General features: G+C 39.3%; 2 protein-coding genes across 2 annotated transcripts; both read left to right on the forward strand.

The window, feature by feature from the left end:
• Positions 1-12,295: 12,295 nt before the first annotated feature.
• LOC143294261 (endoplasmic reticulum-Golgi intermediate compartment protein 1-like) lies at positions 12,296-24,315 on the forward strand. Its single transcript, XM_076605697.1, has 9 exons — positions 12,296-12,427; positions 13,821-13,955; positions 16,540-16,631; positions 17,087-17,208; positions 18,121-18,234; positions 18,577-18,631; positions 19,075-19,175; positions 20,003-20,125; positions 22,690-24,315. Exons 1-9 carry the CDS (start codon positions 12,408-12,410, stop codon positions 22,795-22,797), a joined length of 870 nt encoding a protein of 289 aa, XP_076461812.1. The 5' UTR covers positions 12,296-12,407; the 3' UTR covers positions 22,798-24,315.
• A 12,381-nt stretch (positions 24,316-36,696) lies between these two features.
• Positions 36,697-50,305, forward strand: LOC143294262 (uncharacterized). The gene is made up of 13 exons (XM_076605698.1): positions 36,697-36,730; positions 37,787-38,061; positions 40,468-40,570; positions 41,247-42,350; positions 42,779-42,900; positions 43,534-43,621; positions 45,997-46,082; positions 46,899-46,961; positions 47,098-47,189; positions 47,770-47,843; positions 48,576-48,807; positions 49,245-49,347; positions 50,035-50,305. Exons 2-13 carry the CDS (start codon positions 37,856-37,858, stop codon positions 50,237-50,239), a joined length of 2,478 nt encoding a protein of 825 aa, XP_076461813.1. The 5' UTR covers positions 36,697-36,730; positions 37,787-37,855; the 3' UTR covers positions 50,240-50,305.
• The last annotated feature ends 21,784 nt before the right edge of the window (positions 50,306-72,089 follow it).

Consider the following 72,089-nt stretch of genomic DNA (forward strand, 5'->3'; position numbering starts at 1 on the left):
ACACACCTGAGTATGCACAGATCAATTCACCAATCAATCAAAGTGGGTTTTTGTTCAGAAGTACGCCAAGGACAAGGTCTCATCGCCTTCCTGTTGTAGTGAGTTATTTTAAGTACACAATATGCTATGCTGCACACGAAACCTACATTTATCGTGTCATCCGGGAGACCTGCACTGAGGGCCTGGTGAAGACGAGAATAGTAGTCCGCAAGGCCAAGGGACCACCCACGAACCTATAACTAGGTCCGTAGGGCCTACCGTGCACCCCCTACCCCTCCCCTCCAGGAATGATGTAGACTTGGCTTAAAATGTTTATTGGTGTCTGCTGAACTCATGTTGACATGTTCCCAAGAAAAAAACAACAACAAAAGCAAACAAACAAAACAACAACAACAAACAAACAAACGAACCCGGAGCGCACTCTGAGTTACTGCCCTTGTGCACAAGGGTACTCTCTCTCTCTCTCTCTCAAGACAAGCTGAACTTCAAACCGTCATAAATCATAATGATATAAAAGGAAACCACCACATATTTATGTTTTCTTTTTCAATAGGGTCTTTTCGTTTCGAATAAAATTAATAAAAATAATCCCAAAGTGGAATATCTTCATTCATTCTTTCACACTTGAGGCATGTATATCGATCTACTATTAAATCATCGACGAAATAACAACAGCAAATTGTCTGGTTGTTTATTTTATCACTTCAATATCACTTCTTTTTTTTAAAAATAATCTTATATGGAGACCTGCGGGAGTCTTTTAGGAATTATTTCAGTACGTTTGAATGAACGTTTGACCCTCTGGGGAGATTGCTATGGTTGAGATACTTCCCCTTCCCCAAAATGCTGTTTTGCCAGAAGTCGCCTTTGAGTCGCAAAGGCGCATGGTTTTTGCGGCTGACATTTACATGTGTCATGTTTTCCCGCTTCAAAATACCAGAATTACTGGTCTGAAGTATTCTTTGTTCGAAATACATTGTGCATGTCGTGCAGATAAGTGATACTATTCGGTGATACTAGTCATTCGGTCCCGTGTGCAACATGCACTTAGCGCACGTAAAAGAACCCACGGAAACAAAAGGGTCTGGTAATTGTGAGCCTATCGAGAGGCCAACTTGATGTCATTAAATGTAACGAGATCTTGTCTAACTCACCTATCATCAAGCTGCAAAGATTTGAAGAATGTGATTTGATTGGGGTCAATAATTTTATAGCGTACCCTTGTTTGCAGTTGATGATTAACTAGTGGGCAGTTTGGCGTGTCATGATTTCACATTTGCATTTGTTTTGTGTATCTGCTGAAGTGAACTTGGTGATGCAAAAAGAAGATGAAAGAAATGGAAAAGCATAACATTTTCTCTTATGCTGCCACCCGGACATAAATAATTGACATGGAGATCAAAGATCAAACACCACTCCCATTTGTTCATCAATGCGAATGCTTTGTTGTCAGTTTTGACTTTGTTTTGTGACTACTGGCTGTGTACATGTACAATGACAGTAGGCTGCCTCATCAGTTTAAAAGTTCTAAATTTGAAATTTGAAAGCGCTAAAGACATGCTTTTGAGTGCGTTCTTGCATGCGTTTGCATTACTGATGAATCAGCATGTGTGACTGTGTGTATACCTATTTCTATGTGAAAGGAGGTGAAGAGGACGGCATAAATTAGACTTGATTATGATATGTAGATACGCATCTCTGTGTGTGTGTGTGTGTGTGTGTGTGTCTGTCTGACTCTCCACCTCTCTCTCTCTCTGAACACCACGCGGATTCACTGTACTCAGATTTTCTGGAATAATAGCAAAACCATACTATGGCCAATGATAAACAGATAAAGCAAACTAAATAAATAAACACATGTCTTAAACATAATATCTGGAACATAGATATACATCTCTGACTGCACAAACGTTCTCGATCAGAACGTCCTACAACAAGCTACAGTGGCCTCGTAACCTAAGTATGTCTCCAAGTTAGGCATAAGTAAGCCACCCACGCACCAAGATAAGACACGACTGACTGGACAAAAGATTAACCTCGGCCAAAACAAGACACGGTCAGGTCAGGCAAGAACTGATAAAACATGATCGACTAGATTCGTTCGGATCAGATAAAGTAACACCTACTTTTTGTCTTTTCAAACAAGGTCTATAATATAATTTATGGTCAAACAGAGAAATTCTGTACCTTCGTATAGACATTTATACCAGTCTTGAGAACCGAGTCCATTTCAGTCTATTCATGATTTGCAGAACATTTCCACAGCATGTTCTTTTTTTTTTCTTTTCGTTTTTCTTTTCTTTTCTTCTTCTAATAATCTAAGACGCTGAGAAAACCTTGATGCTTGGCCGAACAAGCCACTAAAGTGCTGATCAATCACGAAGCCTTTCCAGTCTATCGATTGGATTTGCGGAATGTCATTATTCAGCTGAGTCTCCAATTTGAGTGGTGCTAATTAGGTTGGGGATCTTTATTTATTCATTAATTTATTTACTTATTTATCTATCTATTCATTTATTTGTTTGTTTATTCATTTATTCTTCTATTTATGTATTTGTTTCTTTGTTTATTTATTCACTTGTTTGTTTGTTTATCTGCTTACTTATTCATTTTTACATCAGAAAACATCAGTAAACAAAATTTCCCATCTTTTCACGAAAGCGGTGTACTGTAGAAATGAAGTAAGCGGAAGAACCCATTGAAGGACGTGGATGTTAAGGTGGGCGGTCGGAACACGGTCATCAGCGTGGGAGACGAGGGATTAGGAGGAAGGACGCGGTGTGAGATGTGAGAGATGGAGTAAAAACGAAGAGAGGAAGGGAGGGAGAGAGAGAGAGAGCGGGGTTTGAAAGTGTGGAAGAGAGAGAGAGGGGGGGTGGGTGGGGGAGAGAGAAACAGACAGACAGACAGAAATATAGATGGAGAGTGAAACTGAGAAAGAGAGAGACAGAAAGCGGCAAAAACGTCGACACAGACACAGAAAGAACCAGACAGAGATTGAGATATACTAAGAGGAAGAAACAGAGAGCGGCAAAGACAAGAAACAGATCAATACGCACGACAGACAGAGACAGACAGACAGAGACAGACAGACAAGTAGATACGGAGACTGATGCCCTTGCAAGAGAGAGAGAGAGAGAGAGACAGACAGACAGACAGACAGACAGACACACACACACACACACACACACACACACACACAGAGAGAGAGAGAGAGAGAGAGAGAGAGAGACAGAGACAGAGACAGAGACAGAGACAGAGACAGAGAAACAGATAGACAGACAGACAGGCGGAGACAGAGAAATAATCATTATAAAAAAAAAAATTAAAAAAAAACAAGACAAGAACACACAGAAACCAGAATTTTGAATTAAAACAAAAAACACTAATAAACAGAACAAAATAAAATAAGCAGAGATATAAAGAAGAAACAAAATTAATGCACACTGAGAAACAAATCAAAACAGAACGATAAACTGAAACAATAATAAAACAAAAAAAGAACAGAATAGAATAGAATAGAACAGAACATATTAGAATATAATAATAATAATAATAATGGATACTTATATAGCACACTATCCAGAAATCTGCTCTAGGTGCTTTACAAAAACGCTTTTGATAACATAAAACATTATATCTATGTTACACACACACACACACACACACACACACACACACACACACATACACACACACACGCACGCACGCACGCACACACGCACGCACACACACACACACACTGCATACATACATTTTAACATACATGTGTATCTAACAGCTACCCTAACACATACGCACACATAGGCAGGCACAAACGTACATAAACACACGCACACACAATACACATTCATATACATGCATGTAGTTGTGGACCTGCCACAATTGAACTTATTGCTGAGGGAAAAGGTGAGTTTTGAGACGAGATTTAAAAGATGCGAGGGAATCAGAATGACGGATACAATAAAACAACTAGTGAAAGATAAAGAATTAACAGGATTAATATATAGACAAGACATACAGGAAAAAAAAAGAACGCTGAACTGAAACTACAGTGAATTAAAAATTGAAGTAAAATAAAATAAAATGAAATAAACAAATTGAAACAAAACGAAATGAAATAAGAGAACATATCATAAAAACAAAACAAAATAGGATAAGATAAGATAAAGGAAAATGAAATAAAATATGGAGACAGAGAGAGAGAGGGGCAAACACCACAAAACGAGAACCAAACTGAAGAAGACAGTCAAGCCATGCCGGCTGCAGGGCTCTCAGTGCACATAGCCAGGCCCGAGCAGAGTGATGGAGAAACCACGTACCCATGCTGACTGAGCGGGTCTGATTCGCTTCGTTTATTTTTTTTTTATAGTCTTCATCTAAGATGATGATATTAAACTGAAAATAAATGATATTATTATTATTTGGATTATTATCATTTCTGTCATAATGATGATTGTTATTATCAATTAGAAATCGACATTTCTGTATATTCGAATGAAAAGGGGGGCGGTTGAGGTGTAGGGGAGGGGGGGGGGGGAGCAAGGGGGAGGGGACTAAGAAAGAGAGAGAGAGAGAGAGAAGAAGAAGAATGTGGAAAAGATAGAGTACAAAATGTAAACTGGAGAGGGTGGGTGTCAGTGATTGGAGAAAGAAAAAAACCCCACATAATATATAGACTAAAATTAAGTCCGATTCGCCTACTCCCGATTATTCGCCTACTGTTTTATCGTGCCACCACACTGGATGGCACTTTAAGTGTTTGATTCTTTGTCCTGTTTCGCCCTCCCGCCATTCAAATTTCGCCTATTCGGCCTCTCTCTTTCTCTCTCTTAAACACACACACACACACACACACACACACACACGCAAACACACACACACACACACACACACACACACACACACACACAAATGATTTAATTGTAAAGGCCTTCGTCACACACACACACACACACACACACACACACACACACACACACACACACACAAGCGCGCGGATGAGTGTTAACATAATTATGTTTGTGGACAGATACCGGTGTATGATAGTCAGTCGTGTTCGACTATGGCCATCAGAACAGCAGAGGAAGCAACGTAACTGCTGTCCCAAATATCTGGGCTAGAATTTGATTATAGAGGAGAATGTCTTGCCCATGTTACACCCCCACTCTCTCGGCCAAGAAGGTTGCAGGACAGCCAGCGTTGGGATGGTTCCCAAAGATGATGTCCAATGCTCATATTTTTGCCAACACTGAGAATAAACAGGCCGTCTATACACAGACACAAAAAGAAAAGAACTTTGGAGAAGCTGAAAACGGTATGAATTTGTGAAGTTTCTCTCACAGCCAGTATACAGACGAATTGAAAATAGGTGAATAAGGATACAATAATTATTTTGTGATATGCGAATCGGGAATAGACGAACTAGGGATAGGCGAACCAGGTATAGGCCAATCAGGAACAGACAAATCGGGAATAGGCGAATAGAAAATAGGCGAATCGGGAATGGGCGAATCAGGAATGGGCGAAACGGGAATGGGCGTATTGGGAATGGGCGAATCGGGAATGGGCGTATTGGGAATGGGCGAATCGGGAATGGGCGAATCGGGAATGGGCGAATCGGGAATGGGCGTATTGGGAATGGGCGAATCAGGAATGGGCGAATCAGGAATGGGCGAATCAGGATGACACCGCTGATTATTTACGAAGTCACAAGACTGGTCAAGGGAACCAGAGGACGGCACGGCCTCCACGGACAAGACAGGAGAATGTCTGGTCCTCTCGATTGTGGGAATGTGCGGTTTGAAAAAAAAAAAAAAAAAAAAAAAAAAGGAACGAAATGAAACGAAACAACATTTATCGAATAGATAAGAAATAAACATAGACAACGCGGCACGGACAAGGAAATCGTCTGAACGACAATCCCAAGTTTTACCACTACTGCTTCTACAAATTTGGAAATAAGTAATTTTTGGATTTTCATAACCGATCTTGCAGACCAAGTAGAAGCGATGGCGACAATCTTGAACCCAAAGCCTGTAAGAATAGACAATAAATGAATAGGAAATTATGACGGAAGCACTTCCCACAAAATGAAATGAAACAAACGTCTAATATCTTCTCTCGCTATTTTACTTTTTGTGTGTGTGTTTTTTGTTTGTTAGATAAGATCCTACATGTTTGTTTCATTGTTATTTATTTATTCATTTATCTATCTGTTTATTTACTTATGTACCAGAGAAGATCATGCATGTTTGTTTCATGTTATTCATTTATTAATTTATATATTCATTCATTTATTCACGATGATTGTTACTGTGGCTCTGTATCGAGCTGTTTTAAAAGTTGATGGGACACTGTGTATGTATTATGTCTAGCCAGCATTCCTGCAATCTCTGTGAAAGGGTCTATAAGTGATAGAAATCCTGGGTAGTACGCCGATAAAATACGAAATCAAAGAAAATTTTCAATGACAGCCGATGAAACACTCCCATCGACATAAAAAAAAAAAAAAAAAAAAAAAAAAAATCCGCACTGGGCTACTTCAGACACGAAGTCTGCCAGGACATAACAAGCCAAGATCCTCTTAAGAATGAATGTCAGTATTTTCGCTGTCTCCGTTTTCAATCGTTTTTGGAGGCCTGTTAAAATCGATCAGCTGGCCTCAGGAAGACGTACGTCAGCAAAGCGGATTCTTAAAGAAATGTGCCTTGTGAGTTGGTGGGAGGAATGGTGAAATTTCGTCATAAAGACGCTCGAAATGGAATCTTCTTTTTCTTATACACCCCCCCCCCCCTTTTTTTTTTTTTTAATGCACGAAACATCTTCTATGTGTAATGGAAAGAAATACAAAATCAAATGGTCAAATTATGCCATCAAAGACGCCCGAAATGGAGTCTGTTTTCTTTTCTTTCTTTTTTTAAATTCTATTTTCTGTTTATGCACGAGACATCTATGTGTTATGGGAAGAAAGACAAAACTCCCAGAACACGTTTGTGACATCCAGCCTACGCTTTTTTCTGACTTTTTTTTTTCTTTCTTTTTTCCGCGGAATCATTTCCTTTGTATTTGATTCTGCTGACCGATTCTAGCATGCGAAATAAGTAAACGAATGAACAGACAGATGAATAGTAAAATAAAAGAAAGCAAAATAGAGTAATGTAGTGTGGAAAGAGGCTTGGTCTGTTGCCAAATAGGGTAATAAATCTATCCAAGAGTAGGTTCTATAACGTCGCTGTTTTTATGCTCTCTTTGACTGCCTGTCTCTGTTTCTCTGTCCGAGTGTCTGCCTCAGCCCCCAAACCCACCATCTGTGTGTGTGTGTGTGTGTGTGTGTGTGTGTGTGTGTGTGAGAGAGAGAGAGAGAGAGAGAGAGAGAGAGAGAGGTGGGTATGAACTGCACAAAGATAACAAGTCTTTGATAAAGCACTGAGGAAGAGAGACTGAGACCCAGAGAGACAGAAACTGAAGCAAATAGAGCACACACACACACACACACACACACACACACACACACACACACACACACACACACACACACACACACACACACACACACACACACACACACACACACACACACACAGAGTGAAAGAGGGTCGAAGAGAAAACAAGAACAAATTAAAGACATTTTTAAACATTAAACAAAAAAAAAGTTCACAGTTCTAGGCCTGAGAGGAAGAGAGAGAGGGCGGAGAGAAAAAGAAAGAGAGAGAGAGGGGGGGGAGAGGAAAAGAATGAGACAGTGGGAGGGAGGGTGAGAAAGAAAGAGATTGATGGGGTAAAAGAGATACAGGGGGGATGAAGAAAGAGAGAGTGAGCGGGAGAAAGAGAAAGGGAGGGAGAAAGAGAGAGAGAGCAAGGGGGAGAAAGAGAGAGGAAGAGAGACAGAGAGAGACCAGACCAGACCAGATGATTTATTCAGATAGGCCACAGCCCCTGCTGAAGGGGTGTAAACAAAGTGGAGGTCTGTTGTCAGTGGGATCTTACACTCTGTTCTGTTCTGCTCAAGAGAGAGAGAGAGAGAGAGAACAGACAGGGAGGCCTTGTGTAGCATGAGAAGATGGAGGCCGGGCAGTCAGATTGTCAGACTGACAGACAGAAAGACAGACGGACAGATAAAACAGAAGGAAAAAGCTGGCGTGTTGTATGACTTGTCTTCCTCGTCCATGTGAATAAATATGTACTTATTCAGTATCTCTTCAGTAATGATAGCCTTTATGGTATTAAAATAAGACTCCTTATTTCGGTATCTCGACAAGACATGAATAGGTACACAGCTGTGCGTGCCAGTGTGTGTGTGTGTGTGTGTGTGTGTGTGTGTGTGTGTGTGTGTGTGTGTGTGTGTGTGTGTGTGTGTGTGTGTGTGTGTGTGTGTGTGTGTGTGTGTGTGTAACAATAACAATAACAATAACAATAACAATAATTTTAATGCAGTCTTTTCAGGCCATCTGGCCCATATGGACAGGAGAAGTGAAAATCTACATGGGATAAGCAGCACAAGGTGAGCATACAGACATCAAACATTAAGTGTTACATCTAAGTTTCAAAGATCCACAAATGTACATAGCAACTTTGAAGGCTAACTTCCCACTTAGGTTTCTACATAGCAACTGAACTTTAAAAGATGATGGAAAACGATGATAATAAAGTGGAATATATCTTTTACGAAGTGTTGCATATCTGGGGCAAACAAAAAGAAAATGTACTATATCTTCAACATTATTCAAATTACAATATTTACAAATCGGATCTGACAAACGATGACCAAAACGAGGGATTCCATCAAGTGGTAGACGGTTTGATTTAATCAAACATAGAACGCGACGATGCTCATGATTGTCTAACTCACCAATGTAACTAGCTCTTATAATTTCTGGATGATATAAACAGTAGTCACCTTCTTTCACAACAGATTCATGCCAGGTTTGGCGAAAATCATCTTCTAGTCTGTCTTTGAATATCCTTTGAAAATATTCAATATTACCCGCATCTTGCATTGCCCATACATACCCGAATCCAAATTTACACAATATAGTCCTTATTTGAGTTGCCCAGTTGTGTCTTCCATTGTAATCATGCATGAGTAACATATCATAGCATTGTTTTGGGTATCGGTCTTGGGATAAATTGATAAGTCTACACCAATATTTGATAAGCCGCACATAAGCATCAACATAAACGGGAAACCGACCACACTCTCCAGTGGCAATGTTATTTTTAACATCTCTACCCACACCCAAAATCATTTTACATAGTTTTATTTGTACCTTTTCGATGGCTTCGTAGCGCTGGAAACCCCATATCTCGGAGCCATACAACAAAATTGGTTTGATTTTGACATCAAAGATTTTGAAAATAGTATCAGCTGGCACACATTGTAACTTAAAATACAGTCTTTTAATCCCTGCTACAGCTCTGAGTGCCTTTCCCGAAAGATTATCAACACATTTGGACCAGTTTAATGTGGCAGAAAAAATTACTCCTAGGTAATTGTAACTGGGTTCAACTTTGATCTGTTTACCAGCATAACACCATTTTTCACAATCTCTAAGAAAACCACCGTTCTTGAAAACAACTACCTTTGTTTTATCCATATTCACTTTAAGGCCCCATCTACGACAATATTGTTCAAGACATTCTATTTTCTTCTGGAGATCAATCACCGAGTCAGAAACCAGTGCGATATCATCTGCATACATCAGAAGCAGAATTCCCATTAAATTTTGATCTGAAAATACATCAATGCCCCTTGTGTCGTTGTTAATCAATGCACTTTGTAATTCAGACAGAAAAAGAGAAAACAGAAGAGGACTGAGAATGCAACCCTGTCTAACCCCTGACATGCACTCAAAATATTCAGTGACATTATTCCCAACTCTCACGGCTGCCTTCACTCGTTTGTACATGCTTGAAAGTGTTTGAAACATCTTTCCATGAATTCCCTTCTGAAGTAAAATATAGAGCAAATTGGATCTTTCGATACTGTCAAATGCCTTGGAGAAATCAACAAAAAGTGTATAAAAACGACCTCCCTTTTTTGTAAGGTATTTCTGAATCAATGATTGCAGTGAAAATATATTATCAGTAGTGCAATATCCCTTTCTAAAACCGGCTTGAGCTTCTGGAATATTTCTGTTCGCATCACAAAAAGCACTAAGTCTTTTATTCAGAACACTGCTATATAGTTTACTTATAATGTTTAACAACGATATTCCCCTATAGTTTTCAGTTTTTCTGTGATCACCCTTTTTGTGCAATGGGAAAATCAGTCCCTTTGTCCAACTCTCTGGGTATTGTCCAGTTTCAAAAACTCGGTTGAATAACACCAGCAAATACTTGATTAAAACATCAGAAGCAACATGAAACACATCAGGTGGTATACCATCCGGACCAGAGGCTTTACCTTTCTTCATACCCTTTATAGCTTGACGAATTTCGTCTTCAGTAATTTCTTTATCAAGGTCATCTTGCGCTCTCTGACAATTTTCACAGTTATTAGAATTGTGGCTCTTTACAACATTTTCCATTTCCTGACAAAATTCAGAATCGACGTTTTCTTTTTCAGGATTTAACAGATCACGAAAGTAATGATACCATGAACGAGCACTGATCGTGCAAGAACGATTCGATGCTACAGTCGTGAGAGATTTAATTTTTTGCCAGAATGATTTAGAGTTTTTGTCATTACAAACATCATTAAGATCTCTTAGTATTTCATTATTCTGTTGCTCCTGTTTCTCTTTGCAAAGTGTTTTGAATTCTTTTTTCATATTGATGTACTGGTTCAAATCTTCAAGTTTATTGGAAAATCGCCACATATTCAGTTGCCTGTACTTATCAGTTTTGGCACACTCACAATCTTCGTCTGTGTGTGTGTGTGTGTGTGTGTGTGTGTGTGTTATTGGATACAGACAGACAGACACGCAAAGTATAAAGTATACAAAACCCCCCTCGTATTCCGAATAAAAACCACTACAGTTCACGAACACAACAGGAAAATTGACTTGACTGGTTCTGTGTGTAAAGGGAGCAAACCATTATTACCGGTTCGTTGTTATTTGCATCCCTTCTTCATGAACCTAGCCTGGTCCACTTAAAAAAAAAAAAAAAAAAAAAAAAAAATTGTCTGCTGTGTATAAGACTTTAGTTATTCATCGGAGTTTACTATTTATTGTTTGCAGTAAATTGTTTATTTATTTATCACCAATTTTTCTATTTATTATTGCGTCTGCAAAAATGAGCTTTAATTCACAAATACTGACTTCACTCACGGGAACATTCCAAGTCAGCAGATCAGTTTCAGACAGAGCAATACAAACAGTCATTCTTTGTTAGTACAGTAAGAGACTCAGTGGAACCACCTGAAAGAAAACATCGTAAGAGCACCAACTACTGAGAGCTTTAAAAGACTAATAACATCTCAACAGTGAACCTGCTAAGCAGGCTGCGCACACGGCACACCCACCGGGCCGTCGCGATAATGCCATAATCTTGGCCGGACAGCGATGTATTCAACAGATACAGATAACTTATTTCCGAACGAACATCATTACACTGACCAGCGATTTCCAAGGACACTCAATGTAACCATCATCATTTCAACCAAGGAACAGCCAAATTAATCCAGTCGAACACTGATCGACCCAGTTACCACATAAAAGTAATGGTGGTTGATAACTGATAGCCACAATAATTAGTACCATGCGCCCGTGCTGCTGAAACTATGCCAGAATTTCAAGGAAGCATACTGACCGAATAAGCGGCCCAGAACTGACATGGCAAAAGCTCTCTCTACCGGGTCCTGGGCCTCGAGTCAAGTTGCACCAGCATCCCCATTAGAAGTCTGACCAAATGAAATGCCAAGTTGACATAGCTATATAGTTTCAATGCAGGACTCGAAGTCCATCTTCCTTCCTCTATAATAATCTTTGTATTGTTATTTTTTTGTTTTGTATTGTTTTATCGTGAAGGTATGGCGCATGTCATGACTTACATTAAAAACAAAAACAAAATCGAAACTATCAAAAAAATTAAAACATTTCAGTAAGCTGCATCAGGACGACAACAAGACAAAATTTAAACATGAAATTTATTAAATTTTCGAAAAAAATCTGAGTATTTAGGAACATTTTGAATGATTTCGGAGGACTAAAAGAAAATAACAAATCAACAGTAAGAAAAGTTGTCCCACATGCAAGGGGCTGAACAGACGATTTCAAGCAGACGATATATAGATATCAAACAAAGTCCTTTCCCCTGCTATTTCATCCAATGAAAACTGAGCACGTTTGTGCGCATGTGTGTTTGTGTGGCACTTCTGCAAATCGGAAAATTGACAATTTTTGTCAAAGTTGACAGATAGTGACTGTGAAACTGTACAAAAGCTGCGAAGAAATATCGACAAGATGCAGTTTGACATCAGGAGGTAGTGTTGCATTCTATTTTTTTAAACTTAGTTTAAAATGCATTTAACCCTTCTTTCACAAATCAAGTTCGTGCGAAAACTGGAAACAGGATAACTCCGCGATGCCGCAACATACGGAGCACCTGTTCGATGGACCGTCCGAGAGCACATTGCTATAGATAGATTTGTTAACACACCAAAAATCGGTATTTTCCGGAAATAACTGCAAGTGTTATCGCTTGCGTGGCTATCGATCAGCATTTCCATTTGATCAGGATCGAAGTTGCGGACTCTGTGGTCTTAAGATGGACGAAAGAAAACAGTGTGATACTCTCTTGATCCACACCCTCTTGCATACAAACTTCAGTCGAAATTTAGTCTGATGGAAACTTTGAATGAAAAAAGACTGCACACGATTTGGGTTGCTATGTCTCCCAAACTGAAAGGTGTAACAGACTTCGTCGCTTGTGCGAGATATTTACTGATTTAATCCCGGATGTTTTTATTTTCCTTTCTTAAAATAAATCTGGCCATGTGAGCCTACTAACATCCTTTGATTTTACAGCAGCTGACACAGATTTGGCATAGGATTAAGGAGCCAAATCAGATCTAACAAAAACAGCCCAAAGTAGTTCTGTGTGTATTGCTGGCTTTGCCAGGAAACTGAGGAATGTTCACATTGATCAACACACTGACAGAACAAAAATGAATACCTCCCGGACATAAATATTAAATAACATAAGCAACAAATGTATGTGTGCAGGTCTAGACACACAGCCACATACAGGGAGAGAGAGAACACTCAATGAACACAGAAATGTTTAATGTCATTAGCTGTAGAGCTTTAGTGACATAGTATGATACTGATAGTAGGTACTAATAACAAAACTGGTACAAAACAGATAAAATGGAACAGAAAGGAATTTATAACATGACTGAAGCAGAATATAATTAAGGGGAGGAGGGGGGGGAGAGTACTATCATATTGTGAAAGTTTTTTGTTTGTTCGTGTGAGGAAATCTTTCTGTAGTCATGTGTACTCTTCTCTCTCTCTCTCTCTCTCTCTCTCTCTCTCTCTCTCTCTCTCTCTCTCCCTCCCTCCCTATGTGTGTGTGTGTGTGTGACATTGTGGAGTGTACATGTATCAGTATATGCCTGCATCCTTGCTACTGTAATTGATTAGTAGTTTTGATGTGTGTGTGTGTGTGTGAGCTAGATGATGATGATGATTAATCAGATCAATATGTGTTCTACAGGTTTGGCTTGATCATATCTTTTGAATAATTCAGCAGGTTTATACTAATTATAGTGGGTACTGTGCATAATGTCTGTTATTATGTTGTTGCTCACGTGTATGATATCAGTAGATGATAATGATAAATCAAATCTACACACATTGTGTTGTCTGTTCCAGATTTGACATTTACAGGAAAGTTCCCAAGGATCTGACCCAGCCCACCCTGACAGGGGCCGTCATCTCAGTCAGCAGTGTTCTCTTCATCCTGTTCCTTTTCTTCTCAGAGCTCTCCCTTTTCCTCAGCATTGATTTGTTAGTATCATAATTTACCAGTGTTTTTTTGTTTCTTTTTTTGAAATAGTGACCACATTCTTTTATAATTCATTTGAAATTTGAAAGTTTGAGTAGCTGTACTTGTAGTAATGGTAGTGACAATGATTGACAGAATGATGCAGTGTAGTCTCACTTTCTGACTGATGGATAAATGAATTGATTGTATCGTAAACCAGTGCAAGGTGAAGAGGGTACATAATGATATTTTCTGACTTAGTTCAAGAAATTGAATTCCCACTGTTAATTACATAATCAAGTGATTGTGGAAAAACAGTAAAATAGTTAATGCATAGATATTTTTGATTGTACTGAATTTAAAAGGAGTATGCTTTAGACGTATTGGTGGGAATGCCGAATGGTGCTCTTGTTGATTTGGCACTTGTTTACTTGAGTAGTTTCTTACATAATTTGCCTCCTGATTAATGCTGGTTTCACATCCATCTCCTCTTCTTACAACACACACACACACACACACACACACACACACACACACACACACACACACACACACACATGTATACTTCCACTGCACACCTGTGCAAACACACAGTATATAATTTATCATCAATTTGCAGTAACATTTCCTTTTACACAGGCTCGCAGGCACACATACATACAGGCATGCACACCTATATATATGCATGGAATCTTTGGTCATCAAACCTCATTCAGGTTTTTACTGGTCCACATCATGAAACTGAAATAGGAAAGGCCCACTGTCTGTTGCAAGCTGTCAGATGGACCATTTTGTGCGTGTGTTATACCAAACCCTTGGCTTTTTATGGCATTTACCCTTGGGGTGTGGAAAGAGATGATTTATTAATGTCATTAATGTATGTTGTTCGAGGGGAAAAAAAATCCAGGAAATATTGATCTGTCTTAAATGACACAGGCAGACTCACTCTCACACACTCACACACACACACACACACACACACACACACACACACACACACACACACACACACACACACACAACACACACACACACACACACACACACACACACACACACACACACACACACACACACACACGTGTGTGTGTGTGCATCTGCTGTAATCATGTATGCTTACTATTACTTTCCAGACATTCAGTGTCATCAGAGTGACTCTACTTTTGGATTGGAAATAGAGAGCATCAGATGTTTGTGAATTGGTTTTATATGTCATATCTTGCCTTTGGGGACACACACACACACACTCACATATCTACAGCTGTTGTGTTAACTTCTACTTTCCCTTGCTTGAGTTTATGAATAGTGATAGACATCAGTCAGTCATTTGGTATGGAAGAGATAGCATCATACAAAGTTCGTGAGTCAAATTTGTAACATGGAGCTGTAGGGCTTCACACATATTGTGTATTGTGCTGTTCTACATTGGGCTGGGAGCTGACAGCTATCTGTTGGCACAGATTGTGTATTGTGCTGTTCTACATTGGGCTGGGAGCTGACAGCTATCTGTTGGCACAGATAATCTGAAAGTGATCATTCATGCGTAGTCAAAGCTCTGACACAGGAATAACTTGAAAGCCACCCTACCTTTAAAAAGAGAAAGAAAAAAGATCAGTAGACCACATGGATATTGTGTTTTAGTGAAGGGTTCACAAAATAGATCTGTCGCAAAGGATTCTAATTATAAAGTTAGGAAAAAAAATCATAATTCAGCAATGTCAGTTGTGATGATGTGTGTTATTTTGAAGGACTTGTTACATATTCTACTTTGACCGCAAAAAAAAAAGAAAAGAAAAAACAAAACAAAAAAACACCACCAACAACAGTTTTTAGGAATGAAAGCATTTTTTGTTCTTTATTCAAGAACAAACAGGACAAAACTGCCATTGAACAAACAAACTGAATGAGGATTTCAAAAGAAATCTCAGTCCTGTCCTGTTTATTTTTGTTCTTTATTATTTGTTGTTGTTTTTAACATCAGCATTCACACACAAGTTAGTACTGGTAGATACTGGTAGATACACACGTATATAGAAGTATACTAGCACATATACAAGCATAAATTATTTTATATGTATGTATTATATGAGAAAATGCGTGTACAGGAGTGGGTGTACTGCATGCACACAAGTTCATGCGAATATATGTGTTTGTCGGGGTGTGGGGGAGGAGGGTGGAAGGAGGAGGGGACAGGTGTGTAGATGTGTCCATTCTTTTTTCTGATCTTCTTTCACTTTTCATAAAAGATGGCTTGTTGTGAAAAAAAAAAAAACAACAGAGAAGAAAGCAGTTGTTGCTTGTTTGGTATGCCATCTGAAACACACATACATACACACAAAGACACACAAACATACAAATACACACACACACACACACACACACACACACACACACACACACAATTATAAATAAATAAGTGAATAATCAAAAAGACACTACTTATAATCATACAATACATAGTATATAAATTATAATATCTGTACGCTGTCCATTAAATGCATTTTATGCTTAAAATATAGATCTCATATGACTTGCAAAAACTAAAAACTTGCTATACTAAAAAACTTGCAATACTAAAACTTGAAATGTGATTTTTTTTTCTTACAGACACAGTGAATTAACTGTGGAGGATCCAGTGAAGCACTCAGAGAAGATCCCTGTCTACATTAACATCACTCTGATGAGGATGGGATGTGAATGTGAGTGTATTTTTGTTTCTGTTCAGTGGTGTGTGGTTGTGTGTGTGTGTGTGTTTATATGTGTGTGTGTGTGCGTGTGTTCGTGCATATTACTTTATTTGTGTTTGTGTGTGTGTGTGCTGATCCGTGCATGTTTTGAATGTGTGTGAGACAGAAAGATAAAGGATTTGGGTGTTATGTTGTCACAAGTGTGCATGTTTGTGTGTGTGTGTGTGTATGTGTGTGCGTGTGTTTGTGTGTGTTTGTGCATGCTTGCATGTGTGTGTTTATGCTCGCGTGTGCGCATGTGTGTGTGTGCGTGTGTGTGTGTGTGACTAAAGGGAGAGAAAGCTGTGTACTTTTTTAAGTAATTGGCATGCAGTACAGACATAGAAAATGGATTATGATAATGATATACATGCCACAACATTTGTTCAGTACATGTGTAATTTTGCTCTTACTTGTGTTTATTTCAGACTTGGGCTTGGACATTCAGGATGACATGGGTCGCCATGAAGTGGGCTTCAAAGACAACACCGTCAAAGTTCCTGTTGGTGACAGTGGCTGTCGGTTTGAGTCCCACTTCCTCATCAACAAGGTAAGTTCCTTTTTGCTTTGATTTGTGTGAAAGACCAGGTGTGTCGGTGTAATGATTGAAATCGGGTTGGTTTTTGTTGGGTGTGATGTGGCGAATACGTGACTGTGTTTGTGCATGTTTGAGGTAAATCTGTGGGAAATGTTTAGCATTTTTGACTCATATGCGTAAACAATGAATAATAACCCTGTATCCGTTGTCTGTGTGCACATAGTGTGTATGTTAACGTGTATGGTGGACGTTATTTTTTTTCTCAGGAAATACATTGTCCACACCAAATTTGTTTTTTTAAAACCAGTTAAGTTCTCTTTCCACACATATCAGTTATAATATCTGTGCATTTTGAAAATGGCACAAGAAATATAACTGCATGAAAGGTCCCTAAACAGTCTTAAACTTCTTAGTCATGTGCAAATTGCTTTTAAGTTCAAATTCTTAAGTTATTTAGATCATAAAAATGCATGGTACTGCAAGCATACATGCAGATTCAATCATATTTAGCGAAAAATAGAAAGAACTCTGAGTGAATTTCATCTGCTGCCATAAAATCTCATTCAAATTGCCAGTCGCAGTGAGAGGGCTGTGACATCACAGACAGAATGTGCACGGTCAGAGTAGGACAAGGTCGACAATGTTGCTTGTTTACAACTCAACAACTCATCACAAAATCCGGAAACTGTGTGCTGCATCTGAAATCTACAGAAATAACAATGTAGTTGGTTTTATTTCATCAAAATGATGATGTAGTGGTTTTTATTTTATAACCAAATGATTATGTTATGATTAGATAGTTATATCATTAGATTAGACCATTTAGAAAATAGTTGCTGTTGGTGTCATTTGAAGTTGGCTGATCATGCTCTATTATCAATCCTCCTGTTTCAGGGCATTGAATGTTTATGATTAGTTTTTTAGGTTCCAGGCAACTTCCATGTTTCCACCCATTCTGCTCGGCAACAACCCAATGATCCTGACATGAGTCACCTTCTGCACAAGGTTCGCTTCGGAATGGAACTGGCTGAAGGAAAGGTAAGAACTGTGTTTTTTAAGACTGTTCCGAAGGAAACAAGAAGAGCGTGTTTTATTTGTGTTTTTTTTTCAGAACTTGAAATGACAAAATGACTGTACTGCACAGGGCAAGAGGAATACCAATGTGAACATGTCAGGGTTAATTTATCTCTGTCTTTCTTCCTGTTCATCTCTTGTCTAATGATGCATGTGTGTGTGTTTTCTTTGCTCCTTTTAATTAGTTAGTGGCACATAAAAAAAAGAAGATAAATATTGAAAAAAAACTATCAGTAAATAAAGGTTTGTTTTACTGTTAGTTCTCATGTGATACATTGAATCAGATTTAGACCTTTGCTGTTGCAGGATGTCAAAGGATCTTTTAACCCATTGGAAAATGTTGACAAGACAAAATCTGATCGTAAGTATATTTGTCATGCTGTTGTTGTTTAGGTATGACCATTATCACCATTCTCTATCAAAAGGGGGTGTTAGTGATATTTATTATATACATGTTATCTTTGTGAATGCAAATATGTTGAAGTAAGTGGTTATTCTGCATCCAGAATCAGTTTGTTTTGTGAGAAAAATTGATCTTTGTGAAAAGACATGATCTGAAATTAATCATGTATGAAGCAATTAAGTAAGACATTATTTTTTTAAGTCACCAGGCTGCTTGCTATGGTATTTGTACATTATTCTTGGGGACAGTGTAAACATTGTCATCTCTGTACTGTGTTTTAGTGTACGTACATTCATATGTCTTTTCTCTCTGCTGTTCTGTCTGTCTGTGTATTTGTGTCTCTTCTCTCGGTTTCATTTGTATGGATCTGATTTTGATGGAGTGTTCATGTATCCTTTCAGCAATCTCTACACATGACTACATTCTCCGTGTTGTGCCTACTGTTTATGAGGACATCAAAGGGAATGTGCGATACCCCTATCAGTATACATACTCTTCCCGGGTAAGCATGTTATAGTTATTCTGTGCAGTGTTCTCCAGTAGTTTAAATCACATTTCAGTGATTTCTGGTACAGTTTGATAATGTTTTGCATGACAGAATATATTCAGTAGAGTAGAACGTGTAGTGCATATGGACATTAGTGCCCAAGAAGGTGTGCAGTACTAAAGTGGGAGCTATCTTGAGATTTATTCGCTTCAGCTTAGCAGTGCATATAGGTTAAAGTATTGAGTGATGCAGATAGATAGAAGCGTGGAGTTCTTTGTTCATTTTACATATGAAAAAGTGTCAAGAATATGATTCACTGCATACTTATTCCTTACTGAAAAAGCTAAATCAAGAGATGTGTTTCGAGGGGCTGCTAAACTGAAACTGGGAAATCCATATGACGGACTGTGAAAGGCAGTTTGTTCCACACTTATTGGGCCAAAGCAGGAGAAAGAGCACTGACTGTAGGATTTACAGCAAGGGTAGTTTGTTCCATACTAACTGGGCCATGGTAGGAGAAAGAGTGCTGACCTTGGGATTTACGGAAAGGGCTGTTTGTTCCATACTAACTGGGCCGAGGTAGGAGAAAGAGTGCTGACCGTAGGATTTACAGCAAGGGCAGTTTGTTCCATACTAATTGGGCCATGGTAGGAGAAAGAGTAATAACCTTGGGATTTACAGCAAGGGCTTTTTGTTCCATACTAACTGGGCCATAGTAGGAGAAAGAGTGCTGACCTTGGGATTTACAGCAAGGCCAGTATGTTCCATACTAACTAGGCCAAGGTAAGAGAAAGAGAGCTTAACCTGGGATGTACAGCTGATGGATGTTCAAATGATTGCAGGAGATGATCCAGTACCACCATGGGGGGAGAGCCATGCCTGCCATCTGGTTCCGCTATGAGCTCAGCCCCATCACTGTGCGCTACAAGGAGAAACGGCCACCCTTCTACACTTTCTTAACCACCGTCAGTTGCTTTTGCTTTCTTCATGTCATTTCCCTCCTTAATTTTTCTCCATTGTTTTCTTAGTTTTTGTTCTTGTTAAAAAAAAAAAAATGGTGGAGTTAGTGGCGGCTTTAAGGGGTTTTTTTTCAATATGTAGTGGCGGCTTTATATTTGTTTTCTATATATTGTGGACATGAAGGAAATCATTGTCACTGTTATACACTTTCTTGACCACTGTCATTTGCTGTTTGACTTTTCCATTTTTCTTCATTTGTCTTGTTTTCTTTGCTTTTGTTGTTGTTGTTGATTTTTTGTTTGTTTTGTTTTTGTTTTTTGTCTGTTTTGTGGACGAGAAGGATATTATTATTGTCAGGATACACTTAGACAACTGATTCTTGACATACAGCACTTACCTACGTCAGAAAGCAATATTTTATTACTTTTTGATTTGACCTGAATCTCTATGTGACTTGATTACAAAAAAATATTTCTCATGTGGAAACGTCGTCCATACTTTCCAGTAGACTTTGATGGATCAAGTCAGTAGAGAATGTCATTTTGGCAGGAGCGGGGGGGGGGGGGGGACTATGCCCAGCAGTGAATGACTGGGAAAAGCTTGGTAGAGATGGTGGTTAGGTGGAAAGAAACTAAAACCTTGGTTGTTATCTGTTGCTGCAGAATGGTTTTAACTAGTTTTCTGAAAAGTGTTTCACCCATCTTTCCAGATAAATCCACACACTGACATTGATCTGTGCATGTCCCCTCCCCTTTCTATGCCACATGCATCCCCCTTCACTCCCCCTTCTCCCCAACACACACACTTGTCTGCATTACTCTATATGTACCACCCAGTCCCCACAGCTTTATGGACAACAGCAAAGAGTTACAGTTGGGGCAGAATGTTAACTCTTGCTTTGTATATCTTGTTGCCCATATCTAGGTCAGTTAATTATAGCAGAGTGTGGGGCCACATTTTGTTGTTTCAACTAGGATAGTATCCTGTTACTGAAAGATAACGTTACAGAGGTTTTCTGATAATGGCTGTGCATGTTCATGTGTGCGTAGTTATGTTTGGAGAGGAAGGAGTTAGTCCACAAGATGTTGTTGTGGATGTACTTGTTACACGACCACAGTCCCTCCTGTCTCTCAACCAGAGACTCCACCATACTGTCCTGCCCTCCCCAAACCACACCCCCTACCCACTTCTCCCCCTCAACACTTCCCATTCTTATCTGTTCCCCCCCTCCCCTCGCTCCCTAATCCCCATCCCCCCCCCCACACACACACACAGTTGAGGGGGTGGGGGTTGAGGCGTGGATAGATAGGAAGTGGGGGATAGTGTGTAACTGAGGAAACTAAAATGGGAACACTTGGGTACCTACCTTGTGTACCATCTCTCTCTCTCTCGCTATCTCTCTCTCTTTCACCCCACACTCACACAGAGAGCATGAGGAAAAAAAATTCACCATATTCTATTACAAGATCACAGCAGATAATGCAGGATAAAGGTTCAGCATATTGTGATGTGCTTGGTCAGCACTTCAAAGCATACTTGTGAAAAAGCAAACAACAACAACAACAACAAAACAAAAAACAAAGAAACAAGCAAGCAAAAAAGACCACAAAAAACCACACCTACAGTTTTTTTTGTTTTTGTTTTGTTTTTAAGTCACTTTTTCAAGAGTACAGAAGACAATGCATGATATTCTGAATGTGTGTGATGAAGAAAGGGGGAATAATCATATATATGCCATTAGGTCAGCAACAGACAGAACAAGTACCAAAAAACCCTGTGTGTTGGTCAGTGACTGGGTCAAGCAGCAGGTGTTCTTTTGAAGAAGTCATGTAGCAGATGTTCTTTTGAAGAAGTCATGTAGCAGATGTTCTTTTGAAGACAAAAGAAAGAGGAAGCACAGCAGCAGATTTGTAAACCTAATTTGAGCTGTACACTGACACATCTTGTAGACAGGCTGTATTTCTCTATAATCCTTTTCAGATGTCAGAAAAGTAGGTGTGTTTTCCTCACTGTGAACAGAAAAAGAAAAAAACAAAAAAACAAACAGGAAAATTGAAATAAACTTACCGCAGGCAGTGTCTCTCAGTGCCAGTCATTCACAGCAGCTTTTGGCTCTTCTCATGAGTCATGTCAGATGAAGGCGGTGCAAGTGAAAGGGGTGTTATGATGTCACTGTTGTGCTTAGGCTTCCTAAGTGGTTGCTGTTGCATCTGTTAAATATATATCTGCTTTACACTCGTTAAAGTTTGTTATTTCATATGGAAATATAAATGTCTGAGATTGGGGAGGAAAAGGAGTGTGGAAGGGTGCTGTGTGAGAGAAAATGGCTTGGTTTGGAAGAAAACTCAGTTTGTCATTTTCTTTTTTGTTTTTTTTTGTTTGTTTTTTTCCAGCATTTTATCTCACAGTGCATTTTCTTTTCTTGGTATGAACTGGCTGAACAGACTCTGACAAAAATTTAGTAACTGGTGAGAAGCACTGGAACAGGCAGTAAAAGAGATCAGTTTTATTTGCTTGTTGTTCTGGATTTCCATTCCCATGATCTAAAGCAGCTTTGTATATTTTACAGGTTTGTGCCATCGTTGGAGGGACCTTCACTGTGGCAGGCATCGTGGACTCCCTTATATTCTCTGCTGCTGAAATAATCAAAAAAGCAGAATTAGGAAAACTTAGTTAGAGTATGGTATGCTGTGCTGGATGCCTGGATCTTGTGAGTTTTTTTTTTCATGGTCATATACATTCCATCAGAGTAAGAGGTTTTGTGTTGACTGATCTTATTTGTTTCACTAAAGTCACTTCAGGTATAGTGAATTGCCCAAGATATTGCTGATATGTGTGAGAGTTTGTCAGTCACAAGTGAGGAGGTGGTTTTCATTTTTTTCCTTCTAAGTCTGCAGATTAAATAGTAATGTGAGTGATAAGATAAATGAAAAATACGTAGGAATGTATTTATGCCTTGATCTTTCCTGTCATAGAACAGAAAGAGAAAACAGCATTCTAATTGTGGTGGTGTTAATTTGATATCTGAATACAGAAAATGACAGGCGTGTTCAGAGACATCCACTGATGGACACTAAACACAGCAGGCATCACTCTGACAGCTGCTTCAGTTGTGTCAGTCCAAGCAGCTATTTCATTTTGTAGAGAGCTAGTCATGGATGTGCCACGGCCAAATTAGTTAGGAGTTGGACTTCTGGTCCTGTGTTCACCAGTGATCAGGGTTCAAGACTTTGGTATTGTATCCTTGGGAAAGGCACTTTACTCTGATTGTCCTCATTCCACGCAGGTGTAAATGAGGACCCGAGTTTGGTTGGGGAAAGTTAAAAGAGCTAAAGAGATTGAGCTCTGCCTTCCTGTGCGGAGCACTAGTCACAGTGAATATGAATTCAGTGCCCTGATGGCCATCAAAGACTACGGGATCTTTTACCTTTCTTCAGATCGGATGCTTGTTTCTGCTTCTTTGCTGTTAACATACCACCAAGACAGATTTATTTGCTTCGTTTTCCTTTCTTTTGAAGGCTTGAAGAGGTCAGGGCATGGGAACTTTTATTTTTTGATCATGAATTTAAAGCAAGTGACCAAGGAAGTAAAAGGAAAAAGTTGAGCAAGAAAGCAAGATGAAATGAATTTGAAATATTTATCTTAGAATCAACTAGTTGTCAATGGTAAAAAAACAATTTATTTATATGTTTATGATTGGAGACGCTAGAAAATATCTGAAAGTACTAGAAAATGTCTGAAAGTCTGTACATAATTCGTTATTTGTTTATTTTGTGCCAAGTAGTTAGACAAACCAATTGCTAAAGATATGTTGCTTGTTTTTGAGATGTTTACACTTTGTTTATTAGATTGTTATTTCTTCATATCCTTTCTGCTTGATGACTGGAACCAAGATCTATATTTATCATTCTGGTGGTGGAAATGGTGTGTTTGTGTGTGCATTGGGGGGAGGGGAGGTATGGATATCAGGGTATGACATGGTTTTGTTGCAGCGTGTGTGTGGTGAGAAGATCTGTATGACTGCACAAGGTTGAGGAAAGAGATCTGTGTGTGTTTAACTTTCAGCTTATCATTGTTTCTTGTGTGCTAATTTCATCATTCATTTGATTATTTATCACGGAGCACTTACTGAACTGTGCCACACTACACTACGCAGTACTACATTACAATACAGTGTGGTTCACTACGACACTATATATTTTATTTATTTATTTATTTATTCAGACTTCTTGCTATAGCGCATATTCTTGAAGCTCTATGCGCTTTACAATAGCACTAAAAAAAAAACATTCACTCAAACATCCCCACACATATGCATATAATTTGAAATATAGGCGAGAGAGAAAAATTAAAATAGGTCATGTCAGTTGATTAAATCAAGAAATGCAACAGGTATTTAAAAAAAAAAAAAAAAAAAAAAAAAAAAACCACCCCGCATTACACACACAGATCAAAACTAGAAAGATGAAACAAATGTTCACACACACACACACACACACACACGAATGACAAACAATTGAAACACACAGGCTACATCATCACATGATAAAGCAATATTCATCAAACATTTCAAGTAAAAACGTATGTACATCATTACATTTAAGAAATTAAACCTGAAAATGTAAAAAATGTACGTATTGTTAAAAAAAAAAAAAAAAAAAAAAAAACCTCACACCTCCACCACGTCCACATACACTAGCACAAACACACACACACACACACACACACACACATACACACACACACACACACACACACACAACTCATCAACAACAACAAAAGCACAACAGATGGACAACTGAGTAAACAAACTACAACATTACTTCATAAAACAGTTCGTGTTAAAATCTCTCACATACATATTTATACATTAAAAAAACACAACAACACACACACGCGTGCGCACGCGCGCGCGCGCGCGCACACACACACACACACACACACACACACACACACACACACACACATGTACCAACTCACCCACCCGCACACCCGCAACACACAGACACAAGCTCGCGCGTGTGGACGTGCAAACACCCGCCACCACCTCTCCCCCCTCGCCCCCCCCCCGCTCCCCCTCCGCTCCCCCCTCCCCCCCAACCCTCCCCCCCCACACATAACACAACCACACACCTCTATTTCATTTCAATTTCATACAACATTGTATGACTGTCTGAACAGATGTGTCTTCAGGGCAGTTTTAAACTGTGAGGGGGTTTCAGAGTAACGAGTTGTGAGTGGAAGCTGGTTCCAAACAGTTGTCGCAAAGTGAGAAAAAGATCGCTTGCCATAAGTCTTTGTTTTGATTCGAGGGACAGTAAAGGTTCTATTGTCTGAAGAAGAGCGGAGTTGTCTGGCAGGGGTATATACATGAAGGAGATCAGAAAGATAGACAGGAAAGTAGGGATCAGTGAGAGAGTTGAAGCAAAGAGTGGATGTTTTATGTTGTATTCTTGCAGAGATTGGGAGCCAGTGAAGCTGTTGGAGGAGTGGCTGTACGTGTTCGTGTTTTCTGACTCTGAAGATCAGTCGTGCTGCTGAATTTTGAACCTTTTGAAGTTTGTCTAGGAGGTACTGGGGAATGGCAGAGAGTAAGGAGTTACAGTAATCAAATTTAGACAGAACGAGAGAACAGACGAGAGTTTTGGTTGCATCAGAAGTGAGAAGATGGCGAATGCTACTAATTTTCCTGAGTTCATGGTAAGCAGAGCGACAGATGTTGGACACGTGTTTTTCCATGGACAGAGTGTCAGAAAAAGTTACCCCTAGATTTCTTGTAGCAGATGAGAACTGAATGTTTGTGTTACCAACAGACATAGAGGAGGGAGCGGAGTCAGGTAATGGTTTGTTCTGTGAGTGAATCAGGAGGACTTCAGTCTTGTCATCATTTTGTTTTAGTTTATTTACGGTCATCCAATGCTTGATGTCAGTAATGCATTCTTGAATGTTGTTGATGGTGTTATTGATCTGGTCAGGTGTACATGAGTCATATAATTGTGTGTCATCGGCAAAAGATTGACTTTGGACGTTGTGCTGAGCTGTGATGGTACCAAGTGGATTTGTGTACAAAATGAAGAGCACGGGTCCCAAAACTGATCCCTGGGGGACTCCGAATTCCAGAAGAGAAGGTTGAGAAAGGTGTTTGTTAGTAACGACAGTCTGGGTTCTATTGGACAGATAAGATGAAAACCATTTCAGTGTTGTGTCAGAAACTCCAAATGAATGAGAAAGACGATTAACGAGGATGTTGTGATCGATTGTATCGAATGCCGCTGAGAGATCTAAGAGGGTGAGGACAGAGAGTTTACCAGTATCTACAGACAGCAGAAGGTCGTGGACATGACTTCTCAACACACTGTATTATTTTTCATATTCTTACATTGCACTGACATGATAGAACATTACATTGCACAACACTGCATGGTATTACGCGAAACTGTGCTGCTTGTGTTACATGGGTGTGCAAGATTTATACTCTGTGTCATAGCACCTCAAGGCTTGACAAAGTGTGTTGTTAGCAGATGTGATGTAGCATATATGGATTTGTCCAAACACAGTGACACCTTGAGAAACTGAACTGAACTTAAGTGTCATAGCACAGTACACTGCTCTAGTTGACAGTGTACAGTGTCGTACTGAATCTTCTTCTTCTCCTTCACGATACTGAGTACAGTATGATAACAGTGTGGGATAAATAGTTCACATAGCAAAATCATAACTGAGAATTCCTGACACTGGAGACGGTTGTTAAGACTGTGCAGTTTAGTTTCTTGTTTTGGGCAAATAATGGTACCTCCAGATTTGGTCAAACATTCAATATGAATGCAGCATTTAAAAGAATATATTCATCTACAGACATAGATACGTAAGTTTCACAATTCTGTTGATTTATAAGAAATTTGAAATGTTTGTATGGCACACACGAACATATTTCAGTCATAAATATGATTTATGATAAGGTTGTGGTTTTCTGGTTTCCATGGAAACAAACTGACATTGAAGAATTTCCTCAAACCATATATCCTATTATATACTTTTTGTAGATGTATCCTTGTACCCCTCTTGATGCATTGGAGATACTCCTCTTTTTCTTATGGAGAGTACAAGAATCAAAATATATGGTGTGTGTACTTAGGCTAGTTTGTTATGATAAAAGATTTTTTTATTTTTAATATACATATAATGCATATAGATACGTAATCAGTCATATAAACACAATCATGGACATTTTCACGGGGAGTACAGGATGATTTAAAACAAATTTGTTAGAATATGTATCACCAAAGTCACATTAATTTTAAGGTAAAATACGAAGAAATTTGGGAAGAAGTGCTCATCAGATTCTGGAAATGGTGTAATTTTATGTTGTTTTTATTTTGGTTTCTTTTTCCATCTTTGGGTTACATTTTTTGTCACAGTATCAGAAGAAATTGTTTCTCGAATCATCTGAAATGGTGTACTGTTGACATAAACTGTGGTGGGCATCACTCAACACACTGCATGCAGGCATGCTTGCATAAACATTTAACTAAGTAAATCACAGGTGAAATGTCTTTGAAGGACATTCAGGGAATGCATTTATGAACGGATTTCTTTTTTTCTTTATGTTGAGTATTGTTCCTAGTATTGTTATGCTGGTACCATTGTTGGATCCATTGTCTCATGAGGAGAACGGCCCTTTCAATGTTCTTTGTGCTGATATGCGAGTGCTTTTGTGACAGTTATTTTATTGATTGGTATCTTGGCAGGTTTTATGCTTTTTTCATAGAGTTTTTGCTGTGGTTGTTTTGTTTCATCGTTCTGTACCTATATAATCCACAAAAAAACCTTAAGTGTGATACATACATAAAAGACTTAAAGCGTTTGTATCTGCTGTGATGTTAAATGTTGCTGAAATTATATATACACACACACACACACACACACACACACACACACACACACAAACATGCATATATCTTATATATATATCATATATATAAATGTGAAAGATATATGCATGTTTGTGTTTTTAATTCTGTATACTTAGGATAAGTATGGTTTTCTATTAAAAACAAGTAAGAATGCATGTGCTATTTTCATTTTGAGTTTTTTTTAAGACAAAGTTATTAGTCATATTTTCCAATATTGGGTGGGTTTTGTGTTTTTTTAAATAAAAACTTTCTCGTTCTTTTTTTTCAGTTTTGTTGTTGCTTGTATGTACTGAATTTAAATAAAGCTGTAAACTTCACCAAACTTGATCAGTTCTTTCTTTTATTTGCTTGCTTGATCTTATTTCCATTAATTCATTAGGTTTCATGTGATGTGTGCTTTCGAGATAAAGTTATATGGTTCAAAAGTTGACTGAAAGTCTTTCTGTTTTTCTTTCACAGTCATTAGGTTTTTGGTTTATTATTGTAGTCCTGCCATGATTAATTCCTTGGGCTGTTGAAACCACAAAGTGAACTTGGGGTGCTGTTTTGTTTGGGTTGTGGTCATGGTTTGTTTAGCCCGGGTTTCAGACTGGGTTTTTGGGGGGTCCGGTTTTTATTAACTTTATGGATGTTGTTGTTTTCTTAATTGTTGGTCTTGAACATATGTGTCATTAAAGCCACAGTCAGGAGGGTTTGCTGTTTAATTTAGCCATTGTCATTTTACCCATTATAATTATGGGGCAGAGAGTGCCAAGAACTCCCATGCAAAAGAGACTTGCCAGAGACATGTACGGTGCACCAGGAACCACCTGGTAATATTAATGCAACATTAAGTGCAAATGCCTGCTGATTAAGAATAAAAACCTCACAACTGCTGCTGACATGTTTGTGTTCTTTGAGGAATTTTATTATGTTTTGTTTTGGATGTTATTACAATATTAATTTTGGATGTGTGTGTGTGTGTGTTTGATAAAAATAACAGCATTATTTTGTTCAATAAAGTCCTGTCCTGGGACTCCCTTCTGCAGATTCTTTCCACCATGTGTATGTGCATAAGTGTGTGCAGATGTGGATGCATGTGTGTGCGAGAGCATATGTGTGTGTGCGTGTGTTTTCATTGGCGGATGTTTACTTACTGATGTCCTTTTTGATAGATCAATGAGTTTTGAGTTTGTGACTTGAAGTTGCATAAATAATGGAGCGCATTCTGTTTTCAAATTGAACGCTGGCTGAAACAAGCCCAGCGGTTGTGGGAGGGTGAAAGTGTTGGAAGCAAAGTGACTTTCAGGTGAAAAGTTGTCCAAAATTCACCCCTCTTTTTCAGTTAGTACTTAACGGTGTTCTTGTTTCTTTGTGTGTGTGTGTGTGTGTGGTTAGTGTGATTTTTGACTCGCTTGTGTAAACAAAGTGAGTCTATGTTTTAACCCGGTGTTCGGTTGTCTGTGTGTGTGTGTGTGTCTGTGTGTCCATAGTAAACTTTAACATTGACATTTTCTCTGCAAATACTTTGTCAGTTGACACCAAATTAGGCATAAAAATAGGAAAAATTCAGTTCTTTCCAGTCATCTTGTTTAAAACAATATTGCACCTCTGGGATGGGCACAAAAAAATAAATAATGAAGCCTAATTATATGCAAACTGCATTTACGGTTATATTTACATTTTTTGTATTCTCTAAACTTGGCACTTTGATCTGATATTCTGACCCAACAACAAGAGGAGTCATTATTATCATTTTTTGTTCAAACAGGAACTTCTTTTGCTAAGCATGGAAGTTTTATTTATTTTGCAAACGTTTTGGTGCAGATAGTAAAAAAGGGAAATTACTCTGTAATTAATGCTAGGGGACTTAATTTGCTTTAAACTGATCTTTCTCATCTTAAACATTATATTTTGAAATTATACTCAATACATAAAAAGCTTGGATTTTTTTTTTTTTTTAAGTGTATCACAAGTGAGTCTTGAAGGCCTTGCCTCTCTTGTTTTTTTTATACTCACTTGTGTAAACAATGTGAGTCTGTGCGGTAACCTGCTGTTTGGTTCTGTGTCTGTGTGTGTCTGTGGTTGACTTTAACATTGTCATTTTGTCTTCTGTGGTTGACTTTAACATTGTCATTTTGTTTTCTGTGGTTGACTTTAACATTGTCATTTTGTCTGGAAATACTTTTTCTGTCAATACCAAATTTAGATAAAACATAGTGGAGATAAAAATCTTCACAGTCATACCAATAATAGGTTGTAAGCCTTCCGGATTAAAGATTAAGCGGTATTTCCAGATCATGAACAATTTATTTCCTTGAGGATCTGAATCCATAAAATAAAAAATTAAAGTTTGGGTCTGAAGACAGCAAGACCTTGTTTTCCTTGTAAGCAACTAAAAGCAATACAAATTCTGGACAGAATACATACAATGACACTAACTACACCACTGACGTGTTTACTGCATATGAGTATTTTAAAGTGGATTTTAAATTAACTAGAATGAGCACAAAAAAGAAATTGAATGGGCTGAGTTATAGTTTCTGTTAACCCACGAAAAAGGATCTCTGCAGACAGGGAGAAAAAGGGTAACATGTTGCGGTGCAGTGGTGTGATGGCAATGTCTCCTTCACTGTGGACTTTAAAGAATTTCTTTAATCATTGAGATACACCAAAATAACATGATTTAAATTGTGTTATCACCTTGAATACCGTTATCGATTTATGTTTAAAAAAAAAAAAGTTTAAATATTGATTTTCGAAAGCCATGGGTGGGTGTGCTTCAGCACTGTAAGTCTGTCTACTCACCACCCAAAGATTCTTGGTTTGAACCTGCTCCTGCCCCCCACACAACAAACCCCCCCAGCCCCCCCCCCCCCCCCCCCCCAAGTTTTACGATATTAAATACAGATCACTTTTTAACATTTTTATTTATTTAAGTCCTGAAGGCCTTGCTTCTCTTGTTTTGTTGTTGTTGTTGTTTTTAATTTTGGGAACCACAGAGTCATTTGACTTGCATGACAGGAGCTTGAAATGTAAAATGATAGGCTCACTGAGTTTTCATGTCTCATTTCCTATGAGGCTATTTTTAGAAGTTCAGTCTCCAGCAGTGTAATTATTTTCAGTTTTTGCCTCTACAAAAACATGTATCGCTGCAAACTTGACCCGTTCAGAGCATTGGCATAGATACTTGGGGTGTTGAGGATCTGGTTGCCTGTCAGACAATTCACTGCTCTTACCTGATAGATAATAATTTAGTGTTGACATTGACAGTCCTGTTTGCTTCACACACCATCATTTTAAGAGGGTCATTACTCTTGGGGTATTGATTATAGAAGTACAAGTTGATTGTCAAGACACTGTGCATGTGTGTGTATGTATAGTTACGTATGTACCCCAGCATGAACAATCACACATTCATATTCACATTTTGCGCTGGGTAGTGTGGACACAAGCATACAAGGCAACATGTGTAAGGTTGAAAGAAAACAATTGCGCATGCACACAGGTTACTTGTCAATATACATTTTCTGCAGTTATCTGGTTTCAGGTTACACAGGAAGTAATCTGCATCCAGCAGTGTATTTTTACCCAAAGTGATTGAAATAGCAGTTGACAGTTACCGGCAAGAAAAATTCATGAGGCAGTATCATTGTGGCTAATGAATTTTGTGCAGGGCATTAATCGTAGTGGTTTTGTCAATCAGCTAACTCTTCGCTCAGATGTTCTTGGTATGGATGCAGTCTCATATGTGTGACAATCACTTGTCCTTATGAAAGTTTTCGTTCCAGCATCATATTTGCCTGCCATATCTTTATGATCACCACATTGTGCTATGTCTCTCCAACAGATGAATTGCTGGTGATGTGTGATGACTACCCATCCCATTTTCCCCGTTCTGATTATTTTGACTTTTGGAAATAAGTACTGAGATATGAATTGAATTAAACAAGTTTGCTATTTTGATCATGGGTTATGTTTCCAGGTTCTGAAAACCACAGGAAAAGAAATGAATTGAACTTGCAGAGTCTGTTTCAGTCATCCTCACTTGGGGGCATTGAAATGGAGGTGACCGCTGGTGATAAAGACAGGGCCACTCTCGTGGAGATCAGATTATAATTATTTCATGTTTTAGTTTTTGTAAACATGCATAAAATAATTAAGCATATCCATTATGCTTGCACAATTGTATCATTTGGTGCTATACCGACAGCAGTAAATTTTGACAGACATTAGTTATAAAACCAAACAAAAGATCTTACATGGTTGCTGAAGACTTAAATTTTAGCTGTCTTCATTTTTCTTGCTCAATGGCAATGTCTAAATCTGGCAAGACTTCTTCCAGATTTATTGCATAGTTGTGTATCTTTTATTTCATTTATGTCAGACATGTCATTTTCAATATATATGAGAACCTATAGTAATGTGCCAGAAAGACAGCTGAGAGTTTGATGTGACTGAAACATCCTCCCAAAGGGATGCCGGGGGTCTTTCAGTATAAATAGCATCCTCGCCTTCTGGAAATTTTGTGCGAGAAATTTCCTCTTTTCTATTGCTCTCTTTATTCTTTAATTTCTGCCTTTTTTCTTCCTTCACTGTTGTCTGCTTTTTCTGCCTTCCCAATCCATTCCCCTTGCTGTTTGCAAGGAAGCCTTCCCTAGTCTATGAAGTACTATCTGTGGTGTTTTGTTCTGACAATTAGGTATATATATATATATGGAATGGACATTAGCAGTGTTGTTTGCTGTGAGGCCTTATTTTGTTGTTGTTGTTGTTTGTGCTTTTATCTAATTTTGTTTTTTTCTTTTTTCATGATTTTTTGTAATCTGGGGATGATGAAATAAGTGGAAGGACTGACATCCTCAGCATGGCCTAGTTTAATTTGCCTTGAGGAGCTAAATGATTAGGATAATGTGTCATGGACTATGTTTTGTGGGTTTGTCTTGGTGATTTTAAAAATTATTTTTATTCTTTGGATGTGACAGTTTTGTGTTAACACAGTTCAACATTTGTATGGTTTGACAGTCCTGATATGGCTCTGTGTAGTCAACCAGACTATAAGCAACAATAAACAGTATGGAATATATAAAGATAAACTGAATAAGCAGGTTAGAAAAGTGGAAGGGATATAAAGTATCATCAGCAGAAAGAGACTGAGACCTAACATCATTGTTTTTTGCAGATTCATTTTGGCTCTCAAAGGAAATGAGAGACCGATGCACAGTTTACCATTGGTATAATATACCTTGTACTTTCAGGTATATGGATGAATTCAGTCATAGAATTTACGTTTTTGTAAATGATGAAATACTCACATAAAGATACTCATGCATCAAAGTTAGTTTTCTTCTTGAAACCTTTGAAAGAGTGTTAGTCTGACATTGTTGTCTTCATGAAACGGGATACATCTTAACAATGAAAACATCATCACATGTACAGTAGACCAGACAAAAAATGCTCTGTAAATTATTGTCTTGTCAAAGACAGAGACAAAACCTTAGGTTGACTCAGTGTTGTTTCACTGGTGCTTTTTCCTTTTTTTTTCTGGCTATCATTATGTGTTTAATTTTAACTGCCGAGCTAGTTACTTTGTCAATACCTGACATGACTGTGTCATATATCATATGTATTTTTTCTTGCATTTTAAGTTGTATATGTACATGCATGCATGGCATTGGTGTCTGTATATAAAGATCTTGGGAGAAAACCATTTCTGGTGTTGTCTTTACATTTCTATTTTTCAGTTCAGTTTTTAACTTTTTGTGTGTCAGAGAGAGAGAGAGAGAGAGAGAGAGTTGATTACACCATTCTTATATGGTCAGTTCAGTAATTCAATCACTCATATTTAGGCAGTTAAAAAAAATGGGATGACAATTAAGTTTAACCATAGATAGATAATTTGAGTCATAGTCCTTCACAAAAATACTATCTGCTGTAAATGAATGCCCATTGCTGTGGAGAAACCACTGATGATACATCTCTTGGCATAACAAGTAATTATGACCAGTTATGAATTATTATAGCATTCCATTCTATAGGATTCAATAGACCCTAAGTGCTGCCATAGATGGATTTAATTTCCCCACCCTCTACCACCCTTTTTTTTCTCAAACATTAACATTTTTGCAAACATTTAAAAAAAAAATTCATTTGACAGAAGAGAATTTGTTTACCTTAACTGGTTTCCTCCCACAAAATGTACTGTGAAGATTCATTTTGTAATATGGTCAACCAGAATACAAATATTACTGTAATATGTTCAGACTATGATACAGTTCAGTTGACCATTTGTGGTCTGCACACGTTTTGGCCTTTCCAACCTTTAGGGTCCCTGATAAGCAAAACATAAATATTGATTTTGTTACAGATATTTTACTTTCTTTATGTTATAAAGTGACCCTTCAGCAGCAACTATTGAAAACTTTTCCCTAACTAGATTACAATTTTTTTCTCATGGAGATTGTGAACACCACTGAAAGGTAAGTGATGTCTCTAGGCCGTATGTTGAAGGCAGATATGAAAATAGGTGCTGTCATTGTGAGCTCAGATAACATTGACTATAGACAAAACTCAGGCCATGATAGGCAGGATTAGAAAGATCCCCAGCTGTTGTGTTGGAAGGTTTTCAAGTTCCAACTCAAAGTCACCCATCTTTTATTATTTATTCATTTTATAACATCAGTTGATGTCATTTCTAAAGAATTACTTACCTTCTCTTTAACTGTTTCCTCCATGACTTGATCTGTTGCACACACACACACACATGCTCACACACACACACACATATGCTCTCTCTCTCTCTCTGAGACTCTCTCTCACACACACACACACTGAGGTAGGATTAGTAATGTCTTCTTTGGTTGTGTTGGGGGACGAGGTGGGAGTTCTTGTGTGGAATGCATGTATGTAGAGAGAGAGAGAGCCTTGCACACGCATACCATGTCCAACTTTCCATTCATTTTTTTCATTTTATTCAATGCCAAATAAAAAACCTCAGGACTGATATGTTCTTGCCCACTGCCTGTCAGCTGCCCCGTGATATTGTCTCTTCAGTGGTTGGAGCCAGAATGACTCAGGGGTCTCAGAGAATGCCCAAGGTGCTATTTAATTCTCCCTCCACACACTGTAGTGCCCTCAGATTTCAAAATTGCTATTGTTCACTTAATGGGAACATCTAATTTTCAGAAACTAACCTAAAAAAAATATTATAAAAAAAATTCTTACCAATTAAAGCCATGTTAGATTGGTATATAAGAACAAAGAAAGAAATTTCTATTCTTTAAAAGGCGAGAAAATGAACAAAAAATGCTTACGCGTGTTACAGAGACCCACCAATCAATAAGTTCCTAACATTCGCCAGATGCAACTTGGGTCCCCGATAGCTCAGACATATATAATAAATGGACGAAGGGAGATAATTCAATTCTTCCAATAAGTTCCGCGTTTTCTCCACTGTCCGATAAGAAAAACAGAAGACATTTCTGCTGCATATGAGAGGCCGATTTATTGTCATCTCTGCTGATGGTCGGTTATCATAATCAACATTGTGTACTTTGGTTGGTGACCAACACCACCACCACCACCACCATCATCTTTTTCCTTTACTTCACATTTTGGTGTGTGAATGTAATTTTTTTAAAGTGTTTTTGTAAAGCACCGAGAGCAGATTTCTGGATAGTGTGCTATATAAGTATCCATTATTATTATTATTATTGCCACAGAACAAAAGAAACCAACATACATATCGAAAACAAACATAACCTAAGAGGAAGTGAAGTGAAAAATAAATAAATATATGAACGAGTAAATAAATAAACAGAAAAGTAAAATGTATGCTTGTCTCACTGAGAATGGATAGATAAACAGGAATTTGTCATGTGGCACAGACTGTGTTTATTATTTCTTCTTCTTCTTCTTTTTTTTTTTTTTTTTCGCTTTCCCAGTCATCCCAACACCTCTTCCCACCACTCCACCCCCACCTTCCATGCACACGCATTGTGTGTGTGTGTGTGGTGTCGTCTACTATCACCAAATAGTGGGGGGGAAATTAAGCTAAAGAAAGAATGCATGTACTGCTGGATTAGGCTCGTTTTATCCATGCGCATTAGAATTTATTATTGTTTTAATTATAAAAGTTATTTGCTCATCCTCTGCCCGGGTGCATTATGTAGACTTTCAAGGCCTGGCCTGAGCTAGCTGTCCGTAGGCCACGCATCTGTTCCGTGTATCGGTCTATTTTTCATATGATTTCAAAGCAAATGAGGCACATCTAAATACGCTTTATATATATATATATATATATATTACTGCGACGCGATTTTGAAACTGAAATGTAGTGAATGTAATCGATTGCAAACATAATATTATATTCGGGCATTATCATTTAATTCTGATCAATTTTTCAGTCCATTCTACGTTTTCCTCTTTTCACTGTGGGTGATGTTGGGCATCTGTATTCGTACAGTTTTTATTTTACATAATTATTTTCTTCACCAACCTCATAATTTTGAGGGTGGAAATTATAACGTGCCTCAATTATCTCCCCGAGTATTGCAAGCTGTAAAAGCCAGTGGTCTGCTTTCACAGATTTACCCAATGAACGTGTAGATAACATATGACGACGAATTCTATCCAATCACAACTTGTCTAAGAGGCCAATTTAAACCAGCGCCATTTTTAAACCGGAAGAAGATACAATTCCTGCATTTCGGAGTATTGGTAACAACAATTTTGTAAACATTTTAATAAATATACATATATTGCTTGATAATTTCCTACCTTTATGTTGCAGTCTCCCACTTGCTCGGTACGGAATTATAGATACAGATCGCGGATGGATGCTTCTTAAACTGCAGGTTACAGCACATACAGAACTAACTTTTGTTATGTAGTTTCGACTTTCAGACTCAGAATGATACTCTGGACAGATAAACACGGGACAAAATCACCGAACAATGTAAGTTCAGGCTATATATGAATTCCACGTCGAGATAAAATGTGATGAACATGTGAAAGGCAGACTCGTCACTCGGACTCAAGAGCCAGAGAATGAATTGGTTGGGGAGAACTGGGTGATATTATTATAAACGCACATCGATCAGCATTGTCTCATGAAAACTGGACGAACAGTTGAAAATACTGATAGCACTTGAGGAATAATTTTTTTTCCAGAGGACAGGGCAGTCTTTCACTCAGAGTCAGGCACATGACTGATTTATCAGTTAACTCTCTGTAGTTGGTCTGTATTTCCATTGTTTTAAACTGTCTGTGTTGTTCGTGTGTGCATGGACATAGCTCCTCAGTTTATATGTTATAGTGCAGTCTTTGAACTTTCAACAATAGTTCTCCACACTTTGCCATGGGCCTGAGATTATGCAACTGTATTACAATGTGTCCATAGCGGTTTGCCTTGATTTTGATATCCAACCCAAATCTCTGTGCCATGAGTTCTTTGTTGTGAATGTGAAACTAGTCCTTCCTTCATTATTTCAATAAAAATGTAAAAAAAAATTTCATCACAGTATTATGTGTACTGTGGACATGGTATCTGATATGCTTGCCTACAGAGACACATGTGCAAAGGTAAAAAAGAAGAAAAAAAAAACAGCAAGAAAAAAAGCATGCATATAATATATTGGAATGTTAACTTATAGCTGTGTTAAGCGTTTGAGTAAAAATGGACAAGAATGCATAGAATAATATAACATTGTGATTAGCCATGTAAAGTCTTGCATAGGATAAAACGACGTTGACCCTTGTTTCTGTTTGTTATAGACAGAAGTTCCTGCAGTCATGCCCCACAACTGATCCAGCTTTTGGCCAGTATTTGACTACCATCAAATCATGGGTCGTGGGAAAGTATTGCGGACATATGGACACTACAGAAATCGATGCGTTTCAACAGATGCAGGTGACATCTTTCGTTCATCTGATGAAAGTAAGCAGATTTTCAACACCAGCAGTTCTGAATCTGGCCTTGGCCCCAGTGATTCAGTGGATAGTGTTGAAGCTTCCATATTCTGTGATCGCGCAGCAAAGAACAAAGCACTGTAAGTTTTTAATATTTTTATGGAAAAGACAAATTATGTATGAGACTGTTTGCCTCACCATGTCCGTCACAGCCCCTAACTGCCTTCCTTTAAATCTAACCTCAAGACTTTCCTCTTCTTGCAGCATTTCCTCTAAACCCTCTCTTATACATGAAAGTTGTTACTTGATTGTGCAGGTATATTTGTAACACTGTATTGTGTGCTTGTTGAATGTATGGATGGATGGATGGATGCATGTACATGTATATAATAATATATGTATGTATGTATGTTTGTATTGTGCATACAAGTTTGTATGCGCATATTTTTGTTTATTGTGCATAATTGTTAGTTGAGGACTGAGTTTGTTTCATATGTGTGTGTGTGTGTGTGGATTGTAAAGTGCTTTGTGCAATGAGGAAAGCGCTGATAAATGTCCAGTTATTATCATTATTTATTATCATGCAAAACAATACCCAACAACGAAAGAAATAAACTACTCTTATGGAAACTTGTTTTCAGGATCAGGATTTGGGGCGTTGTTATATACAACTTAGCGATTTTTGGCTTTTTATGCCCCTTCAGATTTACTCCTTTTTTTTTATTGTTGGTCAGGTTGTTGACTAGCTCAGTCATTTTATCCATCAAATTTGTATTTCATTTTTTTCAATAACTCGAGTTTATCTATGAGGTTCTTAAAAGTATTATACTACTTGCTAGGTGCACATTTGATATTGTGTGTTAATTTGTTCCAATAATTTGTTACTCTGTTACTAAATGTGAACTTTCTGAGATTTGTTCTGGAATACTGTTTAAATATTTTGTCTGTACTGTTTCTTGTAATGTCTGCCTTTGGAGTACAAAAAAAAGCATGCTTTGTTTACATCGTCAAACCCATTAAATATTTAATTTTGTATGTATGTATCAAGTCCCCTCTTACTCTTCTTGCTTTAAGTGATGGTAGTTGTAAGTACTTTCTTTCTTGATACAAATAATCTTTTATGCTGTAGACCAGCTTTGTTCTGTTGCTCTTCTTTGAGCCCTTTGCGTGGGTTGTGACTGCTTTATTTGCGTTGGGTACCATACAGTGTTTCCATATTCTAGGATAGGTCTAACTAAAGTTTTATATAACCGTAAGAAAGTAGATTTATCTATAAATGTAAATGCTCCTTTTATTATTCCAATCATTCTGTTCGCTTTGTAAGTTTGTTTATACTATTTGTTATGTTTGTCAAATGATAAATTTTTGTCAAATGTGACACCTAAGTCTTTTTCCTTATCACATTTTGATACTTTTATTTCTTTGTCTCAGATTTTCATTATGAATTGTTTCTCTGGGTTTGATTTCCCATTATGAAGTACTTTTCATTTTTTAGCATTAAAATATATATTCCATGTGTCTGACCATTTTACTAATGTTTCAATATCTTTTTGTAAATCCTGATAGAATTATGGAGAGTTGTATAATTTTGTGTCATCTGCAAAAAATTTACATGTACTCTTTAGTTTACAAGGGAGATCATTTATGAATAAAGTAAATAGTATAGGTCTGAATATACTACCTTGTGGTATGCCACATATAACATCAGCTTTACCGGAGAAGGAACTACCAATCCTAACCCTTTTGAGTTGTTTGAAAGTCCCTTATCCACCTAAGTGTGTTTCCTGTTATTCCATAAAATTCCAGTTTCTTTAGTAGTCTTTCATGGGTACAGAGTCAAATGCTTTTTTGAAGTCTAAGTGAAACACATCTATGTTTTCTCCCTTATCTATCTGTTTTGTAAAGTCGCCATCACTTCCAGAAGTTGAGTCACATATGACCTATTTTTGCGGAATCCATGTTGGCACTCAACATACAATTTATTATCAGTCATGTGCCTAACAATAGCCTCTCTTATGAATGATTCTAATATTTTACATATGATACATGTTAAGCTCACTGGCCTGTAATTCCCTGGGTCTGTTCTTGACATCTGAATCGTTAGTTTGCACCAAGATTTCTTGGCAGTTAATTGAAAGGTATCTTCTGCAGATGAAGCTCATGGCATGGACATCATGGGTTCATCTGGGTTAAAAATGTTTATCACAAAGAATAGTTTTTAAACAATGACAAATTCTGGAAAGAAACTGAAGTGAAAATTACATTTTTGTGACATGTGAGTGTTTATTTTATAGATCGTAATACATGCCAGTGTGTGTATGTGTGTGTGTGTGTGTGTGTGTGTGTGTGTGTGTGTGTGTGTGTGTGTGTGTGTGTGTGTATTACTTGTGTTCTCAGACTCTTGAACCTGGTTACTTTATCATTAGTCCAGTATGTCAGTTTTTTTGCTTCCTTTTCTCACTTCATTAAGAGTGGTTTGCTTTTCGTTTTGTTTTGTTTTTGTTTTTATTTGTATTTTTGATCCATTTTGTAAAGTTATGTTTCAGAACCAAGTTTAAAGCAAATGAAGATGGAAAGGCAAAGAAAGAAAGTAACAAACGGAAAAGAGAGCCATCAAAGAAGGAGGGAAAATTGTTCACTTCAGACAAGGTGAGAACTGACCTTTTCACTTTTCTTTTAAAGTTCATTGTGTTTGTTTGTTTTTTGACTGTGCCCAGCAAGCTTGTACATGAAATAATATGCACCTTTGGTAAGTTACACAAAGACGACAGGGTCGATAGCAGTATAGGGCTTGATAACATGACGTCACAAGCAGTTTGCGAATCTCTGGATAATGTTCTGTTTTGTTTATGAATTATGTTGTTTGCTTTTATTCTGTTTAGCTCAGCTGAATCCAGTTTTAAAAATTGTACAGTTATGTTTGTTTGTAATCTGAATGCTTGTGGTCCAGGACAGTGAATGATTTTTGCTGTTGTTTTTTTTTTTAACCATAATGTGGTGCTGCTTAAATGTGTTCTGAGAGTTTTATTATCACAGACACAGTCACAATCATCTGTTGACATATGTTGTCATTACTTAATATTAAATATATTGAAGCAATTTACTACCTTCATACAAAACATGTTGTTTGTGCATCATCCTTTCATGAAAACTTGTCTGGAGTTATTATCGTTGACTTTAGTTAGAATACTGACTGAATGATTTCTGATGGTTTAATCGTTGATGGAAAAAGCATAAGGTTTTGTAATGCCTCATACTGTCATAGAATGGTTTGTTGCTTTGATGCAATTTATTTGAACATCTGTTCTTTGTTTTTCATCCTTAGGACAGCAGTGACTGTTCCACTCCAGCCCAAAAACGTGTTCCTCGCCAAGCACTTCGTGACACTAGCAACAACCACCAAGATAGGCAGACAGCAAAACGTCAGCCTGCCAAAAGAAATCAACCTAAAAGGCAGCATGCTGCCAAGAATCAGAGCTCATCAGCAGTTAGATCAAAGGAGCAGTACAATGCTATCAACTTCAGTGAGTTTGATGACTACAGTCTGATCATCTCTGATTCTCCCCCAAGAGAAGGAAAAGAGAGCAGGCAACCAACAGAAAGTCACATACAGCTAGGGACAAGCACACCATGTGATTCAGTTCGTACAAGAGCAACACCTAGTCCTGATATTCAGACCGCTGATATTTCATTCATCCCTGCCATCTTTGAAAACTCTGATGTGATAGAGGACAAAAGAAAGTCTTTTTCCAGCTGTCATATAACCTGGTCTCCTCCAGTTCAATACAGCAAGTCTTCTCTATCGGAGCCATCTTCAGTGAAGAGTGTGTGTGATACTGACACAGAAAATGACAAAAAAACTGACGAAGAGAACTTGGAAAGGCTAGAGGAAAGCTTCGCTTCATTGTGGGTCGGTGAAAGAAGATTGAGGAGACGGAAAGAAGCCACTAAAACTGAGACTGATCATCCAGAGCAGCATGAAGAAACGAGTTCATCAAGCAACCCGGCAGCCCCAGATGAGGATCCAATAGCCATTGAGACTAGAACTCTAGTCAAACAAATGCAGGAAAACCTTCAGAAAAAAGCCTTGGCCTGCTCGGACATTGACCTGTCACATGTCAGTGTGTTTGATGGCTCTCGCAGCCTGTTTGAATCTTCAGGGATTGCACGAAAAAATACAGCAGCAATCAAAACAACTGCAGACAAGGAAGTCAAGGAAGAGCATCAATCCCATGATTTCCCAGATTGTGTGGTAGAGCTTACAAATCTTAGTCTAATTTTTGAAGATGGAGAAGAGGAGGAAGAAGACGCAGAAGAGGAGGAACAGGATGCAGTAGAGGAGACAGAAGAGGATGGAGAGGAAGAGGATGAGCAGGAGGAATGTGCAAAATCCTTTGGTGTTCGACCTGACTTGACTCATTCTTTTGCTGTAAGTTGGATTTCTACATAGTAATTAGTATATGTATTCAAATGCACAGTGCCTGAGTCATTAAGTGTTCTTGTGACTGTATGCAAGGATGTGAAGTATCGTTAGCAAGTGTGTGTGTGTGTGTGTGTGTGTGTGTTTGTGTATGTTTCACACTGTGTGTTTGTGTCATGTGTGAGTGTGTGTGTGTGTGTGTGTGTGTGTGTGTATAACATGTTTGTTTATTGCTGTAAAACTAATGCAGTTGTGGCATGTGTTACCATCCACAATACTCTGTTATAACCTAAATGTGGTGGATGTCACTTTGTGTATTATAACCAGTCCTGTGTCAGAATTATATACTAATACTGTTATTAGTGTAAAAGGCCTTCATATAGTGAATGTCACTTTGTCTATGAAATATAATGCTTGTGTTGTCTGCTGACTTGCAGGAGGCACTGACCCCAGCCAAAGCCAGGGCCCAGAATGGGGATGAGCTGTCTCCACTGGAGAAAGTACTAGAGCAGTGCGGTCAGGACAAGCCTTTGCCCTTCACAAGCATCATTCCTGCCAGGTTTGTACTTGTTATCAATATGATGGACTAGTTTGATCTCTTTGAAATTCTGTCACCTTTCATGGTTATTATGATTTTCAGATTCAGCTATTTCTGGCACAACCTGATATGTCCTATGACAAGTTACAGAGATCATCACATTATATATGTCACATTCTGTCAGCTCATTTCTTCTTCTGACACTCATCTGCTTTGCATCCTTCTATCAGAACAAAGTCCTTTGGTTAGCGTTCTTTTTCTTTTCATGGTCCAACTGTGTGGAATCAACTCCCTCTGCAGATCATTGATCAGGCACTCTTCTTCATCCTCTTCATTCTTCTCTGAATACCCACTTGTTTAAACCAGTGCAGTTCTAACACCACAGCACCATTCGATATTCTTGTCTTGTTGTGCACTTCTCATCTGTGTGTGTGTGAGTGTGCGCGCATGCGTGGATGCATACGTGTGTGTGTCCCCATTTTTGTAAAGCGCCAAGAGCCATGTTTAGAGAAAAGGTGCTATATGGATTCGGATTATTATTATTTTTATATTTGAATGATACAAAAGTGGATTTTTTTTTATATTGCAAAACATTAAAGCAGTTGTATTTGTAAATGATCAGTGCAGACTAAATTCTCAATTTTGCTTTTGCAGGATCCTCAGGAAATGTGTGAAGATTGGAGAGGGTGTGTATGGTGAAGTGTTTCGTGCGGTTCATGATGGGGAGTCAGTGGCCCTGAAGGTGAGTTACAATCCAATGGTTTAGAAAATCTTGGAAAGAGGATACACATTATATTAACCCTTTCGCTGCCAGGAAAATAAGATTTAAGTGAAATCTATTTGCCAGGGTTTTTTCACAAAAAACGGGTATAAATTTTCCAAAAATTCTGTGCTCTTTGTTATTGGAGAAAGACCCATAAAAGTATATATTTTCTGAAAGGTAAATGGATAAAGAATACAAAACACATGCTGTTTTCCCATTTTATATATTTTTAGTGACATGCTGTTGTTTTGAAATCAGTGTTTTGTTTTTTGTCACATTTTCAACTTGCTCATTACAAACATTAGTCAGGTAATTTGCACAAAAACATCATATTTTCTGGACAAATGGATATCTGCAAACACAAAATCATACTAGAACAACCACAATATATATATATTTTTTAAGAGATAGATACACAATGATACATTGTGACTTCTCCAAGTGATAAGATGGATGCGAGTCCACGCCCCCTCAGTCTCCACCCCCCTCCTCCTCACCCCTCTCACACGGTCACTTGATTCAGTTCTCATCAGACCGCGTTGGCTGCGTGCCAAGAATATCGCTCTGCTGCTAATTCGGTCATCTGTCGTCTGCTAACATGTGTACAGCCGGCATCACTCACTGACAGTCGCATCTTGGCCACTCTCTTCATTATTCATTTATTTTCCATCAGATCGTCCTATAAATGTTCATCTCTATCTTCTCCTTCGAATTTACGCTTCAGTTCTTTCTGAGCATCAGCTAAAGAAAGAAATCATGGTTGATTTAGTTCGTCACGATCGCATGTCTTGAGCACGGCGTCAGTCTGACATTTTGTTGAGCGAGCGAGGAGAGAAGTCAGGCAAACACTTGGACAGTGACCCAACCAAAACGTTCAAATAAAGGACTGCTCCATGACGTAGATGGAGTTTCTAGCTATGAATAGAATCTAGAGAGATTCCCCAGGCTAAAGCTACCACTATTTTTGCCAAGGAAGTGAATGCAAACCAGGGAAAAGTCAGAATATTTCGATGATGAGTTATCTCGTCATGCAGGCAGCGAAGCATACATGCTTGCCATGACGAGTTATCTCGTCATGCAGGCAGCCTAGGGGTTAAGTGTACACCACTGCCAGAAATGATTTGCTAAGAGATATGTGGATCAAATGTTCCACATGGTTAAGTCTCAGTCCTGGTAATTTCACTTTTGAAAAATGATTATGCACAAAATGAAAATCACCTGAAAAAATTCTTTCTGTGTTCTGGTGATTTTACTTTTGAAACATGATGACGCTCATAATGAAAATCACCTGAAATTAGAAAGGAAAAAAAAAAACCCAAAAACAAACAGACCATTTCCGACTGTTTCATATTTAAAAAAAAAAGAAAAAAAAAAGATTAATTATTTTTTATTTTTATTTTTTTTTTTTTTTTTTTTGGTCAGTGTGTCATCAACCTTGCAGTTCCATGACAGTAAAGTTTTGTTATTCATCTTGTTCAGACATGCTGTTCATAAGTCTTGTTTGATGAATTAGGGAAGCAAAGGATGTATTTCCTAGATTGTGGAAATGTGTGCATTCAAACTCCTGTACATCCTGATCAACACACAGGCACACAAGCATTCTCGCTTGTGCACGCAGAGTGACATGCACAATACATATTTTGTAACAAACTCATGAATATCAGTCATTATAGATTATGATTACAAATCTAGTAACTAAAAGAGTTCAGTTCAGTTCACCGTTACTCAAGGAGGCGTCACTGCGTTCGGACAAATCCATAAATGCTACACCACATCTGCTAAGCAGATGCCTGACAAGCAGTGTAATTCAGCGCGCTTAGTCAGGCCTTGAGGAATAAACTAAAAGAGATAATATGTAAACTGTCACTCTTATAATTTGCTTTATTATAGAGAAAGAGGACATGAAGCAAAACAAGAAAGACCCCCAAAATAATAGAATCAAAAAAACACACAAAAAAACAACAGCAAAAGTACAAAAAAACAAACAAACAAAAAATCAAACAAAAAAATAATTAAAAACAACATTTGAGCATGATCTTGAAGGTAAGACAGCATTAAGTACTTCATTCTTCTTTCATTTTTATCATTTGATTTTGCTCAAACTAGTAAAAGCATTGTTTTCAAACTTGATTATTCATTGTGTTTACTCAAATATTCTTGTGAGTATCAGTTTCTTTTACAAAGATCAGTAAAGAGAAATGACGTAACACAATGGCAACAAATTAGCACACATGATAATAACCTTAAAGTAATCAGTAAAGGTTTTAGGATGCTGAGAAATTAATCAGCTGTTAATTTTGTGTTTGATCAGAACTGTCATGAATATTCAAAGTAATGGATTTCACTGTGTGCAGATTATCCCGATTGAAGGCGATTTTGAGGTCAATGATGAGCCGCAGAAAACATTCAGGGAGATTTTACCAGAAATTGTTATTTCCAAGTGAGTATGGCTGATGAAATATGTTGATTGTTTAATTTTCTTCAGTGAGGCCCTGGGTGTCTGTGCCTCCTGGGTCTCAGTTTTTTCTCTCTTTGTCTGTCGTGTCTGTGTTGGCTCTGTGTCTTTCTTTCTCTGTCTGTCTGTCATTCTCTCTCTCTCCGCCTGTGCCTTTTTTTGACTCACTTGTGTAAACAAAGTGAGTCTATGTTTTAACCTGGTGTTCGGTTGTCTCTGTGTGTCTGTGTGTCCGTGCTAAACTTTAACATTGACGTTTTCTTTGCAAATACTTTGTCAGTTGACACCAAATTAGGCATAAAAATAGGAAAAATTCATTTCTTTCCATTCATCTTGTTTAAAACAATATTGATAAAGATCATCTCTAAGTCTATGACCCTTCATGTCATGCTTTCCTGGTAGCCTCAGTTTCGATTTCCAACCATGGTAACTTGTGGTAAGTCTTCAGTGTCCACAGAATCATGGGGACTGTCTTTGGAGGGAGATAATTGATATTGGTCATTACAAAAAGAGGATGCTTGGTGTGGATCCGTGACTAGGCAATTGTTATAGACAACAGTGGGCTTTGTAGTAAGTATGGTGTATGGTTGTTGGTTTTATTTATTTTATTTTTTTATTTTTTTCGATTTGTTGGACCCTTTGAAATTTTCCAAAGAATGATAAATGTGCTCACTGCTGCATATGTACAGCTGGCTTCAGATATGAGACATGTAGATAAATTTGATAGAATATTGTCAGAATTTCTTCTCTGGTCATAAAAAGATGCAGTAACTGAGTCAGTATACCGTTTTGTGTCTCCAGTGAACTGAGCAGACTTCGAGAAGGAGAAGAAAACAACACATCTAACTTCTGTCCAGTGAAAAGGTAATGCCTGCATATGCATGTATTTGTAAATGGTGATGCTTGGTGTAAACTGAACATTATTTGTCCTGTTTGTTCAGCATTTGGTGTATGAATGAAAACACAAAACAGTCGCTGTCATATGTATTGTGATTTTCAGTGCTTCCCTGGTGCAGGGCCGGTATCCCAAAGAGCTGTTGAAACAGTGGGATATTTTCCATGAGAAAAAGAACTCAGAAAATGATCGTCCAGGTAAATCTCATTCACATAGATTCAGTAGCTGGTGAAGTTGTGAGTCATACGCACACACAGCCACAATTAAGTTTCAAATAATCTTTGTAATATATTCTACATATCATGTCTCTTGTATTGTCATAAATGAATGTGTGTGTTTTCCTGTCATATCCTGTACATTGCTAAGTGACCCCTCTAGAATGTATGAAAACAATAGCTGTCAATGCAGATAGTTATATTTATCATAAAAATCTATTTGGATGAATTGATTTATTGCATACAAATATGTAAGTACATTGCTATGTCATTAATACTTAAACTAATGTGAAATTACATTAAAATTACCTTAACAGTAACAGTGAACAATAATAACTCATGGGGAAATATTCATGTTCAGAAATGATTTCTAGTTCTTTCCAAAGGGTGTAAGTGTTGGTAGTGCAAGAGATAGTGACTGACCAAATGTATGTGACAGAAGTTGTGTATGTCATTGTAACTAGTTTGTTTATTGTGTGGTTTCCATATATGTATGTATACTTATTTTTTATCTGTGCTTTGACGGTTTGATTTGTATCATGTTGTTTTGGTTGTTTTACAGATGTCTTCGGGGATGATCAGCTGTACATCATGCTGGAATTCGGTGATGGAGGGTGTGACCTGGATGCTTGTAAGGTAGGCATGAACTTTTTTTTTTCAGTTCCGTATGCTCCTTTTGTCAGTTTAATGCGTGTTGGGGGACTGACAGTGTTAATATATTTTCTTTGATGAAATGATCGGTTGAGTAGTTGAATTAAATCTTGTTTTGTTTAATGAAATTGACAGCTCTTTTTTTTTCTTTTTTAAACATCAGAAGGAACTGAATATGCAGCTGAATCTTTTAGATAATTTTTCTTGATGTCCAGTCAGAGAGGTTTTCAAAATCTTCCAAGTAAGTGTATGTATTTTACCCATGAAAATCAGTCGTTGGAAACAAGAAGCCCATGTGTTTTGCCCTTCAGGGTCTGGAAAAGGTATTGGAATTTTGTGTGGTCACATCTGTGGGAGCCTTAGGATGAGTCTGCATGCTCTGAGGTCTCCTTTAAAGTGATGATGAAACTTCTGCTGTGCTTTTGGAGCTGCAACTCCCATATTCAGTCATATGTACCAGTGAACTGTTACGTGTCTATTCTGTGACTGTTTTTACTCTCCTATGTAGGCAGTATACACATGAGGGAGGTTCAGGAACTAGCAAGTTTGTACATGTTGATTGGGATTGGAAAAATCTCCGCCCTTAACCCACCAAGGTGCGCCAGTACCTAGGATTAAACTCAGGAAACTCAGGCAAGCATCTAGCGTTCTGACCATTTGGAGCACTCCATCCTATCACATAGTAGTGAAAACTGTAGTTGCTATGACGTGTTCCAGTTGACCAGTGCGGCCCAGGCGATCAGCATACTGCAGCAGGTGGCGTGTGCCCTGGCGGTGGGGGAGCAGGAGCTGAAGTTTGAGCACCGGGACCTGCACGTGGGGAACGTGCTGGTGCAGCCCACCCAGCAGGAGGTGGTCACCACCTGCCTCAGCAGCCAGACCCTGAGCATCCGCACGCACGGCATCCACGCCAACATCATCGACTTCACCCTGTCACGGCTCACCAAGGGTCAGTCACATGGCGTGTTGGATGTGAGATGATAAATGTATGAGGTCCGTTGTGCAGCATTCACTCTTTGCACCAATGGCAACAAAAGGATTTTCCATGGCAAAATTCTGTTAAAAAAAAAATCCAGTTTGATTGGAAAATAAATGCATTTGCAGGCAGAAAAGAAGGGTGGCCAGCTCACTGTTTGTTGATGTTCTTGATGGCGTTTTTGTAGCAGTGATTTTTTTGAGAGGGAGGGATAGCTAGCATATCATCCAACCCTCCTCCCTGCACCTGGGCATGGGACCGGCACAGGTGGAGTGTCTGAAATACCAACGGGGGATAAAAGTTCATATCTCATGTGTATTTGTGATTATTTCATTTCATGGCTCTTTCAGTAACATATGACATGAATGCCTCTGAATAAAAATGCTGTTGGTATTTTTTTTGTTTTCCAGAAGGATGCACTGTGTTTTGTGACCTGGCTACTGATGACACCTTGTTTGAAGGCAAAGGCGACTACCAGTTTGACATCTATAGGATGATGAAAAAGGAAAACAAGTACGTGAACAGTCAGGAACTGAATCACTGGATCTCTTCCTGTCTGTCTGTGGCTGTTCTTTTTTCATTTTATCATTCCCTTAGACAGTTTAGTATTTATGGAATCTTGTTGAGGGTTTTTTCGGAGAGAATGTGTTGTTCCATTCCATATAGTTAATTCCTAGACGTAAAATTGAAGAAGAGTGAACAGTGACTCATGTGCACAAGGTGGAAGGGTTTGCCATTTCTGTTGTGTCAAATTGATGCCAGCAGAGGCTTTGCTGCATATCACAGACCAGTAGCAAAGGAAAGAAATCAAGGGATGGAACCTTGCAAGAATGTGTCTTCTTCTGTCAGACCCTGTGTTTTCATGGTCTGTTTATTTTCTTGTTAGATGGCTATGTATGTAAAAAGTGAAATTTAGTGCAGTTAAACTAAGTTTTTTTAAAAGCCTGTAAAGAGCTAGTTTTAACTTTCTGTATTTCACTTAAATCAAATGATTGACTGTTGAAGATAAGATACTTTCATTTTCCGTTCAAAACTTAAATCAAAGCATCCATTTCTTTGTTACTTTTATTTACTTTCAAAACTGAAAGCAGAGCATACATGTCATTGTCAGCAAGAAATGTAGGAAGCAGGCTTAGATTTAGAAGCTGTCATGAAACATTGACTGATTCTGACAGTGTGTGTGTGTGTGTGTTTTGTCAGGAACAACTGGGAGAGGTTCCACCCCTACACCAATGTGTTGTGGCTTCATTACCTGTGCGACAAACTCATCCACCACAGGCACTTCCAGGAGACAGGCCGCCCACACCGCGAGTCCCTGAAGCATCTGCGCCAAGCTTACAGCTGTCTGCTGGAATACACCAGTGCCTCCCATTTTGTCCTGGAGGACTGTCTCTTTGACACCTGACTGATTGCAGATCTGTGTTCTGCAGTTCTTCATATATATATATATATATATATATATATATATATATATATATATATATATATATATATATATAATGCATCATCCATTGGTTTGATCTCTTCAGTGTCCCATGATGGAAATTTATGTGAAGTTCTGAAGTACTAGGAAATGCCACATGATTGAAATCTGTGCTTTTCACAGCAGAAATTTTCCTACCTTCTTTTTTTACATTATGGTTTTCCAATAAACACCAATGGGAAAGTTTAATATAGTTGCTTTGATCATTCATGAGGAGCAAAACCTGATCAAACTTTGTATGGTCATTTCAGGAAACAAGCATGTTAAAAATTTGCAGTATTCCTTTCAGAAATTCATATGACACTTTCAGAATGGTGGACAAGGATCACAGTCTAGCTTAAGTGGTGTGAAATGACTGCTTGTTGTAAAAGAAACAAAACCTTTGAAGTTTGTCACTCAAGTTGTTTGTTAATGACAGAGTTTAGTGCTTGTGTCAGATGGCTCATTGGATAAGGAAGGGGAGCATGACAATTTGTAGGGGTAGGTGGCAGGTAGTTGTAGTACTAGATGTTGCTAATGAAGGAGAGCAGTTGAGGCAGGAGGCAAAGTATGGGTCTGTCGCTGACCCTGTGTTGAACTCTTAAGACGAACCGTCCATTTATAAAGCCAGGAAGGGGTGGGGGTTGATGAAGGGGATGGAACAAGTTCAAGTGATCATGCGACATATGAAACGTTTGGCCAGCGTGGTTTTAGCGAAGCATGCACACAGGAAATGAGGGGATCAGCTATCATGTGCAGGTGAGTTATGAACAGTACTGGTAGCTTCTCTGCACTGTGTGCCAAATCGGTCACTGTTAACCTCTTTGATATTGTCTAAAAGTGAGTATGAAGTGGGTGGGAATGGCACGGACAGGTGTGTGTGTGTGTGCTTGTGTGTGTGTGATGGAATGGTGTGTGTGTGTGCAAAAGAGTGCATATGAGAAAGAGAGTTTGTGTAGAATACCAGAAGTTTTGATTATTACTCAGGACTATGTGTATAAGGTAATGAGACATTCTTTTTTTTTTTTTTCTTCTTTTCTGGGTTTATCTCAGCTGCTTTTGCAGACAATAGCACATTATTTAAAATTTCATTTATCTCACAAAATGGTTCGCTCATTGCCAACCAGTGTGTTAATTTGTTCTGCTTCATGGCTTCTTGCCTGCTACAACTCCCCTCGACCAGCACCACTTGAGACTACTGCAGTAAAAAGTAGGGTGGTTTACTAAAAGAGTGAAAATCAATAGAGAATTGTTGATTTAATCGGTTGTAAGGTTGAGTTTAACGACCTGTTGGTGTTTCGCCATTGAGGTCAGGTTGTTCGTGGCTGTGGTCTTTTCCGTGAGGGGGTGTGGTGGTGGTCCTGTTGTCCTGTGGGGTCGTAGTCCTGTAATCAGTTGAAGAAAGCTTTGTTTTTGTACTTCCAGAATCCATAAACGGTACAGTTTAGAACACCATTTGCACCAAGCAAGAAAAAACAAATCTATAACAGTGTCAGAGTGTGTTGGTATGAGAATACTCATAGCTGCTCCACAAGGGAAGTAATCATGGTACAAGTTAACTCTACCAAGAGTAGAATGAGTTAATAAACTTCAAACTATCAGAAATGCAGAGTCTGTTCATTTTCCGTTCAGAAAAGTGTAAGTTATGCATACTTTCTTGCAGTAGTTTGAGTACTAGATTTTTTTTATTTAAAAAAATAAATAAATTTTATAAAGTATTACCCTTACCAAAATCACATGACATGAGTAAAGACAGAGACAGCAGTTGCCTCCAAGTGTCTGAACAAGGGAGATGATCCACAACACTGCACAAGATTTCAATCTGTCCAAGTAGTTCACTCCCTGAAATGTACAGATTTGAATGATGATATTGCACTCGCCTCAGTTGAGGAAACCAGTGAAGTCAACAAACAAAATGTCTTCCATAAATCAAGAATGACAGTTTAGCAACTGGGCATGAAAAAAAAAAGCCCAACCACTTGAGAGTTCAGTTTGTTTTAAAAGTTTTTCTTGAGGGATTCCTTGACAACAGTGCACTTGCAGTTGCAGGCAAGAGAGAACCATCCATCAGCATTATGAATTGTTCGCTTCCCTGCTGAATTTGAAAAACAAAAGTGCTGAAAAGAACATAGTGAAAGTGAAAACCAAAGGAATGTTGAGAAAGAGAAATAGATTAAGTAAAAGAGGAATCCATTATGGAGGAGGCATTGGGCACTCCCATACATGGAGGATGAAATGTAACTAATGATGATGAGTTTTCTCTGCAGACATGCTCTCATGCCGACTGACTGATGGCATAGCGTCGCGAACGAAGATTTATGAAAGCATCGGTCGCTGGTGACTGGTGGGGCCTGTACAGAATAGACATGTTCTCTCACAATGACTCACTGGGGAAGGTCTGGCACAGTGTAGGTACAGTTGGGGGCATCACAGTAAAGTTTTTGTGGCGCTGCCTCTTTCCTTTGATGCTGGCTGTTCAGTTGGTCTCGGAGAGTGAGGGGGTTTTGAAGTCTTATGCCTTGACTCCCTGTTGACAGCTTGCGTTATCCACTGTCCACTTGTACTAGTTAAGTTAGTCTGTCTGGATTCTCTTGTCATATCCGAAGGATGAGTAGACAGGCAGGTCATCTGCTGATGTAGTCCCTCATGTGGGAATGAAGACTAATTCCTGAGGCACTTGGTCATCCACAGATGCTGCATGGAATTAAACAGCTAAAGAAAATTAATACCCCAGTTCTCCCTCCCTCTCTGTCTTTGTATCTGTCTGTCTATTTTTTTTAAAAAGAAAGGAAAAGATCTGGGGGTTTTAATTACAGGTAGGGAAAAAGTAGGATCAGAATATAATATTGTATGATTTTTTGACACAAGAATGCGTGTTTGTGTAAGAGTTTGTGGTTGCCGAGGTTCTGTGACTGGCTTGAAAGGCTGATCTTGTGGAAAATGAATGTAAAACTGTAAATCAGGACAATAAAGATAGCACATTCTCTTTGTCCACTCTCCTGTTTTCCTTTGTGTGTGTGTTTGTGCATGAATGTGTGAGGACCCACAGATGGGTGTGTTTTTCTGAGTTCGCTTGTGTGTGTATGAGTGCTGATGCACTGAAAAAGATCCCATGGGAACATAGGTGTTGTCCAAGCAGATGTGTTGCGTATAAGGATTTGTTCTTAAGAAACTGAAGTTTAACTTTATTGTGTAAAAAGAAAGAAAGACCTAGAAAAAAAGGTATGCTAAGAAGATCACCTTTTAAGATGCCATGGGTTGTTTTTTTTATGGCACCATGATCATCACTTTGAACCTGAGTTCAAGTTCTGGTCAAAACCAGTTATCGAATTGAAGTTTGAATTAAGTCATTGATCCAGGACTGAAGTTTTTGTGTTGGTTGAAAGATGTTATTTACATTTTTATGTTGAGATATCTATCTTTGATCTGTGGTATTAATTTTCAGTATGATTCTTGCCCTGAACTTGGCCAGGCATTGCATCTCATTTGATAAAGCGCTTTACAAGAAACGTATGCCTGTCATGCCGTGTGATGTTGCAACCTTGAACTTTGATCCCTGACAATGATGTTCTTTTATATATATATATATATATATATATATATATATATTGATATAATTTATACACTTGCCATTAAAAAAAAAAAAATGCACGCAGAGCATTAATTCTTGTTTCATATTTACTGACCTTTGACATCTGACTGTGAACTGCATACAGAAGTTACTAATATCCATTACTATTATTGATAATTATTATTAATATAATTACTAATATTTGTTTAACAAAAATTAATGCTTGCAGCAGAAAAAACCCACTAATGTGACAGCGTATATTATACGCACAGAAACACAATATGATTCATATGTTACATATGCCTGCGGACACACTTGCACAAACAGGACACACATACACACACACACACACATACACACACACACAATGACTGTCAGAAAACACTCGCCAACTATGTTTATCATTGCATGCGTCTTAGATGACCGTTTCTTTCTTTGTCCATTATGTTTTTTTGTTGTGTCTATTGATCCGTAAGGATTTTATGACAATGAATTAAGTTGAGTCAAGTCACAATTAGGATTGTTGAGGGATTACCATAAAAAAGCGATCAAAAACAACAGATTACTGTCAGATATGTGGCTCCCAACTCACCACATGGGTTCGAGATCCACATATCTCGAATAGCCCCTCCCTCCTCCCCACCTTACTCTTCTCCAATCATCTTTCTTCTGCTGGGAATTGTTAGGCTTGGCTCTCTGCGAATTCTATCCCCTCAGTGTTTCAGGGCAAACTGGTTCGCTTTGCTTTTTGCGCCCATCATTGAGACAACAGCTCCGTTGGTTATGACACTAACAAATTTCTGGGACTGCCTGAAACTAGGCGGTGCTTGAGACAAAAATACCCCCCACACGTTCTTTTTCATTTATGTTCTGTTTTCTAGTTGATGACCAGTGACACACCCTTCAGTTATCTGGATCCTCTTTCGTTCCTTTGTCCTCGTGGATCAGTATTCAAAGGATCCTTCAGTTCTTGATTTTTTTAAAATTTTGGATCCTTATCCACGAAGTGGAACCTATAGCCTCATGGTAGAATGTATGCTTTGGAAACTGGAGTCCTGTAGTTTAAATCTCTCTTGAATCAGACATTTTCTCACCCTCCCTGCTGTGAATTACCTGCTTAACTTCCATTTCATTGGTGATCTGGTTTCTAGCATTTTGCTTGGGATGAAAAAAATAGATAGCCGGTCCTCGTCTTGAGAAAAAAAAAGAAAAAAACAGTGTGGGCATTACATTTTTTGAAGGTTTTAGGATTTGTGCAGTTGAAACTGTCCACAGATAAACTAAAATTTGTACGTGTAAAACCAGAAAAGAGGTAAATGAGGTGAGAGAGAGCGCGTGTGTGTGTGTGCGCGCACACACACACACATGCACTCACACACAAACACACTCACATAAAAGCACACAAATACAAGTACACACACACACCAAAATGCAAAGAAACACAGAATCATACACATACAGACACACAAACATGAACGCACACTTACACATGCGAACACACACACACACACACACACAAATGCAAAGAAAATAAAAGGGGTGGTATTGAAAAGAAAAAAAATCCTGATCAAGAAACGAAAAGTGGATCACTGTCAGAGGTGGGTGTATCGTTTCCCCCAGGGCCTGGAATCCATACATCTCCCTCACACACACACACCCTGCCTCTCCCCTGACTTCACTTCTATCATTATCTGCAGGGAATTGTCAGGGACGTCCTCTTCCTATCCCCTCAGCGTTACAGGACAAACCAGTTCGCTTTGCTTTTTACGCCCATCATCTGAGACACAACAGCTCCGTTGGTTATGACACTAACAAATGTCGGAGGGACTGCCTGAAACTAGGCGGTGCTAGAGACAAGAATACGCCCCCACTCTTTTTTTCTCTCTATCCTCATTGTCAGTTTAATCCCAGGTATGTTCTGTTTCCACAATCACTGCTGATATTACTGTCTATGGACTGAAGCTGGGTACTGTTCAACAGTTCACTTACCTTGAATCCATCATTAACATTGAGGAATCTAAACCAGATATGGAAAGGGGAATTACCAATACTGTCCAGACTGAAACTCTTATTGAACGACAGCAACATTTCCATGAAACATAAGATCAGGTCCATGAGTGAACCTGTGAATATTACATCTCCCTGTATCCATGCAGTGCATTACCCTCACACTGGACTTGGAAAGAAGAATCCAAGACAAGAAAACAAGGTGTTGATGGCAAAATAAAAGAAATTTAAGGTTAAATGTCCCATAATTATCATTTTATGGTCATTGGGGCAGTGGATTCATATTTACTGGGGCTGGGGATAGGGCCCAACTCATCTCCTTCCGCCACTTTTAATCTTCGCCAACGGAAGTCAGACACCCATTCACACCTTGGTGGTGTGAGGAAAATTGAAGTAAAGAGTCTAATCAAAGACAACACACATACTGCAAGTCCAATGCCTAACTGATTCTGCTGCGGTGTGCCCTATCGCAAGATACACTGATCGTATCACCAATAAACAAGTGCGCCAAAACATCAAGCAGCACATTGGGTAATACGAAGATTTGCTGACGTGAGTTAAGAAAAGAAAACAACATCATCATGGTATGACCACGTAGCAAGGTCCAATGGCCTTGTTAAAACAAACTTCCTAGGAACTGTTGACTGAGGGAGACGGAGGGAGAAAAGGATGAACCGATAACACTACAGAACGGACAAAAAAACTCTTTGCAGAGAGACCCAGGCTTTTGAACACAGCCGACTGACCTGGATGAGTCTAGAAGATAGTTCTTCAGTGTGGCACCCCACTGGATCTTCACAGAGTTGATGAAAAAGAGGATGGTCCGTTTGGAGTTAATGCTTCTTTATTGCATCTGTTCTTCCTTCTGATAAGAAAGGAACATGGCAGAATATCTGCATTGGAAATAAAAGATCAATCCATGGTCTGAAGCTGTCATTAAGCCAAAGTCAAAAGTCAGTTGCATCAGAAATCTTGCTGAGGATCACAGGATATAGCAGCATGCAAAGACATCCACCCAGTCGCAATCGACTGCTTTCAGTGATGAATGATGGACGTTCTCGTCTCTCTTGTAGATAAACTGGAAGACGTTGAATGGTGATCTTGATCCAAGCGTTTTAGACGATGATCTTACCACCCTCTGTATAATGACTTCACCAGAAGAGCTGGAGTGGTAGTCTGGGTTATAATGTTTTATGAGATGAAGAACTTGTTCCGTTCTTTTGCCTGGTCTAAAATGTGCTTCTAGACATGGAAACAAACAAGGCTGTCCCAGACTACGTTTTGTCTAAAACATATCAACAGATAATATACATAATATGAATGTACACACATAAACCAGAGGGAGGGGAGGGGTGGGGGTGGCGGAGGAGGGGGGGAAGTGGGGTCGGTGGTTGTTTTGGGCAATGCCTGTGCACTATTACGGAGGGGAAAAAAAATCAGTTTCAGCTGTGACGGACCCTGCTCGATCTGGGTCTCAGTTTGACTCGATCGTCCCTTCGACGGCTTTATCATGCCGCTTCCTGTCCCTTTGACTCCCTATTTCTCATTCGGAACACTCCCCTTTACCTTACCCCAATGCCCACTCCACCCCTCCTCCACTCCTTTCTCATTTTGAGAAGACGCATCTCTTACATTGATTCTTGTGTTCCCATCTCCTCTACACTCTCCTCCCCCTGTCCAAGACTGATTCGTTTTACTGTCCGCCGCTGGTTGATTCTGGTGACTGCCTCTTGCCTTAAGAAACTGATCGTCCAGCGGATTCGTGGTTCCTGGCTATTACAAATCAAGTTGCTTGACAAGGTAAGATTGGGCGATGCGTGTCGTTTTTTTTCTTGGGATAAATACTACAGAATAGGCTATCTATCCTTCGTTTATTTGTTGTTGTTTATTTGTAGTATCAACTTGAATTATTCTATTTACTCACAGTGGTTCGCGTAGGCTACTAAATAACACTCGAGTTTTGTTAAAGAACAAACCAAACACAAAACAAAACAAAACACCCGTTTTTGTTGTTGTTGTTTTAAAAAAAAAAAATCCTTTCTGTGTCTGTCTGCCTGTCTGCTGTCTGTTTTTCTGTCTGTCCCGTGCACTCTTTCTCTCTCACCAGATCAATCACCACCACACTTTGTGCTCTTCTTGAAATTGAAACTGAATTGTCTCTATCTCTGTTTCTGTTTCTGTCACTGCCCCTGCCTCCACTCTCTCTGTCTCTCTGTCTGTCTCTCTCTCTCTGTCCCTCTCCCTCCCCTTCTTTATTTCTTTTCCTCTCTATGTCTGTCTGACTGTCTTATTCTGTCTCTATCGCTCTATCTGTCTGTACTTTATTTTCTCTCCCTCTCTCACTCTTTCTGCCTCCACAAATCAACAACAGCAACTCACAACAAAGACAACAACAACAATAACAAAACTCTCACCAACAGAAGTCAGGATGAATGACATTAATTTGGGATCCTGACACTCAAGAACCCTCAACCACTGTGATTCCGGAATCGGTACTCTGGAAGAGGGAGGGTACGCTTCTTGAAATGGCACCGGCAGTTCAAGACAGAGAAGCGGGGATATTGGTTTCATTTGGCATCAGACAGCGAGAGAGAGAGAGAGAGAGAGAGAGAGATGTGATACACACACACACACACACAGAGGGAGAGAGAGAGAGGGGGGCGGGGGGGTGGGGGGTGGTGGTGGTGCTGGAGGTCGGGGAGAGGGGGGAGGGGTGGAGTGGGGGGGGGGGGGGGGGGGGGGGGGGGGAGAGAGAGAGAGATCGTGTCGAACTTCACTGGTGTGCCCCTGCTAGCTTCATTAAATTACTGAACCCTTTGGCTTTTTGAACAGCGATCAAGACACGCAGTCGGGGGACACACACACACACAAACACACACACACGCACGCACGCACACACAAACACGCATGCACACACACACATACACACGCTCACACACACACACACACACACACACACACAAAGAGGGAGAGAGAGAGAGAGAGAGAGAGAGAGACAGAGAGAGAGAAGACACAGGAAGACAAAGTGTGTTTGGCAGTTTGCCCACTGGTCGCAGTGACCGCCAGCCCAACTTTTGTCTTCATTTCTGCTTGTGTGTGTGTGTGTGTGTGTGTGTGTGTGTGTGCGTGTTTGCTTGTGTCAGTTCCTTGTGGGCTGGAACTTGAAGAGAGCTTAAACAGGGTATGGTAGGGGGGATAGGGATACTATCGAGCCGGGGGAGTATCAACACGGGGGAGTATCGGGCTGACCCCGGATGGGGTACATGCCTACATTTCAACACACACACACACGCACGCACACACACACACACACACACATACACACGCGCGCGCGCGCGTGCATACACACACACACACACACACATACACAGAATTAATCTTGCCATGACCACAACTTATGTGTTCTATTCAATGTTTTCTTCCTCTCATTAAGATACCCGATTTCAAGTGAAATGAAGCTCAGACAATTCCTGGTTGAAAACTAAGTTGTTGGCTGTGTTTGTGTAAGTGTGCGTGCGTGCGTCCTCTGGCATTCACGTATGTCTATGCACACGTGTATTTGGTGTTATGTGTATGGACGTGTGTGAGTGTGGGCGCGCGCTTGCGCTTGTGTGTTTTCCTATGCGTACGCGTGTATTAGGCCTGTGTGCATATACAAGATGATCAGTGATCGTCATGATCATAATCACTGTCGTCATCTCTAAGCTGAATTATTTGCTCTAAAGTCTGGCTCGGACAAAATGTGCTGTTGAGTCTTGGCATACTATTGTCGCCGACAATAAAATGACCGGTGACAATGTGTGCCGCAACAGCACTGCTGCCAAGCGAGAATAAGTCCCAGGGATCGTGCTCAACAGCACTGAGTGCTCTGAGTCGGCTTAATAAGTACTATACGTACACTGCATGTCAGGGTACTGTGCGTGTACTAAGCACCGTGCTGATGACAGTAATCGTGTCATTACACAATCAGTGTAACTAATGGTCATCTGCTGTCATCCTTGGCCCACCCCCTCCTTCCCCTTCACCATACCCCCGTTCATTTTTTTCTCTGCCGATCATAACTGGTTCCCTTACTATGCTTTTTTTCATGTTGTCACGCATGTTGAATAATTTTGCTGTAAGCAGCCTGCACAAGTTCACGTTGATGTGCTTAAAACTGAGATGATCGTCATTAGAGAATCGTGTCCATTGTGAATTATTGTCACCACTACCGAAGTAACTCATACAACAGTGCAAAGTCCCCTCTGATATGTGGCCTCCTGTTGACCTAACATCGTTAGTTCCCTGTGGTCTGCCGGTGCTGAGGTTGTGTCAGACGAACCTGGGTATGACTGTGTATGGGGGAACTCGCAATGAGCGGCATTGGAGCAATGTTGCTGACATGGTACCGATGGTGGGGCAAGTCACCTCAAGCTACTTTAAACCAAACACGGGGTCAGTTGATTAAGGTACATGACGGCACATGGTAATGTCGTAGATGTGCAGTGATCCACCTGCCACCATACTTCTACTGATATTTGTATAGCGCCTACCTTCTGCCGTGGCCATTTTACAAAAACGGGGTCGTTTGCACAACAGGCTGCCTACCTGGGTGGAACCGAACCTACTGACAGCTGGCTTTAGACGCTATCATGTGGTGTAGCGTATATAGATCAGTTCGCAAGCTAAGATTAGACGCCTTCTTACTTAAACTGAAACTGAAACTTTGAAGACTATCACAGTTTAGCTATTCAACCAAACAATCTGTATTCCCTATGGACTTCACCACCGCCTCTGTCTCCCCATTAGTGCCACAACTAACGTCAGTCATACTGACCATATATCTGATGACAATCACAGTTTAGCAAATGAAGCAAACAACGTTTATGCCCCACGGAAATCACCCCAGCCTCTGTCTCCCGGTCAGTGCCATCACTGTCGTCACTGTGAAAGCAGAACGGTCATGGGCCGCAGACAGCAGACGGTCCCCACAGGGTTGTTTGGAATGGATGATTTTTTGTGTGTGATCAATGATATTGTTTGATGAACGTGATTCTGTGGACGTTTGCGGTAGATCGCGTGCCCTGGATGAAACCTTGCTGTGGTATGATAGCAGTATCATAATCATAATCATAATCATCCTTCGCTGCTTCATTCCATTTTTCTCAGTTTCGATGGAGATGAATTCCAGGGTGCTCAGGAAAATCCATGAGAGTTACTCAATATTTTCACGCCGCAGCTTCGTAAACAACACAATCAAAACAAGAGAGGCAAGGCCTTCAAGACTCACTTGTGATACACTTAAAAAAAAAAAATCTAATCGTTAAAATGTGTTCTGTATTTGTTATAAAGCTTCGGGTTAAACGAAAAAGAAAAAAAGAGTCCTAGCGGCAGATTCGAACTCCGCGTGTTCGGGTGAAAAGAAACGGTCTTTCCCATTACACTATTGTGGCTCCTTAACTGACGTTAAAAAATATGATATTTAAACATGCTTTTTTAAAGGGCGATAAATCGATTGCGGTATTCGCAGTGAGAACGCTGTTTAAATCATATTATTCTGATGTATCTTGGGCATTCAACAAATCTTTAAGGGCAATTAAAAATCCTTTTTAAGTCTGCGGTAAAGGAGACGTGGCGGTAAAGGAGACGTGGCTATCGCCGCAATCACACTGCAACATTAGCCGTTTTCTCTAGATCTAGATAGATGTTTCAGTTTCAGTTAGTTACACCCGGTTGACACGGTCGATTCAATTTCTCTTTTATGTTCATTCTAGTTTCATAGTTTTAAAATTGATATGAAAATTGAGTATTTTGTTAAACTAATAACACGCAGAGCCAAGTACAAGTATTTCTAAACGTCTTATGAAGTGAAAAGGACTTCATTTTGAGAAAAGTCATGACTGGAAATTTTTACGTTTCATCAGTTCAAGGGTATTAACTCACATGGTTTATTATTTTTTAAAACTGTTAATTCCAACTGATTCTGTGGATATTTTTATGGCAGTTTGGGGCATAATCCAGTAAGTGATGAGGCGTTCACAAATCTTTCTCTGAATAAATATTTTAACGGTCTCCTCCAACTTTCCATCACATGTTTTCGTGTATTGTCGATTGAATATAGGATTGAACGGGCAGGTCAACAACTTGAAACAAAATGGCGTCGTTCGCGTTCGCGAAGAATATGAGCACGCACTTTGAATGTATATGAATATGTGTACGCAACTGATTTTTGCCCATGACCTTCAGGGCTCAGCCAATAGATCTGTAAAGTCCACTCGTCGTATTGATTTTAGTATTTTCCGAAAAAGACCACTTGGGCGAATGAACATAGTGAAAGCCCTGTACACTGAGAGTAAAACACACAAGCTTTTTATGTATTGAGTATAATTTCAAAATGTAATGTTGAAGATGAGAAAGATCAGTTTAAAGCAAATTAAGTCCCCTAGCATTAATTACAGATTAATTTCCTTTTTTTTACTATCTGCACCAAAACGTTTGCAAAATAAATATAACTTCCATGCTCAGCAAAAGAAGTTCCTGTTTGAACAAAAAAATGATAACAATGACTGCTCTTGTTGTTGTGTCAGAATATCAGATCAAAGTGCCAAGTTTAGGGAATAAAAAAGAACACAAAAAAACCCAGTAAATGCAGTTTGCGTTTAATTTGGCTTCTTTTTAAAAAAAATTTTTGTGCTCATCCCAGAGGTGCAATATTATTTTAAACAAGATGACTGGAAAGAACTGAATTTTTCCTATTTGTATGCTTAATTTGGTGTCAACTGACAAAGTATTTGCAGAGAAAATGGCAATGTTAAAGTTTACCACGGACACACACACACACACACACACACACACACAGAGACAACCGAACACCGGGTTAAAACATAGACTCACTTTGTTTACACAAGTGAGTCAAAAAATCAATGTAATATGCTGAATATCTTTTAAAACATAAAAATATTCCAGCCAGAAAGGCACTGGATATTTTTACATCACTAGTGCCACAGAAATGAAACTGCTATTCATTTGGCAAGGGTTTAATTCTACGTACGTGTGGAATGTCATTACACAGCACCCTCCGTGTTATAATCTTCATAGTCAGTGCCAGTCTTTACTTCCTTAATCAATCGCTGCTTCGTCTTGGTCAAGATTGGTTTTAAAACATAGCGCTGCTTTCTGCTGTTTCTTGTCTTGGTGAGTTTTGTGGAATGATGCTTCACGGCACTATAGTCTGTGGCTTGCCATCAACAGGCCCCCAGACAGAGAGGTCCAGCCCTGATCACTGCTTCCCATCAGAGCGGGGAAACATCAAAGCCATGTTGTGACGCCTGGCTGCCGGGTCCGGCCCTTTCTGTTTGTGTGTGTGCCTCGTGCAGCATCGTCATGTGCTGAAAAGGAAAGAGAGAGAGAGAGAGAGAGACAGAGACAGAGAGACAGAGGCAGAGAGGAGACAGAGAAGTAGAAATGGTTTATTTGGTTTGTCAAGTCTAACCACAAGAAGAAGATGGGGAAGAGGGTGAAGACGGGTTAAAGAAGAAGAAGAACAACAGCAACAACAAGAACAAGGACAAGAACGTGAACAAGAGCATCAAAAACAAGAACAAAAACAAGAAATGAAAGAAGAGGAAGAAGAAAAATCACCATCATCATCACGACACCAAAATAATGCCCCTTTGCAAGGTAGACACCTGTTCGACCACTGCAAACACTTTCACAACATATGATCAATAAATTCAAGCACTGGTGACGTCACTGCCAACTTGACAGCTGACTGATAGAGTCCCAAAATATGTACCAGGATATTTTAACCCCCCCCCCCCCCCCGCCCCCCGCATCCCCTTCCCTCCATTAGGCCTTGAGCAGTGGTCTGGGTGTTTGTCATTAAATTTGGCTGAGACGATAAACCGTGGTTCTGTACAGCACAACGCAGTACAGTATAGTACAAAAAGTACAGTACAACGCAACGCAACACAACGTATTCAACGCAACGCAACGCAAAGCAATGCAATATAATACAATACGATACGATACGATACAATGCAATACAATACAATACAATACAATACAGTACAATGCAATACAATGCAATACAATACAATACAACGCATGCAACGCAACGCAACGCAATGCAAAGCAATACAATACAATACAATACAACATAATACAATACGATACGAAACGATACAATACAATACAATACAATACAATACAATACAACGTACATTGACGGCCGTCAACACAATGGACAACACACACCATTACCTCATGCTTGGCGACTGTAACGCTAACATCATCGCTGGCTGTTTAGACATACAGCGCGAGTCCTCCTTTGGGCAAGCCTCTCTGCCTCTGTCTCCCTACCCATCAGATGATGTATATTAATCTGTCAGGGCCATGATTAAGGTCATCATGGAAGCAGAGCGGTCATGGCCACAGACAGCAGACAATTCTCACAGGATTGTCAGTCGATTCAATGACTGGTGATCAATGACCCTGTTTGACAAACGTGATTCGCTCTCCAGGCGGGGTTAGACGCTATGCTCTGCTTGTATGTATGATTGCAGTGTAATTATCTTGGTATGTTTCATCACCATTTTCACTTGGTCGGAGAAGGGGTTCTTGGTACCCAGACAAACCCATAAGTGCTGCCCAGCAATCTTTCGAGCCACAGTTACAGGCGGACTAAAAGAAAAGGGTGGTAGGAAAGTGGATGTTTCTAGCAGTTCCAGAAAAGGCGATACAATATAAACTGAAACACTAACCCTCCATCCCTACCCGCTCAACCCATTCCATATAACCTCCATGGCGCTAACATCAACAACAATTGATTTCCATTCGTTTTATGTCCCACAATACTTTGTCATTTTCACAAAAAGCAGGAACCTTGTGGTTGAGTGTCCGGATATCGATAGCAAGCGAGAGTCCCACGTTCAATTCTAGGCGTTTTTATCTTACTCCCCCTTTAGTAGATCTTGTGTGGTGTTCTTGGACCTAGTCTTTCGGAGAAGACAATAAGCCAAAGTCCCGTGTGCAGCAGGCACACAGAGAATAAAAAACAACAACAAACAAACAAACAACAACAACAACAACAAATGACACAATGAGAACTGTCCCTGGTAAGGATATGAAATAAATTATGTGTAAAACAGACAAAAACAACAACAGCAACAGCAGCAGCAGCAACAACAACAACGCAAATAGAAAGAAAAACGTGTGGCGCAGGAACCCGAATTTCACGCAGAGAATCTGCGTTGGCTGAAGTACAATACAATAATTGCAAACTGTTCAATACAGCACAGTATAACAAACAATTGTAAACCGAGTTCGTATCCACTTTGGATCAAACTTACTGGGGAAAGCATCATGTTGTTGCGAACATGCACGTTCTGGAAAATTTGAACTCACTCTTTTTAGAGCTGTATAACTCACGCACATTGTTCACACACACACACACACACTCGCGCGCGCGCACACACACGCATTTAAGTATCTATCTATCTATATATCGATATCCACACACACACACACACACACACACACACACACACACACACACACACTCAATCCATCGTAGTCGCCATCAGCATCAACAGTCCCCCTGACACCGAATGATAACAACAACTGTAACGGAAACAAATTTCACGGTACCGCCATATAATACAGCTTAATCTTCACTCTGCTAACTATGACATCTACAGAGTGTGGCCTACACACACACACACACACACACACACACACACACACATATATAATTTTACACTTCATTCAAAACACTGGCTGCAGTGCTATCAGATTAGCATACAGATGTTCTGGTGGGAGACAGTGTGTTTTGTTTTATTCATTGGGGTGACCTTTCGTCGGTAATATTAGTTTCTGGGAGGAACTTTTGGGGATTCTCTACGCAAAGTGTACAAAGTGTGAATGTTTTTCTTTGAAGAGAAACTTGTTCTGTTTGGGGTCGTACATATGATTTGGTAACTGATAAGGTGACCGAATTGCTAGTACTTTCTGCCAAAAGTTTTCATTTCTTATGCAAATTTCAAGGCACTGCACCTTCCGTTCAGACTTGTCTGCGCCAGTTAAGATATAGAAGCATGGCAGAGGAGATATCCTTCTCTACCCAGGATCAATAAAATGATTTGAACAGTTCTGGTTCTTATGCAAACTCTGTTGTGCAAATGACTGTGTTTGTAAAGCGCTTAGAGCTTGGTCCCTGACCGAGGAAAGGTGCTTTTTAAGTATCCATACCATCATTATCATCATCATCATCATCTATCTAGCTATCTGTGTACGGATGATGGATACGCGTTTGTACGTATGTTTGTAATTAAAGCATCCATGTATGTTTATCACCGTAGAATATTGTAATATTTATGCTGTATATTTTGGTTTCCTTCTTGTATGTGAACGCGTTTCTCTTTACATATATTTATATCAATGTGGAAGACATTGTAAGAATTCAGACTGAACAACACAACCTTCTGTGCTAGGGGAAAAAGTGATCTGCATTGCATTATCCGAAGCAAAACTACAGCAGCAGCAACAACAAGAGACACACCCCAGTCCAAACAACAACAACAACAACAACAACAAAACCAAACCAAAACACACACACACACACACACACAATCACACAAAACAACAACAACCAAAAAACAAACAAAAAAACAAACAAACAAACGTGAAGGAACAGGGGAAAATGAATGAAAAAACCTCCTGGCTGTCCCGAAAGCATTTTCCATTTCACTGCTTCTGTCCGGCCTTCACCCATCTTAAGCAAGCGTCATAAATCCCTTTCGTATTTCCATAAAGCGCAGTGTGTTATCAGGAAGCAGTGTTGGAAGCCAGCTCGGAGGCTGTTTCCCCCGTGGTGCGTCTCTTGTTGCCTCAGCACAACACCGAGAACGTGTACCAGTGCCAGATTTCTCCCTGGAGTGACGCACAGCACTGGATAATGTGTGCACGCCACCTGCATAGGCAGGCAGGCAGGCAGACAGGCAGGCAGACAGACAAACACAGATGAATGCAAGGATGGAAGGCTGTATGGGAGAACACACACACACACACACACACACACGACACACACACACGGACACACACGGACACACACACACACACACACACACGGACACACACGGACACACACACACACACACACACACACACACACACACACACACACACACACAGATAAACAAACACAACTGGTCTGAAGAAGACTGCTTCTTAGTGAACATATTTTCCTTTCTGTATTGCATTGTTGAAAAAAAAATAGTAAAAGGATGGCTGAGATGTATTTACTCAAGCGAAAACTTGTCTGAATTTTTCAATAAATTGTTTCAGTGTTGTTGTTGTTTTTTCTTCTTCTTTTTTTTTAATCATAATTTTCGTTCTGAACTGCTATGTAACGAGAGCTCTGCAGCAAATGACATTAAACGTTTCAGTGTTTAATTCTATACCCTTTTCACTCTGGCTGCCTGTTAGTCTGTATCTCCTCCGTCTGTGGTATTTTTCTGTTTCTCCCACTCTCACCTATCTCTCTTTCTTTGCCCCTTCTCTCTGTGTCTGTGTCTGTCTGTGTCTGTCTGTCCGTCTGCCCGTCTGTCTGTCTGTCTGTCTGTCAGTCAGTCTGTGTGTCTGTCAATATGTCTATGTATCTGTCTGTCTCTCTGTCTGTCCATTTGTCTGTCTGTTTGTCTCCCCCCCCCCCCCCACCTCTCTCTCTCAGCAGTAGCATTGACGATTCTGGCACAAAACAAGACAGGCACACACCATCTACACATCACAACATAGCTTTGATGTTACCGCTTAGATCGGAACCAGCGATCAAGAGTCGAATCTCTCAGTCTGCGGGCCCTGTGATGGCTTTGTGAGTGTAGGAGTGTAGGACTTCCCCAAAAGGGATCAACCACAGCGAAGCGAGTGCCCTTGTGGCAAATAAAAGGCGTCCAAACTCTCCCCCGGGCACGCCCCTCGGTCATGCCCAACCCATGCTGCACTCCCATGTGAATTCTGACCCGATGCGTTGGATGTTGACGAGAAGCTGTGGGTGTCTGGCGTGGTCCTTGAGACGCACTGCAGAGTTCATCCCTTATAGTTTATATTTATTTGCTTATTTGTCATCATTGTTGTCTTATTTATTTAATTATTTATTTATTATTATTATTATTATTTTATCATTATTTTCATTACTACTATCTTTTTTTTTCATCTTAATTATTATTTATTTATTTATGTATGTACGCTTATATATATATATATATATATATATATATATATATATATATATATATATATATATATATATATATATATTTTTTTTTTTTTTTTTTTTTCTCAAGGCCTGACTAAGCGCGTTGGGTTACGCTGCTGGTCAGGCATCTGCTTGGCAGATATGGTGTAGCGTATATGGATTTGTCCGAACGCAGTGACGCCTCCTTGAGCTACTGATACTGATACTGAGTTCATCCCTGCAACAAAACCTGACCATTAATTTTTAGCATGGCAGCTGGAACGCAGAAGAAGAAGTTCTTCAGGAAGAGATGAGAAAAGAATTATGGATAGGAGGACAAAACCTTGGCAGTAACACAGAAATTTTGAACTTAGAATGAATGGTTTGCCAAAATAAACGAAATTAAAATTTTAGTGGTTGCTCTTATTTAACGTTTGTCTAGGTTTATGTGATTGCAAGATCTGTAGAAACGTCTTCACTATGGATATCTTGGGTTAGATTCATTGGTTGAAGCTTCATGTTGGTGTGATCATGTGCATTCTGGAAAGTTTGAGCTGGCTATTTCAGAAGCAGTGTGCTAATGCCGTTACTCCGGGTATGTCGGTTCAGGGCTATTAGAGGTAACCGGAGTTCTTGTGATAATGTAGATAAAGGATGCATTGGCTCAATCACTTGTTCACACACACGGACCCCCACCCCACCCCCCGCCTCCCACACACAGACACCGCCCCCATATATGTATATATATATATATATATATATATATATATATATATAACACATACATATAAAGATAGATAGAGAGATAGATAGACAAAAAGTCACACACACACACACACACACACACACACACACACACACACACACACACACACACAGACACCGCCCCCCATATATGTATATATATATATATATATATATATATATATATATATATATATATATAACACATACATATAAAAATAGACAGAGAGATAGACAAAAAGTCACACACACACACACACACACACACACACACACACACACACACACACACACACACACACACACTCTCTCTCTCTCTCTCTCTCTCTCTCTTAGTGAAGAGCGATCGAATTGCCCCTTTGTATCCCCCACCCCTTTGTGTATGGGCCGGTGGCCTTCACAATTAAACCTGTGTCAGTGTCAGTGTCAGTGTCAGTGTCTCTCTCTCTTAGTGTCAGCATAAAATCATTATTTTCCCTGTCAATACCAGGAAAGGTTTACATCTTCCCACCCGTGACCTCAGCTTCCTCTTCCCGAAGAAACAGCTCACAACATGGCACGTCATTTGAGAGCTTACCACCTGCGTTTCCGGTCTAAGGTCTGTGGTCTTCCGTCAGCGCCATAGACTGGCATTCAGACAGACATTGAGGCCCGATGTTTGGTTCTGATCAGAATGGAAAACATCAAAGCCATGCTGTGACGTCCAAATAACAGCATTGCCATCAATGTCATCCTCCTCCTCCTTCTTCACCATCAATAAAAAAAAAAGTCTCAAATTATGTGGCCTGTTATGCCCTGCTCTCATTGTGACCTCAGTGGGGAGAGTCTTTCAGTGTATTCAGCGTCGGCAGATTCTTGCGGGGGTGTTGTTGGAGGAACGTGGTGGCGGTCTCCACCCAGTAGGGGGCTTAGTAGGTGGTGTCCTACATACATTAAATCAGAACAAGCACGACTGAACACCACCGAAGTGACTCAGCAGCAGTGCAGGGTCTCCTCTGGTGTGTGCCCTCCTGGCGACCTAACAGCGATGGTTCCCTGTGGACTGCCGACGCTGGGACTGTGACAGAGGAACCCGAGAGTGGCTGTGTAAGGGGAAACTCGGAATGAGCGGCGTGGGAGTAATAATACCACTGAAACGGTGCAGATGCTGGGACAGAGAAAAGAAGAAGATTTCATTTATATATTTGTAGATGCCAAATACTTCTGCCGAAATGTATACTGACTATGCTTGAATAGGTGAATGAAATGGGGGTCAGCCCGATACTCCCCCGTGTCGATACTCCCCCGAGTCGATACTCCCCCGTGTCGATTCTCTCCCGGCTCGTTAATCCCTCTCAAAAAGATCCAAAAACAAGCAAATGCACGTGTAATTATACAGTTGTGACTGATAATATGTTTTCTGCTTGATCAAAGATGTGTTGTGGAATGATCAATGTGTTATGTGTTCTCTTCTTACAACCGTCCGCCTTCAGAGTTGAGCAGCAGTGCGCGACGTGTGTTCGGGCCCGCTATTGTGTGGGCTCGCTACTGCCTTGTATTGCAGTTGTAGTTACACGGGCCGTATTACACGGACTTAGACGCTCTCCGTCATCATGACTCAGTGCATATACGGGGGAACGCTCTCTCTCTCTCTGTGAGCAGAAACATCCTGTGGAGTACTCTAAGAAAGAGCGGGGTACATGGGAAGTTTTACATGTCTGTGAAAAGCATCTATGATTCTGTCCTTGTATGTGTTCGCGACAAAAATATTTATTCATACTTTTTTCAGTGTCCAAGAGGGGTTAAGCCCACAATTGTTTTCCTTTTGCATCAATGAATTGGCAGTGGAGTTAACCGGCAAAGAAAGGTAGACATCAGTGGAATACAAATGATACCTGGCGCAACAGAATTGTTCTTAATGCTATTTGCAGATGATGTTGTTCTCTTGTCTGACACACCCATATGGTTACAAAATCAATTAAATGCCCTTAAGCAAGAAACAGACAGACTACAACTAACAGTAAATCTCGATAAAACCAATATTATAGTTTTCCGCAATGGAGGTCATCTTTCGACTCGTGAAAAATGGTGCTATGTTGATAGGGAAATAAAAGTAACCAATACATATAAATATTTAGGAATGTTATTCACAACAAAATTGAGACTGATGTCTGCGTGGGATGAAGCAAATAGAAAAGGGGAAAAAGATGTAATCCAAATTATAAAATCACTCAAGAGACTGCTTTGGACTGACGCACAGCATTTTTGGAAACTTTTCGACTCACAAATTGAACCAGCCTTGAACTATGGAGCGGAAATATGGGGACTCATGCCAAATAACCAAATGGGAAAGGTACATACATTTGCAACGAAGCGCTTTTTTGGTGTCCCATTACACTCATCAAACACTATAATGTATGGCGAAACCGGCAGGTACCCATTGCATATTAGATCAATTGTAAAATGCATAAAATATTGGCTCAAACTAACAAGACTGCCAACATCACGATTGTGTAGACAAGCATACGAGATGCTGCTACTGCAAGAGGAGAAAGGCAAACAGAACTGGGTATTCCACATCAAGAAAACACTAACGGAACATGGATTCGGTCTTGTTTGGTTGAGCCAAGGAGTAGGGCACGAGAGCGGCTTTGTATCGGAATTTAAAGATAGACTTATAGCATGTTACAAACAAAACTGGCACGGAGAAATAGAGAGCAATGATAGGTATAAATGGTTTTATTCATTTAAATCAATATTTCAAACAGAGAAGTATATTAAGATTATAACAAATAAATGGCATAAAATCTGCTTTGCAATGCTCAGATTGAGAACACTTAGACTGAATGCCAACAGAAGATGGTTCGATTCAGACATAGCAACATCTGCTCGCCTAATGTGTGGCGAAAGCCCAGAAGATGAAAATAATTTCATATTTAACTGCAAAAGATACGATGAATTACGAAAAAAACTGCACCGTTTTCAATACAGCTCCAGCACAGAGATAAGATTTGTTCGGCATACTAATGACAGAAAATGAAGATATGATGTGTGTGGTGTGTGTGTGTGTGTGTGTGTGTGTGTGTGTGTGTGTGTGTGTGTGTGTGTGTGTGTGTGTGTGTGTGTGTGTGCACGTGCGCGTGCGATGGCATGTGTGTGTATATGTGTGAGTGTGTGTGTGTACACGTGCGTGTGCGTAAGAGGTTTTTGACAGCGAATGCATGTTTTTACCTCAGTAAAAAAAACAACAACAAAAAACTAAACAAACACACACACACCAA

This window comes from Babylonia areolata, chromosome 19 (assembly GCF_041734735.1).
Source record: "Babylonia areolata isolate BAREFJ2019XMU chromosome 19, ASM4173473v1, whole genome shotgun sequence".
NCBI classification, from domain to species: Eukaryota; Metazoa; Mollusca; class Gastropoda; order Neogastropoda; family Buccinidae; genus Babylonia; species Babylonia areolata.

Excerpts from the sequence above, each read along its gene's own strand:
- LOC143294262 (XM_076605698.1), top strand. The coding sequence starts at position 37,856 with ATGGGTCGTGGGAAAGTATTGCGGACATATGGACACTACAGAAATCGA. Across the intron at positions 47,190-47,769 it reads CTCAGAAAATGATCGTCCAG|ATGTCTTCGGGGATGATCAG; the intron begins GTAAATCTCATT and ends GTTGTTTTACAG. Across the intron at positions 47,844-48,575 it reads GTGACCTGGATGCTTGTAAG|TTGACCAGTGCGGCCCAGGC; the intron begins GTAGGCATGAAC and ends GACGTGTTCCAG.
- LOC143294261 (XM_076605697.1), top strand. The coding sequence starts at position 12,408 with ATGCAGTTTGACATCAGGAG. Across the intron at positions 17,209-18,120 it reads CCCACTTCCTCATCAACAAG|GTTCCAGGCAACTTCCATGT; the intron begins GTAAGTTCCTTT and ends TTAGTTTTTTAG. Across the intron at positions 18,235-18,576 it reads TGGAACTGGCTGAAGGAAAG|GATGTCAAAGGATCTTTTAA; the intron begins GTAAGAACTGTG and ends TTGCTGTTGCAG.